Source organism: Carcharhinus amblyrhynchos, chromosome 24 (genome assembly GCF_965287045.1).
Source record: "Carcharhinus amblyrhynchos chromosome 24, sCarAmb.v2.hapA, whole genome shotgun sequence".
Taxonomy (NCBI): domain Eukaryota; kingdom Metazoa; phylum Chordata; class Chondrichthyes; order Carcharhiniformes; family Carcharhinidae; genus Carcharhinus; species Carcharhinus amblyrhynchos.
In genome coordinates, this window is record NC_137347.1 from 16,298,016 (window position 1) to 16,370,104 (window position 72,089).

General features: G+C 45.0%; 1 protein-coding gene across 2 annotated transcripts; it reads left to right on the forward strand.

The window, feature by feature from the left end:
• The first annotated feature begins 266 nt into the window (after positions 1–266).
• On the forward strand, positions 267–56,893 carry LOC145357966 (transmembrane protein 35B-like). 2 transcript variants are annotated; one of them, XM_080211600.1, is made up of 3 exons: positions 267–420; positions 18,685–18,865; positions 50,422–51,508. In XM_080211600.1, the coding sequence occupies exons 1-3, from the start codon at positions 313–315 to the stop codon at positions 50,550–50,552; spliced, it is 420 nt and encodes a 139-aa protein (XP_080067726.1). In that variant the 5' UTR covers positions 267–312; the 3' UTR covers positions 50,553–51,508. The 2 variants fall into 2 exon arrangements, with proteins under 2 accessions (XP_080067726.1, XP_080067725.1); XM_080211599.1 differs by lacking the exon at positions 50,422–51,508 and adding an exon at positions 56,346–56,893 and having other exon boundaries at positions 271–420.
• Positions 56,894–72,089: the final 15,196 nt, after the last annotated feature.

The following is a 72,089-nucleotide window of genomic DNA, read 5'->3' on the forward strand; positions in this document are numbered from 1 at the left end:
GTGTCCATGTGCCACTCTCTACTTCACCTGACTGAAGGAGCAGCGCTCAGAAAGCTTGTGATTTCAAATAAGCCTGCTGGACTCTTACCTGGAGTCGTGTGACCTCTCATCTTACTTTAAAAAGAAATGAAATGCATTAAAAAAATTAAACCAGGATAAAAAAGACAGAATCACGAAGTTAATAAACATCAAACGTGGACTGGTGTGCCATGAGTTGGGCTGAGTCAGACAGGGGGAAAGTGTGTGTGTGTGTGTCCCTTTAAGAACTCTTCCGACTTGTTGCCACTTTCATTTGGATACAGGTCGGCGAGCATGGCGATTGTGTTCGTGGCTGTCCGCGTCGTCCTGGGGTTTTTCTTCGTGGTGGTCGGAGCCGTGAAGCTGACGGATCGGATCTCCCCCGAGCTGTACGCAGAGGCGGTGGGTATGAGCGGCGAGGAGCAGCGCTGGAGGAGAGCAAGGCGTCCCGGAGCCGCAGGAACATTTGTCTGGCCGCCGCCACTGCCGCTGCTCGATACATTTGGCGCAAAATTAGACTGGGGGCCGCGGGGGAACTGGGTGGCTGGGGGGAGATCAGCAAAGAACTGAACAGTTTTATTGGGGTTCTAGGCATATTTATATATATATATATGAATCAGGAGCTGCCGTAAAGCTCGATAAGGAATAATATGGGCTGAGGGTGCAGTCTTGTGCAACACTTTTTTTGGCAATAAGTGCCCATGTCAGTCTGAAATATGCAGCATTGCTGTTGTGTATAAACCAGGTGGATTTTGCTCTCGCTGTAACCCAGTTTCAGTGGAATTTGCTGCTTTATTGCAGTTTCACATTGTGTTTACAAACTGCAATTGCATGTGAGAGTGGCACTCTTGAGTGTAATGGGTTTCCAATTGACGTAGATAAAGTAGACATTTAAAAAAAACTTTTTAGAAAAAATAATTAAGATACTGCGAAGCAGTTTTTTTTAAAAAAAAGTCATGGGTAAATGTGAACCAGCAGCATTTCATGAAGTTTATTTCTAAAAAAAATCAGCCTCTCTGGGGAAATATTATGTTTTTAAAAAAAGAAAATGCATCAATGGGCATGGAGAGAAAATGAACCCAGGCGGCTGTCCAAAGTGATCACTGGGAGTTGGAGTGGAGCATTTACGACAACAAGCTAGAAAGAGTGCAGAAATGATTTACAAGGATGCTGCCGGGACTTGATGGTTTGAGTTATAAGGAGAGGCTGGATAGAGTGGGACTTTTTTTTCTGTGGCGTGGAGGAGACTTAAGGGTGTTCTTGTAAAAGATGTCTATATGTCTTATAAGGGCGTCTATAAAATAATGAGGGACGTGATAAGCTAGATGGTCAACATCTTTTCCCAAAGATAGAGGAGTTGAAAACTAGGGGACATGGGTTTAAGGTGAGATGGAAGAGATACAAAAGGGCCCAGAGGGGCATTTTTTTTCACACAGAGGGTGGTGAGTGTCTGGAACAAACTGCCAGAGGTGGTGGTAGAGATGGGTGCAATTTTTTAAAAAGCATTCAGTCAGTTTCGTAGGTAAGATAGATATAGAACTATTGTTCTAGATTTTCTGGTTAGTGAGCAGAGTTACTCCTCTTTGTTCCCAGACTGATGTTCAAAGTCTGCTGAAGGCCACTCTTAATTTGTCAACTTGCTTTGCATGTGCCTCATTGTCAGTACAGACGCGTGGAGAGAATGCGCTGAGGGATAAGTGAGTTGAACCACTGACAGCTTCTAGTCATGGATGGAAACCTAGGGCTGGAGAAAGAGCATTGCTGGAATAGGCTGGTACACTACTCCAGTTTTCTTTGTGCTGATTGTAAAGCCAAAGTTGTCATCTGCATTAGGGAACAAATCTATGCTACGCCGTATGTCCAGCTTGGGACCAGCAGCTGAACCCATTATATTGGAGGGACTGATTACCACATTCTCAGCTTGAGAGTGTGCAGGCTTGGAACAGTGAGCTCCTTGTCACATCAGTTACAAAGTGGATTTAAGATTTATTGTTTCTACCTGAACATGTTGGCTTTGTTAATAGTCATCCTTTTATAGCTCTTGTGCCTATTTATCATGTGTGGCACTATAATGTGTGCCATGGCTATTTGATTGTGGCGTATACCACACCCCAGCTCAATCCTGTTTTCACTGGATCTTCACAAGCTCAGCAGAGTCATTGGACACCAGTCAGGAATAGGAAGCTTGGGCCGGTGTGTTTCCCTACATCGGGCAAAGGTATCTGTCAGCTGTAACATCCCACCTGACATTCTGACAGAGCAGCTAAACCATAAGACTCTGACAGTGCAGAAAGAAGCCGTGCGACCCATTGAATCTGCACCAACTCTCCGAAAGAGCATCTCACCTTAGTCCTCCCCTGTGCCCTATCCTTATAACCTCACGCATTTACCAAGGCTAATCCACATAACCTACCACATCCTTCAACTCTAAGGGGCAATGTAGCGTGCCAATCCACCTAACCTGCGCATCTTTAGACTGTGGGAGGAAACCAGAGCACCCGGAGGAAACCCACACAGATAGTCACCCAAAGAATCGAACCAGATCCCTGGCGCTGTGAGGCAGAAGTACTAACCACTGTGCCAGGTAGAATGATGTGCAAAACTCTCCCACAAGAAAACATGAGACATTGGAAAGTACATCATCAATCCTTTCTGTACTTCTGTAGCAAAACAAGACAGGTTTGATGTGAAGATGTCACTGAGACATTACTGATGGGAATGGTAAAATAGCAGGGATTGTATCAGGAACTGAGACTGTATGTAAACATATCCCTTCTTACGGGAACACTTAAAAAGACACACGCAGACACAAGGAGAATGTACAAACTGTACACAGACAGTGACCCAAGGCTGGAATTGAACCTGGGTCCCTGGCACTGTGAGGCAGCAGTGCTAACCACTGCACCACAGTGTCGCCCACATTGTTATTGTTCTGACTTTGGCCATCAAAGATGCCTGATGGTTTCAGTCAAGAATAGAATGGAATTTAAAATGACCCAATTTGCAATAAAACTGCAATAAAACCAGCAACGGAAAAGTTGGTGGAATCATTAAACTGCCAAAACCTCCGTCAGAGACAGTATCCCCCACAGTTGTGTTTGAAGAGTGTGTGTGAATTCTTAACTTTGTTCAGTTCATTGCTTCTCATTAAAAAGAGTATGTTCTTAATGGAGGGGTGTGGAGAGGAATCTCATAGAAACGGAGACATTCCTTCACCCAGAGAGTGGACAGCCTGTGGAATTCACTGTCACAGAAAGTAGCTGAGGCAAAAACATTGAATGTTTTCATGAGGCAGTTAGATATAGCTCTTGAGGCGAAAGGGATCAATGGAAATGGGGAGAAGGTGAGTCTGGGCTTTTGAGCTGGATGATCAGCTATGGTCATAATGATTAGGGGAGTGGGTTCAAAGGGCCGAATGGCCTCCTGCTGTTTCTATGTTTTCCCCCGTGGAATGCAATTTGATAAATTCAGTATGGAGCTGCTGCTTGAATTCCACCTGTGACTTTTAAAGTGGAGATCTACGCTTTGAGTAGAATGGGGTTGATTTGTGGCTAAGACCAAGCCGCTTGGAGAAGTATACTTGCCTCTTTGTTAGGGATCTTTCCCACTAGTCGATGTGATTAAATCCTCCGGTGGTGAAAATAGGGCGTCCATCTGCAAAATTAGAACTCTTGCCAAGGGCAGAGCTAAACACAGGAATTCCAGCAAGAAATCCTTTCTCTGAGTTGGGGCTTGAATGGATGTGTAATGTCTTACTGTGTTAAACTTGTGGGTCTGTTCGTTTTTGATATTTTCCATTAATATGCAGATTTGTCTTTTCAATGCTCCAGAAATCACCATCACTGGGTATGTCCTGTCCCACCGGCAGGACAGACCCACCAGAGGTGGTGGTGGTGACACAGTGGTGTACACTCGGGAGGGAATTGCCCTGGGAGTTCTCAGCATTGACTCTGGACCTCCCGCTGATTGCAACTTACCCCTTCTCAGTTGATGAACCTGTCGTCTTCCACGTTGAACACCAATTGGAAGAAGTACTGAGGGGGTCAGGGGCATGGACTATACATCTGCACGGGGGACTTCAGTGTTCATCACCAAGATTAACTTGGTAGCATCACTACTAATTGAGTCCTGAAGGAGATAGTTGCTCGACAGGGTCTGTGGCACCTGGTGGGGGAACCAGCAAAAGAAAAAAATGTAGTTGACCTCACCCTCACCAACCTGTTTGCCACAGAATCACCTATCCAGGAAATTACAAGTCAGAGTGAACACCGCACAGCCCTGATGGAGTCAGAGCCCTGTCTTCACATGGAGGAAATCCTCCATCATGTATGGCACAACCACAGTATTAGATGGGATAGATTTTGAACAAATCTAGCAACTCAAAACTGGACACCCATGAGATGCTGCAGGTGAGATTTGTACTTGACCACAATCTGTAACCTCGTGGCCCGTCATACCTCCCACTTTACTGTGACCATCAAGCTGAGGGTTCCACACTGGTTTAGTGAAGAGTGCAGGAGGTCTATCTAAAAATGAGGTGTTAACCTGGTGAAGCTACAACACAGGACTACTCAGCCTGCGATAGACAGAGCTAAGCAGTCGCACAACCAGCACATCAGATTTAAGCTCTGCAGTCTTCTTATGTCCAGTCATGAGTAACGATGGATAACACTAAACAGGAGAAGGCTCCACAAATATCCCCATCCTCAATGAAAGGGGAAGCCTAGCACATCAGTGCAAAAGATAAGGCTGAAGCATTTGTAGCCATCTTCAACCAGAAATATTAGGTGGATGATCAATCTTGACCTCTTCCTGAAGTCCCCAGCATCACAGATGCCAGTCTTCAGCCAATTCCATTTGCCCCATGTGATATCAAGGTATGGTCGAAGGCAATGGATACTGCAAAGGCTGTGGGCCCTGACAATATTCCAGCAATAGTACTGAAGACTTGTGCTCCAGAACTAGCTGTTCCATTCACACTACAACAACATGGTTAATTGCCCAGGTCCACCAAAAGCAGGACAAATCCAACCTGGCCATTTACCACATCATCAGTATACTATGTCATCAGCAAAATGGTGGAAGGTGTCAACAGTCCTGACATGAGTCAGCAATAATCTGCTCACTGACGCTCAGTTTTGTGTTCTGTTTTGGCCACTCAGCTCCTGACCTCACTACAGCCTTTGTCCAAATTTGGACAAAGGAAATGAGGTGAGTGTGACTGCTCTTAGCATCAAGGTAGCTTTTAAGTGAGTGCAGCATAAATGAGCCCGAACAAAATTATATCTATGGGAATTTGGGAAAATTCTCCATTGGTTGGCATCATGCCTAACACAGATGAATGTTGAAGGTCAATGATGTCAGTCCCAGGACATAGCTGCAAGACTTCCTCAGGGTAGGGTCCTAGGTCCAATCATCTTCAGTTGCTTCATCAATGACCTTCCCATCATAAGGTCAGAAGTAGGAATGTTCACTGTGCAATGTTCAGCACTATTCGCAGCTTCACAGAGATTGAAGCAGTTGTGCCCATATGCAGCAGGATCTGGACAGGCTGACAAGTAGGAAGTACCATTTACGCCACAGAAGTACCAGACAATGACCATCTCCAACAAGAGAGAATTTAAGCATCACTCCTTGACATTCAATGGCATTCTCATCACTGAGTCCCCCACTATCAACATCGTGGGGATTACCTTTGACCAGAAACTGAACTGGACTAGCCAGTTGTGGCTACCAGAGAGGGTCAAGGGCTAAGAGTCTTGTGACAGGTAACTCATTTCCTGACTGTCAAAGTCTGTCTACTATCTACAAGGCACAAGTCATGTGTGTGATGGAATACTCTCCACTTGCCTGGATGAGTGCAGTTCCAACTGGGCAGCATAGTGGCACAGTGGTTAGCATTGCTGCCCCACAGTGCCAGGGACCTGGGTTCAATTCCAGCCTCGAGTCACTATCTGTGTGAAGATTGCACGTTCTCCCCATGTCTGCATCGGTTTCTCCAGGTGCTCTGGTTTCTTCCTACAGTCCAAGGATGTGTGGGTTAGATTGCTTGGCATTGCTAAGTTGACCCTAGTGTTAGGGGGTTTCAGAGAGTAAATGTGTGGAATAGAGGTTGAGTGGAACTGCGTCTGGTGAAGACTCGATGGGCTGAATGACCTCTGTCTGCATTGTAGGGATTGTACGATTCTATTCTTTGTGTGATTCATACAAAAAATAGAACACACTCAAGAAGCTCAGCTCCACCCAGGACAAAGCAACCCGCTTAATTGGCACCCAATCCACCATTTTAAACATTCACTCCCTTGACTTCAAGTCAGGAAGGGGAGATAAGAGAGGCAGATACCATATCAGTGAAGTGGAGATAAAGAATTAGGGAGTATAGGTAATTATACTTCAGGTGGTAGTGTGCATTGAAGATTCAAAATTACCAGTCCCTCCTTACATCTCTTTTCACCATCCCCAGATAGTTGACATCTGGATCTTGAGTGACGTTTTTTCTCTCATATCATCACTCACTCACTCGAAGCAAATGACCTAACCTCTGTAGCGTGGGCAGCAGTGCAGATTTATAATGTATCTCACTGTCTCTTCCTGTGGCCGTCTGAACATGTTGAGCTGTTCAGTGCATCAGTGTACCTGGAATATAGAGGCTGGCACACTGAAGCAACTTGGTAATGTGATTGCAAATTCAACTGTTATAGCAATCATCTATTTTGGCTGATTAGTAAAAATATTGGATGGAATTTTATCGGATCGCCCGGCTCATTGATAGGTGGCGTGAACCGGTAAAATCGTCTTAAGAGCCAAGAAATTAGGATCACGCCTGATTTCTTGCATCTTGCAATTTTACAAGAACCGGATTTCTGGTAAGGTCAGTCTCTCGCCAGAAATGAGTGAGAGGCTGAATAATTTATTCAAATATATTAAAATCTTCATTTACGTATGTTTAGCGGGCCCAGCACTCAGTTGTCTGGGCTCATTTGCCTTAATGGCCTTGCTGGGAGAGATTCTCTCCGGCGAGGAAATCACCCACGCCTCATGAACTGGTAATAGTCGTGTTGACCTCACCGGTGGAACTGGAAGCCATTGATGCCCCCCAGGGAGGCTGATGGTAAGGGGGGGTGTACCCTTTGGGCAGTGCCAGCCTGGCACTGGGGGTGGGGCCTGTAGGGGCAGGGCCTGAAGGGATGGCCTGATTTACGGAGAGAGAGGCCTACTGCCACTCGGCAGATGCAATCTGATCAGGAGGAGGGTGATGCTGGCAGTTGGGGGGTTAGTGGCAAGGATGATCTTGAGTGGTATGGCGCTCACAATCAGCTGTGGGCCCCTGCGATTGTGGGCCAGGGAGTGGCTATGTTGAGCTACCTGCAGCAGCAGGGACCTGACAGCTCGCTCTATGACTGTCACACCTCTGTTGTTGGAATTGTGCATGTGCAGCGTCAGAAGTCTACATGTGCAATAGCTCCTTCTACAATTGCTATTGCGCATTGCTGACATGGAGGTCAGCGCATGCGCAATAAGTCCCTCTGCAGGCAGGCTGGCTGGCGAATTAAGCCCAGCCCACTAGCTGCAGCAGCTAAAAGCAGTCTAGATCGTATTTTCAGTGACTAAGTACATAAGATTAGCCATGAAAATTCACTCAAAAAATGGATCAGGAACTCTCCCATTTTCACGCTAGCTGGACACTTAAAATCAATCTCGTAAAATTCTGCCCATTGTCTTTGAAATTCATTAAGTGATTGATTGTACAGTTCATACCAAATTCATAGCATTGCAGGTTGTCTTAATGGAGCATTTATGGGAATGTACACGTGAAGGCACAGTTGTGTATACTTCTGTTGTAGTTTTACAGTCAGCTGGATAACTGTCGAGGAAGGAGTCATGGACACAGATGTACTACACCAGATGACAATGTGTATCAGGTTTTTTAACTGGCGATGTTAGAACTGCTGGACTATTGTCTTTTGTGAACACATTGCATTGTTATTTGATGATTTGGCTTAATGACAGCCTATTTCAGAGGCTGACAAGATCATTGTCATTATTTTCACTTTGGAATAGTTTACCATTTTGAGAGCTTTTGGTGCTTATGTGTTTTACAGTGTGCAATGGATCAGTTCATGTACTTTCAGTTCTTAAGTTTCCTGACCTTGTGTCACTCCTCTTTTTAAAGTATTTTAAGGCACGGTGGCACAGTGGTTAGCACTGCTGCCTCACAACGCCAGGGACCTGGGTTCAATTTCAGCCTCGGGTCACTGTCTGTGTGGAGTTTGCTCATTCTCCCCATGTCTCTGTGGATTTCTCCCACAGTCCAAAGGTGTGTGGGTTAGATTGAATGGCCATGCTAAATTGACCCTAGTGTCAGGGAGATTAGCAGGGTAAATGTGAGGGACTGGGAACTGGGTGGGATTGTTGTCGGTATGGGCTGAATGGGCCAAATGGCCTCCTTCTGTAATGTAGATTCTATGATTTTTTTTTAACCTCCAAATTGCAAATTTAGCATTGTCTTCTGGAGGGGGGTTTCTCATTGGATGACACATTTTATAGAATTAACATCAGTCAGATTAGATGTACAGTACTCGCGAAATGATTCTTATCCAATAAATTCTGCATTCTTTAATGTAAAAGCTACAAGCTTTTATGTTTTTTTAAAAATATATTTTAAGTATTGTTATGTCTTATCTGCTTTTATTCATAAGCTTTTGCAGCAACTCTCTCATCTGCCAGGAATTTTCAAGTTGTTCCTGAAATGTTGGCTCATGCAAATTGAAACTTCTCTTAGCAGACTGCTCGGCTGGTAAGCAGCCTCTGGGCCACTTGTACTCCTTCTCACGCTTTAGTGGAAATGCTTCCCGTGCACTTCAATTATGATGTATCCTGGCAGTTAAATTGAAATATTTGCCAGCAGGTTTCACTGTCAAAGTTGGGATAACCCAGTTTTACACGTCTGAGGTTTCTGCATGCACCGCCAACGTGACTCTGAACTCATGATTTAAAGCCTTCGGGCCTTTTGATTCTCAGCATGTACTGACATCTGGCTCCAAAGCTTTTACTATTTACTAGGGTGGAACAGTGGCACAATGGTTAGGAAAGAAGGAATTAGGAGCAGAAGTAGGCAAATTCAGCTCTTCAAGCCTGCTCCGCCAGTGCTGCTGTCTCGCAGCGCCAGGGACCCGGGTTCAATTCCAGCTTTGGGTGACTGTCCCTGTGGGGTTTACACATTCTCCCCGTGTATGTGTGGGTTACCTCCAGGTGCTCTGGTTTCCTCCTGCAGTTAAGTGGATTAGCCATGCTAAATTGCCCCGATTGTCCAAAGATGCGTCAGTTAAGGGGATTAGTGGGATAAATGTGTGGGTTTACGGGGGCAGGGCAGTGGATGGATCTGGATAAGATGCTCTATCGGAGAGTCAGTGTAGACACAATGGGCTGAATGGCTTCATTCTGTACTGTAGGGATTCTATGATTCAATTAATCTTTAATTTATAAACTGATGCACCACAGTTACCATTTCCTGCAAACATTAATAATCATAAGATGTGCTTAACCTGAATAAATCCTGATTTTTTTTTTCATTTGTTGCTGGCTGGACCATCACTTACTGCCCAACCCTAAGGGCATTTAAAAGTCAACCACATTGCTGTGGATCTGGAGTCACATGGACTAGACCAGGTAAAGAGTGAAAATTTCCTATTCTAAAGGATATCAGTGAACCAGATATCTTTTCACAGTTATCATTAGTTTTTTAATTCTGGATTTTTATTGAATTCAAATTTCATTATCTGCTGTGAAGGGATTCGAACTCCGGTCTCCAAAACTTTACCCTAGGTCTCTGGATTACTGCTCCAGCCACTATGCCACTGCCTCCCCTATCTGGCTTTCGTTCCATGGTTCTAAAACCTGGTCTTATTTATTTTCCCATAACATAAAACTAGATGAGTGCTTGTGACTTCAGCAGGAAAAGGAAAGAAAATAGGTAACGTGTGTGATCCACTGATTTCCAAATGTTCATCTGATGTTCACTGCTGTGTGCCACTCGAAAGAAATTTTAGACCATCTGTTCTCAGTTTCTTTACATGTCAGAGGCAGTCGTAGAGGCGGGTCCAATTTTGTCTTTTAAAAAGCATTTAGACAACTGCATGGGTAAGATGGGTATAGAGGGATATGGGCCAAATGCGGGCAATTGGGACTAGCTTAGTAGTTAAAAACTGGGTGGCGTGGACAAGTTGGGCCTGTTTCAATGCTGTAAACCTCAATGACGCTACATTCTCCTTTTGTTTTCCAGTACTAAGTGGCTGCTGTTTGCTGATTTCCATATGGTCAGCAGTGTGTTCCCACCTTGTGCCATCCCTTTGCCCTCACTGCAACATCTGCCTCTTGAGTAGGAAATTCATCTGGCCATATCACTGGTTTGCTAGAACATTGCACACGGTTGCAAGCTGAGCCGATTTACAGGCAGAGGTTTGAAGCTGTGTCAGTGCTGTAACTGAACAAGTATATTGAATTGATTGTTACATTTTCCACGAGCTGTATTTGAAGTGCAGTGTATTTATTACCTTTACAATTTCAACCATGTGTTCTGCTCCTGTTGGAAAGAGGAAGAGAACAACCCTGAGTGAACAGGGAAAGTCTTTTATTTTGGAGCTCCCTGGAAAGGCGTATTTGAGAGATGGTTAAAGAGAAGGAGCAGCCGTGTTTTTGTTCATGCTAATGGTTATATCTCGCCTTGTGCTGCAAGTGAACAAAAGTTGTTTCAGCAGCATTAAATGGCATTGTCTGGCAGACATAAGGTGGCTCTTGTGACATTTCCTGCATTGCATTAAATAGCTGCTAAATCTTGTTTTTCTTCAAGTGAAGTTGGAGCAGAGGGAACCAAAAACAAAAGACTTTAGGAGATTGTGTCACCTGTGAGAGCCATTCACTGTGCTGAGTTTCCCTTTTAATTGAAAATTGGGTATACTTCACTCGGTCTTTATCCAAATTCAGGCAGCTGATTCTGAAACAACCCCATGTGGTGTTATTTAGTGAGGTGCGAGATTATGATGGAAGAGTACAGACTAATTGCTCATGAGCGATGGTCTCTGCATGTGTGGGAGTACATGTGGATGATTCCAAGAGTGATGAAAGCAGCCTCTGTGCCGACAGTTGTTTATGAAAAGCAAGGCCTTGACTATTGACCATTATTAGTGTCCAAATATTTGCCTTGATTGAATTAAATTTCGACTTTCATTAAAAGGGAAGGCAAATGTTTTGTGCTAAGTGTTGATCCACTAATATATTCTTGTGGCATAATTTAGGGCTCCGGTCTCAGTTAATGACCAAGTGTAAGTCCCACGCTGGTGGGTTCAGAGTTTGATTCTTCAGAGATTTGTTGGTCAGCACTTCTGAGGCAAAGAGTGCTGATGGAGCGTCTGGCAGCCGTTCACTTAACTGAGATATAACTATTGATTACCACTCTGCCATTTGAACTTCACCTCTGACAGATTGACAGAGTTGATTGGCCCAGCACCAAGGAGATGGAGGGCTTTACTCACTGCTCAGTTGGAGTGGGAGAAGGAGCCTCTTTGATGTTTAATGATTTCGGCGAATGCTGCACACATTATATTTTTTTTTAGAAAATCTCGGTGCTGATTTTTCACTGGCTTCTTTGGGATACTCAACCCCTACCTGTAGTGAGATTCCCCAAATTCAGTCAGTGCAATGTTGAGGTGCTACAGTTAATGAGGAGTGCGGGCAGTACAGGTGTGAATCCATCACGTGTCGGGCTGGCCTGGGACACTGAGAATTTGGGCACGAGTCGTGAATAAAGCTGATTAAGTTCTCGGCTTTCAGGCTTATTTAGTAGAACACATAACATTATAATAGCGTTGGTGCCAGCTTTGCTCTTTTTCCTTTGGACGGGGATCAATGGAAGCTTTATACACCCTCTCCAAAGTGGCAAAAGCTTTGTGCCTTTTATTTCTTCCGAAAGTACTTTTTTTTTTCAGTGGAGTATTGCTGATGTAGATTTATTTCAGATTTTTGACATTAATATCTTAAACCTTTCAAAACGGATTTTCGGCAGCCAGTTTTTGGCTGATTTGTGTGCTAAATTTGCTTATTTTAAGTGTTTGTATGGTGTAAGATTGAAAAGGAGGAATTGGCAGGCCTCCAGACATACTTGCGAGCCTTGGCTCACCTACCGGCCAATGACTGAGAATATTGGCTTGGCCTCGTGTAGTTTGGCGGGATGCCAGTTGCTAGAGGCTGGTGCCACTTGGAGGCAAATTGCAATGTGGGCTCTGCGCTGGGCAAACTCTGCGAAGCCAGCCAGTGTGCTGCTCACAGCTCACTCACTCTGACAGACGCTTGTTGTATCTGTTTCTCTTCACAGCGAATAGCACGACACAACTGCCTTTCAATTTAGCGTGTGCAGTAATCACACAACCCAGGGCAATAGCTCCTGCAGTGGCTAGACGGAGCTTTCCGAACCCTGTGCTGAATTTTGTCGGGGGGGGGGGGGGGCAGTCTCCAGTCATGTGAGTCACTGATTGGGGTGCACCACAGCTGAAGTCTGGGTTCCCTGCAAGGCTGATTTGCTGCTGAAAGGCCTTGGCCACTGTGGAAATGGTCAGCGTGGTGGGTTGAAGCTTGGTGGGCCGGCTGTGGGATCTGTGATGAGGAAGTTTTTTTTAATGGTGTTGGTTCCATTACTGCTGCTTTATTCCTTGGCACGGTGGTCTTACAGGCTGGGGTGACAGGAGGTGAGCAGCAGGTGGATTGGTAAGATCCTTGTGTAGCGGCAGACTTGGGTTGATGTAAACCTTCTCCCAGGAGCTTTCTGGTTGCAATCTCCTTTCTTATGTGAGGGGGCGTGATGTTACTCAGCACTGGGAGCCAGGGGAGTTGAGTTGCTTACAGGGTAGCCGGAATGGTGTGCATTCTTGTGTTGAGCTGGGTATCTACAGGTGGGATGGGTTGTATCATGATGATGCACACTCAAGTAGGCAAGAGTCTGAGGTCCTTAAGGTTTGAGCACCTGCCCCCCATGAAGAGTCAGCAGATTTGTTGAGGAGATTGTTTTGCATTGTCTGATGTGAGAGATCGTTGATGGCTGCCTAATGCCCACCCTGCATATTGGTAGGCAAACATGTTGGTGCCTGAAACTCCTGGGAGACGTGAGCATATGGCTATTTGTGGGAAAGGTAGGAGGAATGTGAAAGCTATAGGAGGAATCCTGGCCAGGCTGGAGGATGCAACATTTCTGCTCAGTGTTGCGACTGGACCTCAGCAGCAGCAGAAGATTGCAACCAGGGAACCACAGGGCAGGCTGCAGAGTGGGAAGGTCCAGTGTGGTTGTGGGACAGCCTGTAGATCAGAGTGGAGGTGATTGCAATGGGGGAGTGAGAGAGTGCCAATTGAGAGTGCCTAGGATTGGTAAGTAGGCAGGCCAAGGCTTTCTTGAGGATGGCTGGGACCACTCATGTTTCTCCAAGCTGTAAAGGTCAATGGACGTTGAGAGGCCTACTCCCTTTCACACATCTCACTACCGACTGCTGTAAAACCAGCAATAGGCACAATCTTGGCATTTCTCTTAGGGTTTGAATTCTCCCTCCTGTTTAGGAGGATATAATGTCGAGTCCATTGAAAGGTTCTTTGGGAGTTTGATGTGAGCGAGCACATGGGATGTGTTGGAAGATGGCATTTTGCAGTAAGGATCCTTGCATCATTGATTAATTACCTGGTACAATTAGGTGATCTACGCTTGTCAGATCCTTCTCCATTCCCCATTGTACACAGCATCCAGTGAGCCTGCCACCTTCTGTTGGGCATGGTGAACTGCCACTTTGTATGAAGTGCAGTCCTGTCTGTGGCATCATGTCTCCTACATCTCCAGCCAGAAAGTAGTGTTGGAGCCAGCGCCACTCACCTATAGCCTCCTTTTCTCGCCCCAACATTATACGTTTTGAGAAGGCTGATAAATATTAAAATTTATGGGAAAATTGAAGAGGAAAAACTCGATTCCAAAATATCTGCTCATGTGTCTGCTGCATCTTTAAATGCTCGAACATATCCCACCACCTCCCCCCACCCCCCCAAGTGGGCTGCCAGCTTCCATCCTTTGATCTGTCTGCTTCCAGAGCGAGTTCAAAGTGGGGTCAGGCACTGGGAGCAGATTGAATTTATTTCAATATGCTCTCTTTATGTTAAAGGACAGTTTATCCCACAGGCCCTGACCTGCTCTCAACAATGCCAGGGTCTCAACTTCCTGCAGTGTGGATTGCATTAGTGGCTCTCCGTTCCTCCTCAGCAGCTCATGTTGGACGTGTGTAGCTGAGATTGCCCCTCACCACTGTCACATTAGTAAGGTACTTTGTGTTGACATTCCTCCGTGTGGTACTTGCTGCACACCGGTTGACGCTTTTGTGTCAGATGCTTGGGCGCACCATTGGGTAACCATTTCAAAAACAGCAGGACCCAGGAATTTAGTCTGTGTGTGAACTGGCACACTCAAAATAGCACACGTGCGCATATAGCGCCTAATAAGTTGACATTTACATGGAAAATGGCCGTCTGGATGACGTACTGATCGGTTAGTTGCACATTGTGGAATTCCAAGCCTGTTTTGGGACAGGAGAGGTTAAGGGCGGCACAGTTAGCACTGCTCCCTCACAGTGCCAGGGATCTCGTTTCGTTTCCAATCTCGGGTGGCTGTCAGCCTGTGTGCAGTTTGTATGCTGTCCCTGTGTCTGTGGAAGTTTCCTCCCACACTCCAAAGATGTGCGGATTAGGTGGTTTGGCCATGCTACATTGCCCCTTAGTGTCAGGGGGATTAGCAGGGTAAGTATGGGGATAAGGCCCCAGTGGGATTGTTGTCAGTGCAGGCTTGATGGGCCAAATGGCCTTCTCCTGCACTGTAGGATTCTATTCTATGAACCCCTTTGCTCCAAGTGCTATATCTAACTCCTTCTTGCAAGCTTTTACAATATTTTGGCCTCTGTTGTTTTCTCTGGTAACAAATTCCACAAATTCATCACTCTCTGGGTGAAGAAATTTCTCTTCATCTCAGTCCTAAAAGCCTTACCCCTTATTCTTAGAATATCACCCCTTGTTCTGGTCTGCCCTGCCATCGGGAAAAACCTTCCTGCGTCTACCCTTCTTAGTCCCATTAGAATTTTATAGGTTTCTATGCGATCCCTCCTCAATCTTCTAAACTCCAGTGAATATAATCCTAACTGACCCAATCTCTCCTAGTACGTCAGTCCCAGAAATCAGTCTGGTAAACCTTTACCATACTCCCTCGATAGCAAAGACATCCTTCCTCAGATAAGGAGATAATGGTACATGAGTTAACACCAGTGGTTCATCTCTTTAGCTTGATGGTGGGAATTCTTCCAGGCAGGAAGAAAGGAGGAATTCAGAGTGTGGTCAGCAGCATTACAGGGGGCCCAATGACATTGGCCAAAACTCTGCATTTGAGAAGAGTAATATTGAGCAAGGAGCTAAGGTGAGAATCATTACTGACAGAAGGAACTCCTTTTCAACAGTAGGGTGTGTGGAGGGGATAAGATCTTTTCTTAGCTTTTTAAGAACCAAACCTTTACATGTGCTTTTAAGATGTGACTTCAAAATATGAACAGAGGAAATCCTTCCCCTTGATTTGGGGGGGGCGCCGCACGATGGCACAGTTGTTGAATGGCGGGGCAGGCTCGAGGGGCTAGATGGCCTACTCCTGCTCCTATTTCTTATGTTCTTATGTTAGCACTTCTGCCTCACAGTGCCAGAGACCCAGATTCGATTCCTGGCTTGGGTCGCTGTCTATGTGGAGATTGCACATTCTCCCCATGTCTGTGTGGGTTTCCTCCCACAATCCAAAGGTGTTTGGGTTAGGTGAATTGGCCGTGCTAAATGGCCCCTTAGTGTCAGGGGCATTAGCTAGGATAAGTGCATAGGGTTATGATAGGACCTGGATGGGACTGTGGTTGGTGCAGACTCAATGAGGCGGAATGGCCTCCTTCTGCACGGTATGATTCATTCTATAGGCAGGAAAAAAAAGCGAAGCCTTGTGTTAGCATGAGAACGCCAGACCCTGTTCTCGCTTTCTCCAGTACAAGTTTCTCAGTGTTTAAAAATGTGGCTGAAATTCTTGGAAACTGAACAAGTGAGTGATTGTATGCTTCGGGTATGTTGTGTGCTTCAGTAACCAGAGTCCGCCTGGCGCAGTGTGTTTAAACGTTGCACCTTCATCCCTGCAATCTTTCCGGAATCCAGCCCAGACTGAGGGGACGCTGCCTGTTACGACTCTGTGTAAGCTGAGCCTTCTCGGCAGCAACTCCGTTTTGAATGGGAGTGAGCTCATTGCACAAAGCTGCATCCGACTAGGATCAACCAACCCCGCTTTGGAAAGTTTTGTTTGAGGATTCGAATGGATGCCTGTTGTGCAATGTGGTAATGCCACATCTGTGTAGTGGGAATGTTCTTAGACTGGGGGAGAATGGTTACCGCTGACTGCATTACAGCTGGCCTAGGTGTCCCTGGCTTGCACAAAAAGGGAAAGAAATCCATTCCTTAGGCGTAAAAGCCTTAAAGGACATTGAATCCCTTCCCACACCCCCCCCCCCTCCCCCATCTTATAGATCACATGCCCAAAGTGATACCAGCCTTCACCAGAGTGTTCTTTAGTTAGGTGTCAGGAAGTGGGCAGCAATGATCCAGAGCTAGCCCTTTCTCCTAATCTCCTTCATGTTTCTGTGATAATTCCTGAGGATGTTTTTCAAGCAAAGAATAAGCAAAATTGGCCAAACCCCATTCGGGGGATTGGGAAATGTTGATGGAGGCAAGTTGGTCACTATGGGTGGGATTTTCTGCACCACCAGCATTGCATGCAACGGAGGCAGCTGGCCAACAGCGGGACCTTCCAGTCCCGCCGCTGTCAATAGGGGTTCCTGTAGTTTGGGCCTCCATTGCCGGGGGACCCGTGGTAGCGTGTCACCGTTGCTGTGATCATTGATGGGAATAACTGGAAAATCCTGGCCCTTGTCTAAGCTTCTGGGGGGCACAAATTTAAAATGAGGATACCAGGTGTTTGTCGAGTAAAACTCCTTAGGGAGAGAAAGAAAGACTTGCATTTTACCAATGCCTTTCACAACCTCGGGTTGTCTCGGTGCATCTTAACAGCCAATTATTGTAACATTCCACGTGTTATAATGCAGGAAATGTTGCAGCCAGTTTGCACACAGCAAACCCCCACTGACAGCGCCGTGATAATGAGCAGATCAGCTGTTTTTGTTACATGTTGAATGAGGGTTAGAGGCCAGGACACTGGGGAAAGCTTCCTTGCTCTTTGAAATAATGCCATGGGATCTTTGACATTTATCTTTTGGGGCTCTAGTTAACATCTTATCCAAAAGATTGCATCTCTGACAGGGCAGCATCCCCTCATCGCACTGCAGCATCAGCTCATGCTTTATCTTAAGTGTGGTTGGCAGGGGCTGGCTGGGGTAGTTCGGACTTATAGGTGTTCAGTCAGTGTAGTGATTACTGAATAAAATTACTAGTTGAGGCCAATTAGGGAAACAGTATTACTGGGTTCAAAGGACAGATGTATGTGTGTGCTGATGACACCAAGATTGGTGGAACGGCAAATTGTGCGGAGGGTGTGGAGAGTCTGCAGAAGGATCTAGATAGGCTGGGCGAATGGGCCAGGAACTGGCAAATGGAATTTAATGTTGGCAAGTGTGAGGTTGTCCACTTTGGTAGGAATAATGGTAGGAAGGACTGTTACTTACGGGGCGAAAAACTGCAGCATGCGACGGTGCAGAGGGACCTCGGGGTCCTTGTGCATGAGTCGCAAAAACCCAGCCTGCAGGTGCAGCAGGTGGTCAGGAAGGCGAATGGGATGCTGGCCTTCATAGCGAGGAGGATTGAATATAAAAGTAGGGAGGTCTTGCTGCAGCTGTATAGGGCACTGGTGAGGCCGCAGCTGGAGTACTGTATGCAGTTTTGGTCGCCGCACTTACGCAAGGATATTTTGGCCTTGGAGGGAGTGCAGAGGAGGTTTACTAGGCTGATACCGGAGTTGAGGGGGTTGAACTATGAGGAGAGGCTGAATAAACTAGGCTTGTACTTGTTAGAGTTTAGAAGAATGAGGGGAGATCTCATTGAGACATATAAGATGATGGATGGAGGTGGAGAGGCTCTTCCCGCTCAGAAAGGACAGTAGGACTAGGGGGCACAGCCTCAAGATAAAGGGGGGGCGGTTTAGAACGGAGTTGAGGAGGAACTTCTTCACTCAAAGGGTGGTGAATCTCTGGAATTCTCTGCCCGTTGAAGTGGTGGAGGCGGCCTTGCTAAATATATTTAAGACGCAGGTTGATAGGTTTTTGATGGGCAAGGGGATTAAGGGTTATGGGGAGAGGGCGGGGATGTGGAACTGAGCCACGACAGATCAGCCATGATCTTATTGAATGGCGGGGCAGGCTCGAAGGGCTAGATGGCCTACCCCTGCTCCTATTTCTTATGTTCTTAGAGAGAGAGGTGATTGAGGGGTACTTTCAGAAGTTGGATCATTTGATCTAGGGAAACAGGCAAGCTTGTTTGCTTACTGAGCCTCCTCCCGTACATGTACTGTTCTGTTTCTTGCTGTACAATGTTATTGAATAGCTTTCCCTTTCTGTGTTTCGCCAACAGGTTGATGAGTTTGTCAAGTTTGCCGATGTGTTCCCATTGAATGACGCGGGTGCCAAGTTAGACCCTATGAAGTACCAAATTGTGGTGGGCTGGATCGAAGTGATTGGTGGCTTGCTGCTGGCATTTGGGACTAAGGCTCTCCAGGAAGTCAGCAACATTATCCTTTCAATCGTCATGATGGGTAAGAATTGACAAAAGTCCAGTAAAATACACTTCAGCCAGAGCAGTGGAGCCTGCTGTGAGTGCATCCATCAGTGATCAACTCTGCAACTTTCTCCACTTTACTCATGCCCTGGAGGCAGGTCAGCCTGCAGAGAAATGTCTCAGAGTCAAAGAAATGATCTGTAGGAGTGGCATGGAGAAATAATGCTCTTTATCCTCAGATAAAAGGGAATGAGGGGAACATTGCAGAGAGATATTAAATGGTGTAGAAAAGATTAACCTGGAACATTAGGAAAAACTGGGACTAGAGCAAGATTCCAACTGATGATTAGCGAATTTAGGAATGAGGTTGAGAAGAATTTCTTTGCAAAGTGTATGTGAAGTTCAAATAGATCCACAAGGCACAGCGAAGGGGAAAACCTTATGCATGTGAACGGTAGGCTTTTCATTTTGGATGGATTGGAGAGGTTAAGATGGGCCTGCCTCACTTTGGCTGCCCATATTTAACAATAAAATGACACATGTAAGGATAATACGGCCACTTGCAAAGTTGCAAAGCCTCAGAGAGGCCTCCTGATTGTGTTGCTGTGATTCATTCCCTCCTCTTTGCTGTCTCTGGGTGAGTTGCATCGGACAGTTTCTGCTTTGGGAAAATGGACCTCTGGTGAACCTCTTGCCCTGTAAGATACGCACTTACGATGAGAAAAGGAGGAATGTTTCATTCTGGTAGTCTAGGGCAAGCTAGCCTCCCACACCACCCGTGTTGAATGAAGTTCAATTTGGTTTAGAATTTAAGACTTTGACTGGGATTTTCCAGCCCATTCCGCTGCCAGGGTCTTTTGGACAATTTGGCTGGCCCACCACATCTCCACGGCGGGGCTGGAAAACCCCAGCCTCTGTACTATCTGCTGGTGGCTTTGACAGCCTGTAACCGTGAATTTATAGGCTCCTTGTCTTCCCTCATGTCCGTAAGACTATTTGTTTGAAATTGCCATTCATGATGTCCAGCATTTAATCCTGTTCGCTTCCAACTTTCTGACGATTGTCACTGATAACCCTTTCCTGTGTCCCATCTCCAGCTTGCCTGCTGAAACTCTTATTCATGGCGCAGATTGACTTTCACTAACACTCATCAACATTCTCCCGACATTCCTTACGACCTCTGTTTAAGCCAGAGGATGATGGCCCAAGTCATTATTCCTCCAACCAGACAAAGGCTTATTCTCTAGCCCAGATGGGGCAGGATGGTACTAATGTCACTGAACCAGTTATCCAGAGGCCCAAGCTAATGCTCTGGGGACATGGGTTCAAATCCCACTGGTGGAATTTTAAATTCAGTTATAATCTGGAATATCTAGTCTCTGTAATATTGACCATGAAGCTCTCATTGATTGTTGGAAAAAAACAATTTGCTTTTTTTTTGTCCCTTTTAGGAAAGGGAATCTGCCATCCTTACCTGGTTAGGCCTACATGTGACTCCAGATCCATAGCAACATAGTTGACTCTTAACTGCCCCAGAAATGAGTTAGTAAGGCACTCAGTTTAAGGGTACACACACACACACACACACACACACACACACACACACACACACACACACCCCAACCCCATGTCTACACAGTTTGAAGGAGCTTTTCAGAATACTAGAGGATCGTTTTGAAGGTTTCAGAGGGTGAACTAGTCAGTCTGGAGATGGGACAGAATGTTTCCAACATCGAAAGCAAAGCACTGTGGGGTGCTGGAAATCTGAAATAAATCCAAAAAATACCAGAATTCATCAGCAGGCCTGACAACACCTCTAGAGAGAGGAACAGAATTGGTGTTTCAGGTCAGGTGGATTAAACAGAGGGTATTTATTTATTAGTGTCACATATAGGCTTACATTAACATCACAATGAAGTTACTGTGAAAATCCTGTAGTCGTCACACTCCGGCACCTGTTTGGGTACACTGAGAGAGAATTTAGCATGGCCAATGTACCTAAACAGCACATCTTTCAGACTGTGGGAGGAAACCGGAGGAAACCCACGCAGACACGGGGAGAATGCGCAGATTCTGCACAGACAGTGACCCAAACAGGGAATCGAACCCGGGTCCCTGGACTTGTGAGGCAAAAGTGCTAACCACTTTACCACCCCCAGATGAGACGTAGAGTGGTGTAGTTGAGTAGAGAAATCAATACTTGTGCCATTGCTGATGGTTTCACTGGGAGAGGAGGTGGGCACTGGCTAGGGTGGAAAAGTAATGAGTGCATTTTATTGGTTTATAAATGTACGATGCACTTGGACAGGGAAAGGTGCTGGAAGTGATCAAGCTGAAACTTTAACTCGGAATATCCTTGTTCAGAACTGGAAGCTGATTGACACGGGCAGCACTTTTGAAAATGGACAAATTGCTGAAGAAACCCCGAGACTGCAACCTCAGGCTTTCCTATTTTTGCTCTAACTTCCTGATGCTCACTTCCCCAACTGGTTCTTTCCACTGGACTTCAGTCACGCGTTGCAGTACTGTCAGGAGAAGGGGGCAGGCAGTGAATCGACCAGGGTTTCCACTTTTGGTTATTAACTAGTGATCCTTGTCATAAAGTGCACCAGTAATTGAAAATCTCACTGACTGTAGGTAAAAATCACAGTGGCCATGGTAAGTTATGAAAATCAGAAGATGGCGCACTATAACAGCACAAAGCCATTCCTGACTGATGTATATATACAGTCTGTGTGAGACTGTGTTAAAATGTAGGGTAACAATTGCATTAATTCATAATCTATACACTTAATCAACTAGTTGGTTTGTTGTTTTAAATATTCTGGATCACGTACTGTGCATTTAAGAGATGTTCTATGTACAAAGTATTGGATAGTTGGGTCACATAATGGATACGTGGCATTAAAGCACACACAGCCAGGATTAAAGGCTATAATTTTTCCTGAAGACAGCAACGTGTGCTGAAGCGTAGAGCTGTGAGAGGTCATAGCTTCACCCTAGTTGTTATTCTTCACTATCTGCTCTGATCCACATTGATTTGCAGTCAGCCAATAAATTGAATTTGAAACCTGGTCCTTGTCTTTAAATCCTGCCAGTGCCCTTTCCTCACCCTTTCTCTGCAGTCGCCTCCACCCAATGCATAGAAACAGAAACACTACATTGCAGAAGGAGGCCATTTGGTCCATCGAGTCTGCACCAACAACAATCCCACCCAGACCCTATCCCCATAACCCACATACTTACCCAACTAATCCCTTTAAACTGCGCATCCCGGGACACAGAGCAATTTAGCATGTCCACTCAATCTAATGTACACGTCTTTGGACTGTGGGAGGAAACCGGAGCACCCGGAGGAAACCCGCGCAGACACGGGGAGAATGTGCAAATGCCACACAGACAGTGACACAAGCCGGGAGTCGAACCCAGGCCCCTGGCGATGTGAGGCAGCAGTGCTAACCACTGTGCCACCCTGGACATCTCTGGACTGTGCCAATCCTGAGTCTGGTCTTTGTATCTATTTTTCCCTTTTCCCATGTTGGGACCTGCTCTCTGGAATGTTCCCGCCTCACTTACTTTTCTATTTCTTACCTCCACCCTACCACTTTAATTGTTTAAGGATTTTCTCAAGACCTCCAACTTCACCTCTCAGTCAACTTTCTGAAGCTCCCTCACTCTGACACAATAGTCTGGTTTCTCTGCTTATATTTGGGAGTTGCTTGAAAGGCAATCTGTGACTGTGAATTGGGTGAGCACTTAATCATTGTGTCAATGAGGGCACCCTCTCAGTCTGGGGCACTGGGTCCAGTTGACATGACTTTACTGCCACTTTGGTTTAGCTTAGTTAACGTAGCACATACTGAAGATTGGGACTGGGGCTTTTCTGGTCTGTTTTACTGCATCCTACCTGGGTGGCACAATCCCATACTGAACCCTCCTGGAGTTTGAAGCCAGTATTGATTCTATGCAATTGAGGAGGGTGGGGCGGGGGGGTGGCGGGGGGGATGATGATGATGATGATGATTAATCACTGGCAAAAAAGGGGCTTCATTATCGTATAACAGCCAAATACTGCAAATCTGAAAGAAAAACTAGGAAGTTGTGGAAACACTGGGAGCATAATTGATGACCTTTCATCAGAACTGGAAGGTGTTAGAAAGGCAGCTTTTAAGCAAGAACTTGTTGAGAATTAAAAGAAAATTGTTGCGATGTGGACGTCACTGGATTATTGCCCATCCTTAATAGTCCTTGAACTGAATAGCTTGCTGGTATATTTGAGAAGTCAGCTAGGTTACTGTGGGGCTGTAGTCATATGTGGGCCAGGTCAGGTAAGGATGGCAGATTTCCTTCCCTAACGGAACCAGAAGGGTATTTACGAAAATCAACAGTGGTTTCATGTGCTGAAATCTGTCACCTCGCCCGCCACGGAATCAGAGCGGGTGAGGGGCAGACAACGGAAACGTCCGTTGATCATGGGAATTTCTGGTCTCACTCGAACAAGGCCGTAAGATCCCACCCATAGTCGCCGTTAGACTTTTAATTCCAAATTTTTATTCAGATTTCACCGTCTGCCATGGTGGGATTTGAACCCCTCCCCCCCAAAGTATTACACTCGATCTCTGGGCTACTTTTATAGTGTTTGCATTTCTGAAATTCCCCTGCAGGTTTACTCCTCTACATCCTTCTCACTGGTCGCAGGTTTATCTACTGCATTGAGCAATGTGTTTGCGCTTTTCCTGTTCCTTAGCTCTACCTAAACTGATTCTGTCCTTGAACCCTGTGGGACATCCTCTTTGTCCAGTACTGCAATGCTCTCCTTTCCCAATACAGCTCCCCTCCTCCTGCCCTTCCTTTCTTATCCTTTCTGAGCACCTTGTACCCCGGAATATTTAACATTCAGTCCTGCTGTTCCTTGAGCCAAGTCTCTTTATCGCCACAACATCATATTTCCGCATGGCAGTCTGTACCTAAAACTCCCCAATCTTATTCACTATACTTTGTGCATTCACATACGTGCTTAGTAACCCTGATTTAGACTCCATTGCTTTCTCCCTTACTCTCACCCCGCCTGTTAATTTACTATTATCCTATCTGTCCCGCCCGGTATTTTGTGCACCCTGGTATCCCTTTCTAATATACTCTCCCAATTCCCACACCTCTGCTGAGTTAGCTTGTGTCTTTCCCATCAGCACCAGCAACACATCCTGAAGAAACTGATTTCCAAATCTGTTCAGGTGCGATGCGCCCAGCTTCTACAGGTGCCATCTTCTCCAGAGCCAGCCCCAGTGTGCCAGGAATCGCAAACTTTTCCTCTTGCATCAGTTTTCCAGTCACACATTCTGCCATTTCCTCCTATTTCTTTACTCGCTCACACATGGCAGTGGGAGATTACGTCAGTTGAGGCCCTGCTTGCTAACTTTCTAGTTGTCTCCCTGAATTTTAAATGTCAGACTGCGTCCTGCTTTCTGTCTAAATTGATACCAACGTGGACCACTACCTCTCGCCATTCACCCTCCCCAGAACAATGTCCCGCTTGGTCCTTGATCCTGACTCAATGGAGACAGCATACCATCCTGGAGTTGTGTTTACGGTCACAGAGCTACCTGTCTGTCCCTCCTAACTAACAAATTCCCTATCCCCATTGCTCCTCCTGTCTCTTCCTCCAGGTTGGTAATGGAAACTTTGCCTTTCCTTCATAAGATTTAGATATCAGTTGTGCAGGAGACAATTTCAAAGCGTGCAGATGACACAAAACTTGAAGCACTGCACATTGTGAGGAGCTCAGTGTGGAACCTCAGAAGGACATAGATGGTCTATAAGAGAATTGGTGCAGACTCGTTGGGCTGAATGGCTTCCGTCTGCACTGTAGGAATTCTAAGATGGACAAAGATACAAAATTATTTTGTTCATTCATATGCGTTAAAAAACCCATCCCGTCCGGCTAGTGTTTGAGGATTTGGACTTTGCCCACCCTCCAGACAGGCCCACTCACTTGCGCCATACCTTCAGGACTCTCTAATGTCACTTCTGCCACCATCTCTTGCAATGTACCCAGCTTATGTTGGCAACCCAGAACATGGTGGGTTAAGATTTTAAAGTTTTCCTGGGCTTGTGCTTGTTAGAGTTTAGAAGAATGAGGGGAGATCTCATTGAGACGTATAAGATGATGAATGGGATGGATAGGATAGAGGTGGAGAGACTTCCCGCTCAAAAAAGACAGTAGGACTAGGGGGCACAGCCTCAAGATAAAAGGGGGGCGGTTTAGGACGGAGTTGAGGAGGAACTTCTTCACTCAAAGGGTGGTGAATCTCTGGAATTCTCTGCCCGTTGAAGTGGTGGAGGCTGCCTCGCTAAATATTTTTAAGACGCGGGTTGATGGGTTTTTGATAAGAGAGGGGATTAAGGGTTATGGGGAGAAAGCGGGAAAGTGGAACTGAGCAGCGACAGATCAGCCATGATCTTATTGAATGGCGGGGCAGGCTCGAAGGGCTAGATGGCCTACTTCTGCTCCTATTTCTTATGTTCTTATGTTCTTCATCCTGTCAAATTTGAGATTAGATTATGGAATTAAAGTATTTCGGCTCGGGATTAAATCCATGTCAGTTCTGTTTGTGCTCCTCTCTTTTATCCGTGGCTTGTCCTCTCAGCCTGTGTCTGCCCGTGACAGAATGATTAATGGACTCCCATTGCGCGATATTCTTGAAGCTGGGACACGCTGCCGTTCCAGAATGGACCACAAGGTGGCTCCAAAAGCAAAAGTAAATCAGAGTTGGAAGGAAATTCCAGGTTGAAGACTTAAAACAATAATTAATTACACATCAATACTAATCGAGAGGGGGAAACAAAGTACAAATCTTTCCTTCCCTTTTGTTATCGAATGGCTTTGGAGTCTGTAAAGCATCTTTAAGTGCGGATCTATGCGGCTGCACAGTACAGTGGATTCTGAAAGTGTCTGAATTTGATAGATTATTGTCCATGCCTGTGAGTGGTGAGGGCTAGGGAAGAGCAGCAGCTGACCAGGGGCCGATGCTGCGGTGTTGGCAGCAATGGGCAGGGCCGTCTCATGACCCAGCAGATATGGGACGTCCCGTGGGGCAGCACAGTGGTTAACACTGCGGCCTCCCAGGGCCAGGGACCCAAATTCAGTTCCAGCCTCGGCTCACTGCCTGTGTGGAGTCTGCACGTTCTCCCCGTGTCGGCGTGGGTTTCCTCCGGCTGCTCCGGTTTCCTCCCGCAGTCCAAAGATGTGCGGGTTAAGTTGATTGGCTGTGTTAAATGGACCCTATTGGCAGGGGGATTAGAGGGTAAATATGTTGGGTTGTGAGAATAGAGCCTGGGTGGGGATTGTGGTCGGTACAGACTTGATGGGCCAAATTGCCTTCTGCACCGTAGGGATTTTATTCTGTGATTTCAGAGAAACGGACTTGCTCCTTCCACTGAAATGGAATTTTGAGGGAATGAGTGATAAACGGCCCAACACAGACCAGGATTGAGAACAAAGAGAATTACAGCTCAGGAACAGGCCCTTCGGCCTGTTCCTCCAAGCCTGCACTGACCATTCTGCCTGTCTGAATTAAAACCCTCTCCCCTTCCGGGAACGATGTCCCTCTATTCCCATCCTATACATGTATTTGTCAAGACGCCTCTTAAAAATCACCACCATATCTGCTTCCAATACCTCCCCCGGCAGTGAGTTCCAGGTACCCACCATCCCCTGTGTGTAAAAAGCTTGCCTTGTGCATCAAGCAAAGCTCGAGGCAGTGACAGATTTGTGGGGAGTTTTAGGTGGAGAAGAAAGATGTGATTGTGGGGAGACCCACAGAGATGAAAGCAAGACAGGACCCGTTCTGGACACCGTTATTCCATGTGCAGTGTGCTACAGGCAGGACTGCGTGACTCTTCAAAGAACAAGTCTTAGTTGTAGTTCCTTGATATTTAAGCCCCATTGTCTGCACCATCTTCAGCCACTTTTCCTTTCTCCACTTACACTCTTTCTTTTCCTCCTCCTTAGGCAAACCTGTAGGCTTGTCTCTAACCCTGACTGCAACAATTTCCCCGCCAGATGATAAAGTAATGCACTCTCTCCCCCGTCATCCCCCCCCCAGCAGATCATAGAATCCCTACATTGCAGAAAGAGGCCATTCAGCCCATCAAACCTGCACCATCAACAATCCTACCCGGGCCCTATCCCCGTAATCGAACTGCTAATCTCTCTGATTCTAAGGGGCAATTGAGCATGGCCAATCAACCTAACTTACACATCTTTGGGAGGAAACCGGAACACTCTGAGGAAAACCACGCAGACGGGGAGAACGTGCAGACTGCACAGATGGCCACTGGAGATAACCTTTGACACCATTTTGGGGTGGTGGTGTTGCGTTCCTTCTATGTGTCCAGACATGGGAGTGATGCTTTAAGATCGCAATCTTTCGCTGCAGCAGAATTTGGACAAAGGTGAAAGGTTCATTGTGATTTTGCTTTGCTCTGGATTTCTGATGAAGAGAAATGTGTTGCTCTGTTTCTCTCCTTCTGCCTCTTCTCTTGAACAGTTGTGGTGTACAGGACACCCGCACACTTTGTGGCTGCTGTAGGAGTGCCTTAAATTCACCTACCCAGTTCTGTTATAATGGTCAAAGACCAACTGACACTGGGTGAGGCAAGATCCTTTTTGTGTGCCACAGTGTTATCGCCTGGTGCCCTTTATTTTTCCCCATCTCAGTCCTGAATGCCTGACTCCTTACCCTGACATTATTGCTGTTAGTTTTAGATACCTTAGTCAAGGGAAACTATCACTCAGTACCTGTCCTGTCAAACCCTGTAAGAACTTTATGACTTGAAATGAAATCACGTCTCATTCCTCTAAACATCAGAGAACATCGATCCATTCTATTCCATCGTCTTCCTCATAGGATAGTCGTCTTATTCCAGGGATCAATCTAGTGAACCATGGTTGTATCCTCACTGAGGTAAGTATATCCTTCCTGAATTAAGGAGACCAAACCTGTCTACAGAGGCTGCGATTTTCCAGTTTGCTCCACCCATCGATGGGCAAAGCAAAATCAGAATTGCGCCCGATTTGTTGGCTCTCGCTGGATTTCCAGTACGGTCAGCCTCTCGTTTCCAGTGAGAGGCTGAATAAATTATTTACATTTATTGAAATGTGTCATTTGCATGCATTTAGTGAGCCCGGCGCTGAAGTTCCTGCCTCACTTGTGCTTACGGCTTCACTGGGAGAGGTTCCCTCTGGCGAGGAAAGCACCTGCTCCCCGTGAACCGGGAATAGTCGTGTGGCCCTCGCTGGTAGAATTGGAGACCATCGAGGATCCTTGGGGAGATTGAGGGCAAGATGGTGGGGGGGGGGGGGGGGGGGGGAATGCCCTTGGGCAGTCCCAGGGTAGCACCTTGGCAATGCCCACTGGTGTAACCTGAAGGGAATAGGGCCTAGAAGATGTGGGGCCTGAAGGGGCCTGACAGGCTGGGGCCTGAAGGGGCAAGCCCAACTTGCGGCGGCCCAGTGGGAAGGCAGGGGGAGCCGCTGCGCACTCTGCCGGAGATCAGTGGGAGAGGGGGGCCCGCTATACACTTTGGATTGTTAAGCCCCGCCCACTGCCTCTAGTAGCGAGGAACAGTCTAGCCCGGTTTTTTCCAAGCACTATATGCATATGATTGAGAGTAAAAACTTGCCCCAAAAATGGATCAGCAACTCTCCCATTTTCACACCAGCTGGACATTTTCTCGTAAAATTCCAGCCGGTATTCCAGATGTGGTTTTCCAGATGTGAATGATCAGTGGAGGGGACTTGGACTGTGCTGGTAAGGTCACATGCTGCTGTGTTAGTCCACAGTAGGCAGCACTATCTTTGTATTTTTTTTTATTCGTTGGGACATGGGCATCGCTGTCTGGCCAGCTCTTATTGCAAAAAAACAAAGAACAATACAGCACAGGAAACAGGCCCTTTGGCCCTCCAAGCCTGCACCGCTCATGCTTCCAACTAGACCATTTGTTTGTATCCCTCCATTCACAGTTTGTTCATGCGGCTATCCAGATAAGTCTTAAACAATCCCAGCGTGTCCACCTCTACCACCTTGCTTGGCAGTGCATTCCAGGCCCCCACCACCCTCTGAGTAAAATACATCCCTCTGATATCTGTGTTAAACCTTGTCCCCCCTCACCTTGAACCTGTGACCTCTTGTGTTTGTCACCTCTGACCTGGGAAAAAGTTTCCCACTGTTCACCCTATCTATGCCCTTCATAATTTTATACACCTCTATTAGGTCGCCCCTCATCCTCCGTCTTTCCAGGGAGAGCAACCCCAGTTTACCCAATCTCCCCTCATAGCTAAGACCCACCATACAAGGCAACATCCTGGTAAACCTTTTTCTGTACTCTCTCCAAAGCCTCCACGTCCTTCTGGTAGTGTGGCAACCAGAACTGGACGCAGTATTCCAAATGTGGCCTAACCAATGTTCTATATAGCTGCAACATCATACACCAACTTTTATACTCTATGCCCCATCCTATAAAGGCAAGCATACCATATGCCTTCTTCACCACCTTCTCCACCTGTGTTGCCACCTTTAAGGATCTGTGGACCTGCACACCCAGGTCCCTCTGAGTGTCTATACTCGAGATGGTTCTGCCATTTATTGTATAGCTCCCCCCTACATTAGTTCTACCAAAATGCATCACTTCGCATTTATCTGGATTAAATTCCATTTGCCATTTCTCTGCCTAATTTTCCAGCCTAGCTATATCCTGCTGTACTCTCTGACAATGTTCATCGCTATCCACAAGTCCAGCCATCTTTGTGTCGTTCGCAAACTTACTGATCACACTAGTTACACCTTCTTCCAAATCATTTATACATAGCACAAAACAACAGAGGTCCCAGTACAGAGCCCCGCGGAACACCACTAGTCACAGACCTCCAGCGGAAAAAGACCCTTCCACTGCTACCCTCTGTCTTCTATGGCCAAGCCAATTCTCCACCCATCTAGCTAGTTGCCCAAGGGCAGTTGAGAATCAGCCACATTGCTGTGAATCTGGAGTAGGCCAGACCAGTTAAGGACAGCAGATTTCCTTCCCTAAAGGACATTGGTGAACCAGATGGGTTTTTTTTTTGACAATGGTTTCATGGTCATCAGTAGATTCTTAATACCAAATTTTTTTAAAAATTAAACTCAAATTCCACCATTTGCCATGGCGGGGTTCGAATATTAGCTGAGTTTCTGGATGAATAGTCTAGCAATAATACCACTAGATTATTGCCTCACCGTTATGTGTAATCTACAAGTCAGACTCCAGCAGATGACATAAATCAACGGTTGTCTCCCTATTGTTGGTGAGACGAGGGTTTTTAGACTTGCCCAGCTAATTGTGACTGGGTCACATCAGATGCTGGGCTGCTTGTTAGTGACCTCCAGTCACCTGAGGTGCACCTAGCCTCTTCTTCCTCTTGACTTGGCTCTCCAAATCTACCACGGTCAATGGCCGGTTCAATAAATTGAGTAAAATGTGTCTGAAGCTCAGATTGGTATCAGATAACAAGAATACGCGTGTTGAGCCACAGACTAATAGCTTGCTTGCAATGGTGAAAGCCCAGCAGCAGACACAGGCAAAGAGAACACACTGCCAGCCAACAGTGAGCTGTGCGACAACATGCCGTGGGGAATTGTTTGTGCCACCTATCGTAACGCATTGGCATAATGTTACCAGTTCCATTGAGGCCAGGACACACACGGAGCGCTGCCTCAAAGTGGGAAAAATATTTCCTTCCACTGAATTGAGAATTCCGTGCCAACTTCACCTGGCCCCACTTTGTAACCTGGAGCTGGCCAGAGACATCCCTTAGTGTTCACAGCAAGGAATAAGTTCTATCAAGTGCTAGGACGCAACACATAGTGTGTGAGCTATTGCTTAGACATCTACTTCAGTGGAATTTCCCTGACATTGTGTGCGGTAAAGTTGGTTGATGTTTTATAAGGGGAATAATATAGCATATATTGCAGAATGCAGTATTCTGCGAAGATGAAACTCTCCCTTTAACCTCACTAATTGATAGACAAACATTAGGCGGGTTAATTGTTGATAGGCTAATTGACATGAGCACTCGCAGGAATAGTGGCATAGCATTACTGACAATTAACTGTTTAAAAATACATTAGATTACAGAGTTCAAACTGCTCTGGCTGTTCTGCTCAGTCATTGCTTGTTATTACCTGTCCGCAAGACCACCTCCATTGAAGGTGCTGAGATCAGCCAACGGAGGTGAGCGCAGGGTTTTAAACCTGTGATCTCCCTGCTCCAGACAATGTAATACTGTTGAAGCGTTCAGGAAAGCTTGTATCTTATTTGCAAAATAAAAAAAATCCTGTCCCTTTTTAATCTTTCCCCACTCAGAGGGTAAGCATAATCTCCTGTTGCTATCCTTGACATTATTAGAAATCATAGGTGTGAATTGGTGTCACTCCATGCGTGTGCACTTAACCTGGTGTGGTTAATAATAGTAATTAATTTCCTGCTGGAGATGTGCTTGCTGTTTGAAGGTGCGTGAGAGATAATTAGCAGGGTTTCTTAGCTGCCAGGCTACCATGCAGGCAGCGATATTTAAAGTCACCTCCAGTCGATTTGATCAGAAGCTCCTGAATGTATTCATTCACGCAGGGCATCGAATATGTGCTTGGGATCCACAAGTCAGGCAAAGCATTCGTTTAGCATCAGAGCAGCAGCCAGATTCACAACCGTCAACCCTTGAAGCGGGTGTGATATTGGATAGCTGAGAAAATTTCTCTTCAAGAAGTACATAATTTTGTCGGACTGCTTATCAGGGAGTCATTTTTCACTTAGAATCTTGAAGCTGCTTGAATAAGCTTCTAAATGCAGTACGCTCCCGAATCTACGAATACTTCTGAACTTGTAGCTGTTGTGGAGTCAGACATGAGTCACTTTTACTGGCTGGCCTAAATTAGTTTGACGCATTAGCCTACTTGATAGGTTAGCTCTCATGCCAGAGAGAGGACACAGACCATTCAATTCAGACACCAGTGGCACAGTGGTTATCACTGCTGCCTCACATTGCCGGGAACCCTGGTTCAATTCTGGCCTCGGGTCACTGTCTGTGTAGAGTTCACACGTTCTCCTTGTGTCTGTTTAGGTTTCTTCCCGGGTGCTCTGGTTTCCTCCTGCAGTTCAAAGATGTGCGGGTTAGGTTGATTGGCCATGCTAAATTGACCCTTGAGTCAGGGGGATTGGCAGGGTAAATAAGGGTTATGGGAATAGGGCCTGGGTGGGATTGTGGTTGGTATAGACTCAATGGGCTGAATGGCCTTCTTCTGGACTGTAAGGATTCTATGTGTGGGTTCTGACTAAACCTTTGGCACCATTAGAACTTCCTTTGTCCCATTTTTATTTTATTGCAAATGTCTTTATTAGTCTGCCTTGTTCAATTTGTTTGAGACCATCAGAGAAATAGATAGACCGGAGGGAAAATCCTTGGAGGACCAGGAATAAATTATCAGATGAATAATATTCAGGAATTATCTCTAAATGGGGAGTGTGTCCGTGTGTCTGTGTGGGGGTGGGAGGGGGTAGTTTGCAAGCATTGGCATGTGGCATGGTGGCACAGTGGTTGGCACTGCTGATTCACAGCTTCAAGGATCTGGGTTTGATTCCTGGCTTGGGTCACTGTCTGTGCGGAGTCGGCATATTCTCCCCGTGGGTTTCTTCCCACATTTCCGAAAGACGTGCTGATTAGGTGCATTGGCTGTGCTAAATTCTCCCTCAGTGTACCCAAACAGGCACCGGAGTGTGGCAACTCGGGGATTTTCACAGTAACTTCATTGCAGTGTTAATACAAGCCTACTTATGACACTAATAAAAAATCTTTTAGGTGATGACGTAGAGATAAAACTGGTGACGCTGGCTGGATCTCATTTGAGTAAATCATCACAGATTCCTGCCTGTCAGCTGACCAGATTGAGAGCCTGGCCAGCGAGTGGAGACTGAAAGGTTTTTGTTTCGCTCATATGTGGGGTGTGAATATGGCTGGTTAGACCAGCAATCATTGCCCATCCCAAACAGACCTCAAGATGGTGATGATGAACTGCCTTCTTGAATCACTGCAATCCATGTGGTGTAGGTACACCCACAGTGCTGTTAGTGCAAAGATGCACTTTCACAAATTTTGTTAGGGAAAACAAAAGATATTAATTAAAATTATTAAGTAGCCTCATGTCTCTGCCTTGGGAACTCTCTCACCATGGGGCTGATTCCACATTGAGCCCTGATTGGACACACAGGCCATGTGTTTACTCTGTTGTATTTCCCTCAGAGGGACAATCACTACATCCCTCCCCCTTTAAGTCCTTTGTACAATTTTCAATAATTCATTTGGTCCTAAGTAACTAAATGTTATGCGCATGAGTTGGACAGTTTTATAAATTTGAGTCTTTGAGGAAGCTTTCTGTTTCTTGTAGGGCGTCATGATTCTGTTGTCTGGAATGCTTCCACAGGATTGACATTAACAGGAACTGCAATAACAGGTGCCTCTTCTGGCACAGGTGATCCATCACTATTTGCTTCAACAAAGACATGAGTTATGTCTAAAACAGGTCGATCAAGTACTTCAGCACTTATAGGTTTGGAAATGTTTCTTGATGGCAACACTGGCTGCTGGATCATCTCTTTCCTCCTCAAGATACCTTCCTCCTCCTGATACCGGAGATGAGGGGTTAGCTTATGTGGAGAAATTAAACAGACCTGTATTTGTTGGAGTTTAGAAGGCTGAGGGGGGATCTTATAGAGACTTACAAGATAATGAAGGGGCTAGATAGGGTAGAGGTAGAGAGATTCTTTCCGCTTAGAAAGGAAAACAGAACTAGAGGGCACAGCCTCAAAATAAGGGGGGGAGAGTTTAGAACAGAGTTGAGGAGGAACTTCTTCACTCAAAGGGTAATGAATCTCTGGAATTCTCTGCCCATTGAAGTGGTGGAGGCTACCACATTGAATATATTGAAGTCACGGGTAGATAGGTTTCTGATAGACAAGGGAATTAAGGGTTATGGGGAGAAAGCGGGAAAGTGGAACTGATCCACTTCAGATCAGCCATGATCTTATTGAATGGCGGGGCAGGCTTGAAGGGCTAGATAGCCTACTCCTGCTCCTATTTCTTATGTTCTTAAGTGGTCCACATATTTATGAATGATCTGTCCCTCTATGTCCATTTGATATGAAAGGCGTCTGGTCTTAGAGACAATAATTTCAAGGATCCAACTTGATCCACTTATGACTTCATGTATGATAAATGATCATATGTGAATCATGGCTTGATTTTTGGCTGGCTTCTACCCTCCCTGGCAAATTTGCAAACTCGAGGCTCAGTCTCATCCTGAAACTTATGTGTCATTAGCAGCTCTGCTGGTGGAACTCGTGTTGTTACATGTAGCTAAGGAGGAATTGTGAGATTTTGTCGCTAAGTTTCCTCCTGACTGTTTCTTCAGGCCAGACCTGAACGTTTGGACAACTCTCTCGGTTAGTGTAATAAATTCTCCACGGCAGAAATCCCTTCATTGAAAACCCTTTTATTTGCAAGTCTGACGACAGCATAGAGTGCTTTCAGTTATCAGTCTACACTAGGAGTCCCAGAGGAACTGATACTCCTGGTTAAATACAAAGCAAGAGGCTCCCTGATTGCATCATCAATTTGGCTCTTAATCAGAGAGTTCATATTCTAACAGGCCCACCTCAATTGCCTGATTAAAGTCATAACATTTAGTCCATTTGATACTGGCTGGTAAGGCACAGCTCTAATGGGTTGGATACTATTGAGGGCAGTGACGCTCTTAAACTCAGCACTTGTGAATACAGTTCCATTGTCTGTTACCATAACTTTAGATAATCTGCGAGCTGTAAAGTATTGGCATTATGTTTGGATGATAGCAAACGATGTAGGTGACTTCACCTCGAAAATGTCCATCATTTAGAGTATGCACCAATCAAGAGAAAACTCGTTGTGCCCAGGAATGGACCAACATAATCTATATGACCTATAGTCAGCCAGGCTATTCCCAAGGCTGCAATGGGGCTGTAGCAGGCAAATGTTGTTGCAACTGGCACTGTTGACAGTGTTTGACTAGCTTCTCGATGTCAGCAGCAATACGAGGCTGCCACATGTAACTCCTGGTAAACATTCATCTTATACCTTCATCTTAGAGACATCAGGGTGAGTGCTGTGTAATTCAGTTAGGAGCAACTCTGTGCTTGGTACAGGAATGACGAATCTTGCTCTCCAGAGTACGATGCCATTTTGACAACTCAATCCAGTCTTGCGAATAAAGAACAGTTTCAGTTCTTTGGAAATTGGTTCATTTACCCATTCTATAAATATTTTGTACCTCTCTTTGGACAGGTGTGGATCTCAAATGATCCAGTTCCTGATCTGCTTCACCGAGACTGGTTATGTGTCTAAAAAACTTAATGCCATAATGATTTTATTGTGATACTGGAATACTTTGAGACTACCTTGCAAGGGTAGGTGGCCAAGAACATCAGCATTCGCTATACCTGTTCCAGGCCGGGGCTTGGAAATATATTCATAGGTGGACAGGATTAATGCCCAGTTTTAACTTCTTGCCAAGGTGATTGGCGGGATGGTCTTGTCCTCTTTGAAGAGACTCGGAGCGAGTTTGTGGTCAGAAATAATGGCAAAGTGTCAACCATGTAAGTACTGGAGGAAACCCACGTAGATACAGCGAGAACCTGCAATCTCCGCACAGACAGTGACCCAAGCTAGCAGTTGAACCCGGGTCCCTGGGGCTGTGAAGCAGCAGTGCTACTCACTATGTCACCTAGTTCTTGACCCCCCCCCCCACAGGGGAAAAGATTCTCTCCACGTCCAACTTCAAATCCCCTCAGGATCTTAAATGTTTCAATAAGATCACCTCCCATTTGTCTCAATTCCAATGGGTGAAGGCCTAACCAGCTCAATCTCTTCTTGTAAGATCAGGAATCCCAGGAATCCGTCGAGTGAACCTTCTCTGAACTGCTTCAACTGCAGTCATATCCTTTCTGAAGTAAGAAGAGCAAAGTTATGCACAATGTCTTGGATGTGATCTTCCTATGGCCCTGAACAGCTGCAGCAACACTTGCCTAGTTTTATACTTGATTCCCCTTGCAATAAATACCAACATTCCATTGCTTGCTGTACCTGTATACTAACCTTTTGTGATTTATATAGCAGGACACCCAGGTTACTCTGTATCGTAGGGTTCTGTGGTCCCTTTCTATTTAAATAATTCACTGATTTTTGTTTTAATTTTTCCTGCCAAAGTGGGCAAGTTTACATTTCCCAACGTGCATCTGCCAAATCTTTTTCCACAACTTAACCTATCTGAATCACTTTGCAAATTATTTATGCTCTCGAAGCAACGTACTTTCCTACCCGCCTTTGTGTTGTCAGTGAATTTAGCAGCAGTACATTTGGTCCCTTCACCCAAGTCATGGATATCGATTGTAAATCGTTGAGGATAAAGCACTCATTCCTGTAACACTCCATTAGTCACAGCTAGCCAACTGAAAGTGGCCCATCTATCCCTGTTAGCTAACTAATCTTCTATACGTGCTAATATGTGTTCCCTACACCATGAATGTAATAAATTTTAAGGGTGGCACGGTGGCACAGTGATTAGCACTGTTGCCTCACAGTGCCAGAGACCCAGGTTCGATTCCCGACTTGGGCCACTATCTGTGTGGAGTTTGCACGTTCTCTCTGTGTCAGCGTGGGTTTCCTCCAGGTGTTCCAGTTTCCTCCCACACTATAGAGATGTGTGGGTTATGTTGATAGGCCATGCTAAATTGCCCCTTAGTGTCAGGGGAATAGCTAGGTTAAATGCGTGGGGTTATGGGGATAGGGCTAGGGTGGGATTGTGGTCAGTGTAGACTTGATGGGCCGAACGCCCTCCTTCTGCACTGTAGGATTCTATGATTCTAACCTTTGATGTGACTCCTTATAAAATGCTTTTTGGAAATCTAAGTAAACCATATCCATTGGTTCACCTTTACCCACCTTGCTTGTTACTTCCTCAACTGTATTAGTCAAACACAACTTTCCCCTTACAAACCCTGATTGTATTATTATTTTCAAAATGTCCTACTACTACCCTCTTATTAATGGATTCAAGCATTTTCCCTATGATTGATGTGAGGATAACTGGCCTATAGTTTCTTGTTTTAGGTGCAGTGTTGTCTTTTTTTTAGTGCATCAAGACATTGAAACTGAACAGTCACTGCAAAAACAAAAATTTCCAAAATGGAACACTGAAGAAAGTGGGGAAGTGGTGCTTTCTTCCTGTAATGGATTCCTGTAGCGGAGGAAGTTCTTGTGATGCAGTGGGAGGCATCCCCACATCTGAGCCAGTAGCTCTGGATTCGAGTCCCATTACAGTAGGCTTGGTGACCCAGGAAGGTGCGGTCAAAACACAGCTAAACAGGTTGAATACCAACCTGCAAAACCCTTCCAACAGATACCAGTGGGAAGCAATAAGATTGGGAGAGATCCCTGGTCAGTATGTGATGGAGAGAACACTAGAGTCTCAACCACCACCATCCGTAGCTCCAGAGCACAGCCTGCATGTAAAAAAGAGAGTGCATGTTGCCGCAGCAACTTGGACTCCCTGAATGAACTGTAACACTTCATCAGTTGAAGAGGAGTGCAAAATAATTATACCCTTGCTGCTGAAATGATTAAACAGTGTTGACTGTCTAAAAGGGACTGCGGACTGTTCGTGCAAACCTCTAGTGACAGCGTGTGTGACAGTTTTCAGTTGAACCACAGGATAACAGTTAGCCCAGTTTGCTCTGTGCTGTGTTTCCTGTGAGAAATATAGCCTGAGTGGCTTCTGATGATGTTGCAATTGTATATCGCACGTTTCGATCCTGAAAACGTAGACAGACGCCCACTCACACTCACTGTACTGCCCTTGCAGTGCCCTGTAGTTGACCTGCAGCAATAGTTCTTAAAAATCTTGTGTACATTTTGAAGTTTGAGCACCCACCCACCTGGCCAGGCCTGTCTGATATGAAAATAACCTGTCTGCTGGTGAGGAGATAGACATCAGTACTGCACTGTGGCTGTATTGCTGCTTCACTGTCTGCTCTCTGTCGCTACAGTGTTGGCCATGTCTCAGTTGTAACACCCCCACCTCTGAGCCAGCACCCCTGGTTCAAGTCCCACTCTAGAGTGCAGTGTGAGGGGGTGCTGCACTGTTGGAGGTGCCATCTTCCAGATAAGGGCCAGAGTTTTACCGCAGCTCGGAACAGAATTCTCCGTTGGCTTTGGGCGGGATTTTATGAACTTGTCCAAGCGAGGTCGTAAAATCTCGCTGGAGATGTTAAACCAAGCTGTTCTCTTGAGTGGACATAAATGATAGCACGGCTTTTTCGAAGAAGAGAAGGGCAGTTCTCCACACTGTCCTGGCCAATATTTACTCAGCAACCAACACCACTAAAGAATAAAAATACTTTCTTTTTCCCTTTCTACCATGACCATATACTTTTAGTGATTGGCAACAAGGCCTTAATGAACTGCGTGGTATTAAATCTTTAATCTAATCCCACCCTTGCCCTCTTTAGGTCGCTTCTTTTTGGCCAATCACATAAACTAAATTAAACTCTGGGACAAATCAAGAAGAGAGCTGCTCAAGACAAAAGACAAAGCAGAAAGGAAACCTAAAACATTAAATTAAAATGTGATTCAGGGGGTTGATTACACAGCCCTGTCTCTGGTGGGCATGGAAGGCTTTGATGGTTCCCTCGGATGCTGCCAGCTCTCTCTCCAGGGACACCCAGCACGGCTGCAGATATAGCCGCGGTAGAGGGGCAGACAGTTGGGGCTGGATGACCCCTTCGGTTGCCTGCTGCCTGGACCTGTTTATAGCTTATTTGGCTAGGCCCAGGAGCAGGTTCACGAGGAGGTCCTCCACCTTCCCTGCCCCCCTCTGCACCGGGTGAGGATGCTGACTCGCACTGGTGTACGATTCTGTGCAGCCCTCTGAGTCATTTCCCAAGGGACATTCTCCATTTGTAAGGCTGGAGGATATCAGTCAGGGACAGAAGCCTTGGCAGTTCTGGTCACCACACTGTCAGAAGGATGTGGAAACTTCGGAGAGAAGATTTATCAGGATGTTGCCTGGTCTTGAGAGTGTTGGCTATGAGGAGAGATAGAAAAAACTAGGATTGTTTTCACTGGAAAGACAGAGGGAGACCTGACAGAGGTTTACACATTATGAGAGGCAATAGAAAGGATGGATAGTCAGAGGCTTTTCTCCAGGGTGGAAGTGTCAGTTACAAGGGGGCACAGGTTCAAGATGAGGGAGGGGAAATATAAGGGAGACGTGCAGGGGAAGTTTTTCACACAGAGAGAGGTGTGTGCCTGGAACATGCTGCCAGAGGACGTGGTGGAAACAGGCACGCTGGCAACAATTAAGAAGCATCTGGATGGGTACATGAGTAAGGAGGGAGTTTTATTTTAGTTTTAGTTAGGACATCATTATCGGCACGGGCTCGGCGGGCCAAAGAGCCTGTTCCGGAGCTGTACTTTCTTTGTTCAATGAAGCCATTTGTAGGGTGTGTCAGAGATCTGAAAACTAAACCCAGTTTTGGATTAAACCAGGAATATTTCTACTTCCCGGCTCGGGCATTGCATTAACCAACTGAGCCATCAAAGGAGCTACATTGCAAGGCATTATCTTCATGATAATGGATGGTGCTCAAAGGAAAGTATTCTAGCAGGCCAACTTCTTTGGTTCCTGAATGTCAGAAGAATCCATTTCTGGAGTCGCTTGCTGGCCAGCATTTATAGCCCATTCCTATTGACTTTGAGAAAGTGCTGTGGAGCTACCTTCTTGAAATGCTGATTCAACCAAGTTGATTGCTAGGCCATTTCACAGGGCAGTTGAGAATCAACCACATTGCTGTGGCTGTGGAGTCACACGTAGGCCAGAGGATGGCAGATTTCCTTCCCAAAAGGACATTAGTGAACCAGATGATTTTTTTCCGACAATCGACAATGGTTTCATGGTCATCAGATTCTTAGTTCCAGATATTTTTTATTGACTTCAAATTCCACCTGCAGCGGGAATCGAACACCAGAACATTTGCTGAGTTTCTGGATTAATTGTCTGTGGAGGGCGAAACCGATTAATCCAGAAACTAGATTTATAGTCTAATGATAATACCACTAGGCCATTGCCTCCCTCTGTTGAAGACAGATTCGAGTGGCATAGGTCCTTTACTGGGAGTGGTAGTTTGAGAGATCGGAATTAGTCAGTGAAAAAGCTTATCAATACAGTAGTGAAGCTGGTTATCTTAAGTCTGATTTTCTTACCAGGTATCAGTTTTAACAACGTAAATAAACCCAGTGAACAAAACGGGCATCAGCACGGTAGCACAGTGGTTAGCACTGCTGCCTCACAGTGCCAGGGACTTGGGTTCAATTCTGGTCTTGGGAGTTTGCACATTCTCCTCATGTCTGCGTGGGTTTCCTCTGGGTGCTCTGGTTTCCTCCCACAGTCCTAAGATGTGCGGGTTAGGTGGGTTGGCCATGTTAAATTGCCCCTTAATGTTAGGGGGATTAGCAGGGTAAATACATGGGAGTTATGGATGGAATAAGGACTGGGTAGAGTTGTTGTCAGTGCAAGCTCAATGGGTTGAATGGCCTCATTCTGCACCATAGGGATATTCTATTCTATTCTGATTAAAATCAGATAAGATTCATGAGACCAGATATACAATCAAATGATGTAAATCAAGCAATCCTCCATCCACTCTACATTTAAGGTGAAAAATGATTTCACATTCGTTAAAGAGAAAGCTGATGAGGTGATGGAGAATTTCAACACGATGTTTATCATGGATGTTGTGAAATAAAATGTAAGCTGTTGGTTTTATTTACTGTGTGTAGGAAATTGCTGTTTACTTTGCCGATTCCAAGTATTCTTGTAACTGGCCAGTGCCGGAGGCTGGGGAGATGAAAGTTTTTTAATTGTGGTTTTTGTTGTTGAAAAGATCTGCAAGTTTTAAAGCAGTTCTCATCACTGAAGTAAAAACCCAGCATAAACGGAAAGTACGTGAGGGATGTAACACTTGTGTGTCTTGCCTTACCAAAATTGCAGAGGTGAGCGAATCTTTCTGGAAACACAGTCTGTACCCGCTGAGAAATGCCCATAATGTGTGTACGTAGAACATTACAGCACAGTACAGGTCCTTCGGCCCTCAGTGTTGTGCCAAACTATGTCCAATCCCAAGATCAAGCTATCCCACTCCCTATAATTCTGGTGTGCTCCAGGTGCCTATCCAATAACCGTTTGAAACTTCCTAAAGTGTCTGACTCCACTATCACAGTAGGCAGTCTATTCCACACCCCAACCACTCTCTGAGTGAAGAATCTACCTCAGACATCCCTCCTATATCTCCCACCATGAACCTTATAGTTATGCCCCCTAGTAACAGCCACATCCACCCGAGGAAATAGTCTCTCCACGTCCACTCTATCTATCCCTCTGTGTAAATGAGATATCTGCACCGTAAGGCTGGGTGGCTGATCCATCAGTACTGACAGCCCCTTTAGTTCTTTGCCCCAATTTCCTGAGCTCGAATGGATGAATATTTAGTTAAACGGAGTCTGATCCTGACCTGAGAAATAGAAAGGTAGGAAATGCTGAGCAGGTTGGGCAGCAACTGTGGAGAGATAAACAATGACCAGAATTCTCCGATCGTTCCAGCAGGTGGAATTCTCTGGTCCTGCCGGTGGTGCATCCCCCCTGCCGCAGGTTACCCAGAGGCGTGGGGTGGCTTCAGTGGCAATTGCCATTGACCGCTGCGAACCGGAAGACCCCTTGAACTGCATGTCGCCTCCTGCCACCGGGAAAAGTGCTGAGGGGAGGGCAGAGAATCATCACCCCACAGTTTCAGGTCTGTGATCTTTCATTCAGTTCTGACAAAAGGTCACCGACCTGAAATTTTAAATCGGTTTCTCCCACCGCGGATGCTGCAGTTCCAGCAATTTCTGCTTTTACTCCCAATTTCCACAACCTGCAATATTTTGCTTTTGTACCACTGACCCCAATCTCTGCCCGGCAACACTTCCTAATCAGGACAGGGAATAATGACGGATTTAATTCCCCCAATCACCCAATTTCGATATACTGACTGCCAATTAGTGACCTTACTAACAATCTGGCGGTGAACTCACCCAAGTATTGGGTAACTAAGTTTTACATGTTTTAAACAGTACATACTGACCTTAATACAAAGAACCTCAGCATTGAGGTTCTTTCATAGGGACACAGAAACTAAAATTCCCCTTTTCTCCCACCATAACTTAACCCTGGAAGGGTTAGTATTGGCAGCTGGCATGTTGAACGAGTTGAAGCTTGCCGACCTTCATAAGGCACTGAGGGGGCTGGTGCTAGGCACCAAAGAAACCCAGCCATGCAAACCATCTGGAGCTCTGAAGAATTAAATAAGAGTTCCTTAGATTGATGCATTGAGTGGATGTTGATGGGATCATGGATCTGGACAATCACCCTATGGCCCAAAGAGTGTAAAGATTTGTCTGACCCGTACATATGAGGTGTGCTCTTACATAACGCTGACAAACAGAGAGAGAGAAAGAGAGCTGTCAGGCCCCTGCTGTTGCAGACATCCTCAACAAATTCCTCCCCCCGCAATTGCGGGGTCTGCAGACGATCGCGAGCCCCACAGTGCCCGAAATACAGCCCCTGCTGCCCAGACCGATTGCACCACCCCGCAACGATCGCAGTGCACAGTCAGCCGCCCCCCCGCACCTCCCCCAATCTGATCGCCTGCAGTTTGGTAGAGGGCCCCCACCCCCCGAATCCAATCACAGGCAGAGGCCAACAGCCCCCCCAACCCCTGCAATTGAGTTTCCTGTTCAGGCTCCGCCCATGGGCCTGCTATAAACCCCTTCCCTAAAATCCCTGCTCCATATGCCCCCCCCACCCCATAGTCCCTGCCCCGGTACTGCCCTGTGGGCAGTGCCAAGGTGCCCAGTGGGCATTACCTTTGTGCCAGGCTCGCACTGCCCAAGGGGCACCTCCCCTATTACTCTCACCCTCCCCGGGTGGCCTGAATAGCCTCCAGTTCTACTGGTGAGGCAAACACAAATGTTCCCCGTTCATGGAATTTGCCTATTTCCGGTGAGAGGCGGACCCCACTGGAAATCTGGCTCTTGTAAGGTGGTGAGAGCTGCGAAATTGGGCGTGATTCTAATTTCTCGGCTCTCGCGCGATTTTACTATCTCGCTCCGCCCATTGTTCAGCAGGGTGAGCTGGTAAAATCCTGGCCAATAACTGGTGTGATGCTGAGGAGTTTTGGAGCAACTCTGTTTTACACCGTGCTTTGTTTCTGCAACAATAAAGGAGAAACACTCCAACACCACCTTCCACCAGGCCACTTACAACAAACGCTGCCTGTGTTCCTCACCACACATCTCCTGGGAAATCAACTCTCCTATAAGTTACATAGCACTGCTTTTGCAAAGTCCTAACTTCCTTACCACCATAATAGTGCCACAATTGTTGATGTGCTCAAGCAAACCCCACCTAAAGTAAAGTAAATTTTACTTATTAGTCGCAAGTAAGGCTTATATTAACACGACAATGAAGTTACTGTGAAATGCCTCTAGTTGCCACACTCCAGTGCCTGTTCGCATCAATGCACCTAACCAGCACATCTTTCAGAATGTGGGAGGAAACTGGAGCACCCGGAGGAAGCCCACGCAGACAATAACCCAAGCTGGGAATCAAACCCAGATCCCTGGTGCTGTGAAACAGCAGTGCGAACCACTGTGCCAACGTTCCACCTACACTTCCTTTGCATTAAAACCTTAGCTCGCTTTCAGCCTTATTATTCAACTTGGTGTGATCCCTATCTAAAATCTCTATAGTGCAGTCTTATTTCTCCTATCTCCCCTCAGACCCTCGCTGAGTTCACCTTGTTCATGAAACCTCACAACCACATTCTGTTTGTCAAATCTATTCTGACTTTCTTGACAGAGCATCTTACCCAGGCCCTAATGCCGTATTCACCCTGCTAATCCACCTAACCTACACATTTTTGGACACTAAGGGGCAATTTAGCACAGCCAGTCCACTTAATCTGCACATATTTGGGAGAAAACTGGTGTGCCTGGAGGAAACCCACGCAGACACGGGGGGAGCATGCAAACTCCCCACATTCAACCGAGGTTACAATCAAACCTGAATCCCTGGCACTGTGAGGCAGCAGTGCTAACCACTGTGCCACCATGCTGCCCCACCTATTTTTACTGTGTAAATTCAAGGGGCTTAAATGAGTGTATCCAGTGCATAACAGGTTCAACCATCCATAGCAAGATCTGACTAGGGTACATCAAGCACCACTAGACCTTTCTGCCAAATTTGCTCGGTACTCCAAAATCACTCTGAAAATAAAGGTATTGTAATGCCAAGCTCTTTTTTTGTGCCAGCAGCTGTGTCCTTAACTGCCTCACATCTTCCAACCTTGTTTTCAACTACAGGAAGCATATGGTCTTTCTTGTCACCAACATTCAACTTACTACCCATTCAGTTCCCTTCAGTGCATTACTCTCTTCCCTTTAGCCCATTAAGTTACTCTCTCCCGAGGTTGCCTCTGCCCTACCCTGAAACTGAATTGTTTTTTCATTTCTCCCCTCAGACCCTCACTGAGTTCACCTTGTCCATGAAATCATACAATCCCATTCCTGCTAAACTGTTGATCGCCCAGTTTTGCCTCCTGGCCCCTGACTGGTTTACTACAGTTTGCCTACTGCTGCAACAGGTCCACAGCAGACACCATCTCCCTGGAACACCAAGATAACAAAGGCATCCATGTCAGACTCCTATTCATAGGTCAGCCTTCAACACCATCATTCCTAAGAGGCTCATCTCCAAACTTCATGGCTTGGGGCTCAGCTCCTCCCCCTGTAACTGGATCCCAGATCTCCTAACCCACAGACCACAGTCAGTAAGGATAGGCAACAACACCCCCTCCAAATGCTTTGCAAGGTTATGTCCTCAGCCCCCTACTGCACTACTACACCTTTGACTGTGACCAAGTTCCCCTCCAACTCGATTTTCAAGTTTGCTGACACCACCTTTGTGGGTTGGAACTCAGACAATGACAAGGCTCAGTAGAGGAAAGAGATAGAGAAACTGGTAAATTGTTGCAACAACAATAATCTTTCCCTTAATATCAACAAAATGAAGAAGGTAGACATTGTCTTCAGAAAGCTTAGTGGAGGATATGCCTCTATCTACATCAATAGGAACAAAGTAGAAATGGTCAAGAGTTTTTAGTGGTCCAGATCACCAACTACCTGGTCCCTCCATGCTGACACTAGAGTGAAGAGAGTCCACCAACTTTCTACTTTCTCAGGAGATTAAGGAAATTTAGCAACTTCTCTCACCAATTTCTACAGTTGCTCAATAGTAAGCAACCTTTCTTGTTGTATCACAGCTTGGTATGGCTCCTGCTCTGCCCAAGACCACAAGAAATTACAAAGGGTAGTGAATGAAGCCAAGTCAAACCAGCCTCCCATCCATTGACTCTGTCTACACTTCCCACTGCTTTGGCAAAGAAGCCAGCAAGATTAAGGACCCCATGCACCCCGGACATTCTCTCTCCCATCTTCTTACATCGGGAAAAAGATACAAAAGTCTAAGGTCACATACCAACCGATTCAAGAACAGCTTCTTCCCTGCTGCCGTCAGATTTTTGAAGGGATCTACCTTGCACTAAGTTGATCTTTCTCTACACCCTAGCTATGACTGTAACATCACATTCTGCACTCTCTCCTTTTTATGAATGCTATGCTTGTCTGTGTGGAATGCAAGAAACAATACATTTCACTGTATACTAATACATGTGACAATAATAAATCAAATCACATCTGACCACTTTGATTCCTAGTTTTGCAGTGTCTCAAGTTTAAAGCTTTCATTCCAATCCTGTCATGACTTCGCATTTCACTATCACTTATTTTTCAGACACTTTTTTCTTTCAACTCTAACCTCTTGAGCTCCGTACATAGCAACTAGAAGCAGGAGTAGACCATTCGGCCCTTTGAGCCTGTTGCACCATTCAATATGATCATGGCTGATCTTTGATCTCAATACCATACTCCTACTTTCTCCACATACCCTCTGATGACATTAAAGTCTAAACAAAAATCTTATTTCTTTCTTGAACATGTTTAGTGACACTTGGCCTCCACAAGCTTCTGTGATAGAGAATTCAACAGGTTTGCCACGCTTTGAATGAAGAAATCTTCCCTCACCTGAGTCCTAAATGGTTACTCTGTATCTTACGCCAGTGTCCCCTAGTTCTGAATGCTTCAACCAGGGAAAACATTCTCCCTGTATCTAGTCTGCATCCCTTCACCCTACCATTGACAATGTCTAGTAGGCCTTAAGTTCTGGAACTCTATGCTCTCAATCTGCCTCATTCTTTCTGACCCTCCTTCAAACTGGTTGACCAAACCTTCAGTCACCACAGAGCTCGTTTCAATTACCCTTTTACTTTTGACCATTAAAAAAAAATGTATTGAAGCACTAAACACGGCCCCTACCCAAAAATATTATTAAGCGATGTATTTTGTGTAACAGTTCCAGTTGCCTGCGAAGGGCTTACATGCAAAGCTGGCATGGTGGCACAGTGGTTAGCACTGCTGCCCCACAGCGCAGGGATCCGAGTTCGAATCCAGTCTCGGGTCACTGTCTGTGTGGAGATTGCACGTTCTCCCCATGTCAGCGTGGGTTTCCTCCGGGTGCTGCAGTTTCCTCCCACAGTCCAAGGATCATAGAATCATAGAACCCTACAGTGCAGAGAGAGGCCCTTCGGCCCATCAAGTCTGCACTGAAAACAATCCCTCCCAGGCCCGACCCCCATATCGCTACATATTACACTCACTAATCCCTCTAATCTATGCTTCCCTGGACACTAAGGGGCAATTTCTTAGCATGGCCAATCAACCAAACCCGCACATCTTTGGACTGTGGGAGGAAACCGGAGTACCCGGAGGAAACCCATGTAAGATGTGCAAGTTAGGTGGATTGGCCGCATTAAATTGCCCCTTAGTGTTCCAAGATGTGTTGGTTAGGAGTATTAGCGGGGTAAATGTGTGGGGTTAAGGGAATGGTGCAGGGCTTGGGCCTGAATAAGGTGCTCCATCAAAGAGTTGATGTGGACTCAGTGGGTCAAATGGCCTCCTTCTGCAATGTAGAGACTTTCTCAGATTTTTATCGCTAATGACGTTAGCTCAAATTTCACAGACAATTGGCAGAGTGCTGTAACTATTCATCCCTGATCGTGTCAGGTTCAGCTCTGGGACCTGACTGTCTAGTAGTAACATCAGCTGGGATCACAACAAAAGCAGGAATGTGCATTTGTATAGCATTTTTTTTCATTTAGATTCTGGGTGGCATGCTGGCACAGTGTTTAGCACTGTTGCCTCACTGCGCCAGGGACCCAGGTTCAATTCCTGCCTTGGATGACCGTGTGAGGTTTGAATGTTCTCCCCATGTCTGCATGGGTTTCCTCTGGGTGCTGCAGTTTCCTTCCACAGTCCAGAGATGTGCAGGTTCGGTGAATTGGCTGGGCTAAATTGCCCCTTAGTGTCCCAAGATGTGTGGGTTTAGGGGGTTTAATGGGGTAAATATGCGGGGTTCCGGGGATAGGGCCTGAGTGGGATCCTCTGTCAGAGAGTCAGTACAGACCTGATGGGCAGAATGACCTAATTCTGCACTGTAGGGATTTAATGATTCTATTCTATAGTTCTGTGGAAGAACTTAAGTCCTTCACGACTAATAAGGTACATTTACAATGAATTCACAGTTGAGTTGGCAAAGACTGGCAAAGGTGAACAATGGTGAAACAGCAGTGAGATGAATGACCAGTTTAATCTGTTTGGTAGTGCTGGTTAAGGTTGAGTAATTTGTTAGCTACTTGTGAAGTTTTGCTGAGTGATTATTGCAGTTGTGGCAAGATTGGCTTTTTTTTATTGATGCCGTGCTGAATAACAGAATCATATTGCATAAAATTGCTTCTTTTGTAAATCCGTGCACCAGTTAGCAGGTTATAAATAAATATTTAATAAGGAGGTTGTTTGTTACTTTATTGAACAAAGCTGATGATCCAGTTCAAAGTCGTCCACTCATTGAGTTGCCCGCTGGCACCCAATAGAATAGATCAGAAGGGTGGTGGGATGTTGTTGGTATGATTTATGAGGTTGGGATTAGCTCTTCAAACTCTTCAACGGCAGCTTTTGACAAGATTTCAGTATCCAAACTAAATCCCTCGTCAGTTCAAAACCTATTTCAAATTCTCACTCTGCTGAAGCAGGTCTCCTGAGGTCCTGTTATCATAAGCATTAAGAGATACGACTTCATCCCAAAGGGCATCCCGCTGTCCTTAAATGGTTACCGAGTTCTGTCTGCTTGTTGTTTCAGTGCTAAATCCCCTCTGAGTTTAACTAATTATTGCCTCTCCATATTTTTCATACTTCTGCTTGGCCATTTTCTCAATGAAAATCCACTTTTCACTATTCTCATAAATCTAGCCTCTTATCTGGCGCTAGCTGTCTATATCTTGCATCTACAATGAAAGAACGCAAGAAGTGTGAGATATTTTGTGTGCAGGATGTAACCTGATTCTCGAAGGGGATCTCCAGACTCTACATGATTCTGATTTAATGCAATGAGCAGTGGTCCGATATCTTTGAAGCATTATTTCTCTATAATTTCATCTACACAGGAAAAGCAAGTGTCAGAATGACTCAGCCAGAGATGACTCTGGAAAAAGGGCTGGATGCCAAGTTTATCACTAGAACTGATGTTACTCTCTCTGCCCGCTTTTGTTTTAAGGTGCACCATGCCTGTGTTCTTTTTTGAGGGGCTCAGTAGCATGCAGGATTTTTCATTATGCAACAGAAGACCTTTCTGCTTAAATTCCCACTAAAAGAATATTTTTATTCTTTTTCTGTCCTCTTTCCTAACATTTTTAAAAATACAGACTGGGAGGTGATGGCCTTTATTTATTACTGTCGCAAGTAGGCTTACATTAACACTGCAATGAAGTTACTGTGAAAATCGCCTAGTCACCACATTCCAGCACCTGTTCAGGTACACTGAGGGAGAATTTGGCATGGCCAGTGCACCTAACCAGCATGTCTTTCGGACTGTGGGAGGAAGTCAGAGCACCCGGAGGAAACCCACGCAGACACAGGGAGAACGTGCAAACTCCACACAGACAGTGACCAAAGCCAGGAATCGAACCTAGGTCCCCAGTGCTGTGAGGCAGCAGTGCTAACCATTGTGCCACTGTGCCATCCTACAGTGCAGAAGCAGGCCGTTCAGACCATCCAGCCTGCACAGCCTCTCCAATAGAGCATCTTACCCAGACTCTATCCTGGTAACCCCACATACTTACTCCTCTAATCCCCCAACCTACATATCTTGGGACACTAACAGGCAATTTAGCATGGCCAGTCCATCTAACCCACACACCTTTGGACTGTGGGAGGAAACTGGAGCGCCAGGAGGAAACCCATGCAGACAGTGGTTAGCACTGCTGCCTCACCATGCCAGGGACTTAGGTTCAATTCCAGGCTTGGACTGTGCGGCTGAGCCTGTTTTCATGCAGTATATCTCTATGACGATGAGTCTGCATGTTCTCCCCGTGTCTACGTGAATTTCCTTCTGATGCTCCAGTTTCCTCTCGCATTCGAAAAACTTGCTGGTTAGGTGCATTAACCATGCTAAACTCTCCCTCCATGTGCCAGAACAGGTACCGGAGTGTGGCAACTAGGGGATTTTCACAGTAACTTCATTGCAATATTAAGGTAAGTTTACTTGTGACACCAAAATTTAAATGTACAAACTCCACACAGTCAGCCAAGACCGGAATCAAACCATGACACTGTAAGGCAGCAGTGCTAACCACTGTGCCACTGTGCTATGATCTAATTTTGGCACAAAGAATGAGTCTGGTAACAAGAAAGTTGTTAGACCTGTGGATCATCCCCAAATATAGAACCCCTACAGCATTGCAGGAGGCCATTTGGCCCATCGAGTATACTGACCACAATCCTATCCAGGTCCTATTCCCGTAACCCCACACATTTACACTGCAAGTCCCTCTGACACTAGGGTCAATCTAGCGTGTTCAATCAACATAACCCACACATCTTTGGAGTGTTGTGGGAAACCTGTGCAGACACAGGCAGAAAGTGCAAATTTTACATAGACAGTGACCCGAGGCTGGAATTGAACCCGGGTCCCTGACGCTGTGAGGCAGCAGTGCTAACCACTGTGCCACCGTGCTGCCCCATGAGACAGAGGAGGAGAGAAAGCCTATAAACAAAACATTAAGCTTTGCTTAAGATGTTAAGATGTTATTTTCAGTGAATGGTCCTTTATGAGTTCCTGTATTTAAAGTCAGAGTACTTTTCCAGTGAAAGCTGTGAGCTTTGGAAAAGGTAGACAATAGTGTATTTAATTGTCTTTGTTTATGACTCTGCAGGTGAGCTGTACTCCTTCCTGATCCTAAACGAAGAACTTTATTTGTGCTTGCCATCTGCCTGTGCTCTTGGCTTACTGATGCTACTCCTATATGTCTGGGAACAAGACAGAAAGAAACAGAAGAAAGAGTAACCAACTAGTTCAAGGCATGAGGGACCAGTTTGGATCATGCATAGTACCTGACCACCATAGAGAGAAAAGTAAAAGGAGAATATATGCAACATGCCTACTGAAGGGGATTAATACATTGAGTTCAGAAGATTAGCTAGGAAAAAGCAGCTAAAATGCAGGAATAGATGGGGTGGGGGGTTGAAAGAGGCAAGGACATTCAGAATCTGAATGTCTTAGCTTATAATTTGACTGGCAGGATTGAAATAACCAGATATAGGCACGTTTGATCTACAGTAAATCCAACTTTCTGTCAAACATTTTCAAATGATTTCCTGTCAATTGTTTAACATGGGATGAACTTGGTAAGAATTTGAAAACTGGGAACAGGCAGAAGCATTTCTAGGCACTGTAAGGTTCTTGGGTGTGATCTATTTTTTGTTTTTGTGTCATTTTTCTATGACTGGTGTCAGCCATGGCTCAGCGGGTAGACTCCTTCTGCATTTTTTGAGTCAGACAGTTGTGTTAATTGGCCCACGTCAGAGATCTGTGTTCAAGGCTGATATTTCAGTGCCCTACTGCGGGCATGCTGCACTGTCAGATTAGAGGCTGAACCAAAACTCTGTCTGTCCTCATAGGTGGACATAGTAGATCCCTTGGCACTGTTTGAAAGAAGAGCAGGGGAGTTCCCTTCACTTCCCCACTCAATATTACTCCCTCAACCGACATCATTATAGGAGATTCTCCAGTCACTCTCATGATGCAGGTTGTGGGAGCTTTCTGTGCACAAATTGACTACTGCATTTCCTACATTCCAACAGTGATTACCCTTAAAAAAAATACTTGAATAGCTGCAAAGGATATCCTGAGGTCAGGAAAAAGGCGCTACATAAACACAGGCTTGTTTTGTGTGTTGAAATGCCATTGTGTTCATTAGACAGTTGATTATGTGGCCAGTTTGACACTAAGGTGGATTATGTCTCCTGTTTGAAACTGGGGGTGGGGTTGATGGGAGTGAGGAATGGGGAGGAGGGAGAATGGGGATATTTAAGTGTAAATGGAAGTTAACATACAGTTGGCTGCACTGTGCTGTGATAAGAAATCCTTGGGCTGTGTCAAGATGGAGTGAACACACGTTTTACTGTAAACGTTCCACTTTGTGCAGTGGGGGGGTGGGGGAGGGTTGTGAATGATGTTAATTTCAATACAGTTTTAATAATTGCAATGGTACGTGTGTTCAAACCATAGTCTGCTTTTTGTGTTTACAGTTCACAATCTTAATTGCCTGAACTGATTTTCTTGCCGCCAATGCTTGTTTCCTTTCTGCTAAGAAATGGAATACCTTCCTTATAGAGTTCAAATACTCTCATTGTAAAAGACAGTAATACCTTGCTTTCTAATGTGTTTTACTGATCTGTGGACTGACTTAAGTGGGATCACCTCCGTTTTATCCTTTCGCTCTGTAAAGGTCTCTTTGTGCTGCATGCTGTGCTTACTGTATAATCCTGCATTTTAAAAAGCAAATAAAAAAATTGCATGAAAAATATAAAACATTGTAAACCTCTGAATGGAATTAATTCCCAGGAAAATTATAGCAATTTTGTTCTAATTTGTCTTTTTGCCCATCCTAATTATGACTTTGAATTTCTTAAGACTATTAGACAGACTAAGATTTTTTTGGCAGTCGTTCACTAGAGGAGTAGCCTAGAGGGGGGATGAATTCTAGGAAAGCTTTTCATGTGGTTTCTGTGTTAATGAGGGTTTGGCAATGTGTGATGCCATAATGGTCATATTTTCGAGGGGGAGGTCCCTTATTGGAAGGGAAACCAATGATGATACACGTCAACTTAGAGTGCTCTAGTAACCAAATGGTGTGCATGCACACTTTAGGTGAATGGCAAGTGGGTTGTCTACTTCAATGTACCATGGGAGAAGTGGCCTCTGAACTTAGTCATCTTCATCCCATTTCAAGAGGAGGACAAATCCGGTAGAAATTTCCATCGCCTGTGCTTGCCAGCAATGAATTTCCTGCCTTTTTACTTGTGTTTCATGGGGCTAATCAGTACCGAAGCAAATTTGTACTTCAAACTGGGAGATGAATTCTTAAACAGGTCTGATTAATTCTGATAATTGTAGTTGCAGTTCCAGCTGCCTTTATTGGCTCTTCTCTGTGCTAATTGTTGCAATGCTGGAATAGTTTGGGTTAGATTCGTTCCACTGGTCGGCGCAACATCGTAAGCCGAAGGGCCTGTACTGCGCTGTACTGTTCTATGTTCTATGCATGGTAACATCATTCCTGAAAAATGACCAATTAAATTTAAAAAAACTATTAGGTATTTTAAAGCCTGTGTCACCCACAATTTTTATTTCATTTCAAGAGAACTATAGAGTGGTGGCAGAAGGGGACTGAGTTCAGTTTGGATTTTTGAAGCATTTTTTGTTAACTGGAAAGGATACCCTCATAAACTGCGACATAAACTTGATGGTTTGGCTGAGAGCACAAAAAAGCAAATCCTATTTCACCCCAGTAACATAGCCAGCATTTTTAATAAGGCTAGGGCTGATTAGACAGCACAGGTTTTGTCTTGCGAATTATTGTGGCCTTTTTGGAATTTGATCACCTCTCGTTCTTCTTTCGACTAGCGAACCCCTCCCGCAGCTAAACAGTTTAATTATCAATCTGCGAATCCTTCCAATGTACCATCAACTACTGGGGTCTGGGACTCAAACCCAGAGCTCTTGGCTCAGAGGTAAGGACATTAGCCACTGTACCAGTAGACCTCCCCAGACTGCCTGGATGGGGTGGGCGGGGGGTGGGGGGGGGTGGTGGGGTGGGGCACTAAACTTAATGCTACCAAACTGATGCCAGGTTCTGCAAACTTTTGTGCAAAAGCTGATGGAGAGTGTTTAGGTGCCAGAGCCTTGATTAGTTTCCAAGTTCTGCTCCCTGCAAACCATATGAAGTTCCACCTGACCTGAAATAATCAAACATCACAAAACAAGGATTGTTACTGGGCAATCATGTCTGCAGATCTATCCTTTTTTCTCTGTAATGAAGGTATATAATCAATTTACGACTTAAACATTATGTGTTGTTGCTGATGAGACCTCCACCACTATCCAAACTCACAAGATACTGATCCTTTGCGTAAAATGTAGATGCAAGTCAATGGTTTTCTTACTTAGAGGGCATAAGGGGCAGAATTCTCAACTGGCATCAATGGGGTGTAAATAATTAATAGGCTCTCCCAAAACGGGTGCCAAGAAATGTAAGGAAGGCACATCTTCCATCTTAACTCTTTACATCTCCAACGTTACTTTCTGTTTCCAGCTTCTGTTGACTTTGCTGGAGTTCATCTGCATGTGTTTGGTGAATCTGTAAGAAGACTTTGTGACCTCAGCCTTTTGCCAGTTTGAACTTGTGCCCAATGTCCTGATATCAAAAGTTTACCTCGGCATGGTCTTCCCTTTCCTGCATGATTCAGCTTTCCAATACTAGGGCCAGAACTTGTGCCAGTTCTACATGTCACCCTAGAGGAGAGGGCTGAAGAAACCTTTGGAGATTCACCATCAACCCATTCTCCTTGCCACTGTCAATTATTTTGGGGTGGAAGTGGCAGAATAGATCTACCAAAGTATGATGAGCACCATCAAAAGAAATTGGGAATATATAACATTCTAGATGATACACAGCCAGTTATAAGCTCTGAGTGCTTACATTGGTTCTTGACACTCAGGTTTGGTATGGAATGTGAAAGTGGAATTTAAATTTTAATGGGCTCGTAGGGAGTTGGATCAAATGTAGCAACCAACCAACAATTTAAAAGCAAATACACTATTCTACAGAGGACAGCTGGTCCCAGTGCATTGTGGCTAACGCACTGCAGTGATTTTCCTTTCTCCCTCAGCTCGGCCTCTCCAACTGAAGCAGAACTCCGACTAGGAACCTGTCAACATTAGTCAAATGACCCTGATCCCAGGTAATTGGTCAGTTTGGGTTAATCCACCAGGGTGGGTGGAATCCTGACCCATCCTCAGGGTGGCACGATGGCACACAGTACCAGGAACCAAGGTTTGATTCTGACCTTGGGTGACAGTCTGCGTGGAATTTGCACATTAACAAAAGAACAAAAAACAAAGAAAATTACAGCAGAGAACAGGCTCTTCAGCCCTTTAAGCCTGCACCAACCATGCTGCCCAACTGAACTAAAACTCCCACTCTTCCAAGGACCGTATCTCTCTATTCCCATCCTATTCATGTATTGGTAAGGATTCCCCTTAAACGTCACTATCATATTTGCTTCCACTACCTCCCCCGGCAGCAAGTTCCAGGCATCCACCATCCACTGTGTAAAACAATTGCCTCGTACATCTCGTTTAAACCTTAAACCTATGTCCCCTAGTAATTGACTCTTCCACCCTGCCCCTCATAATCTTGTAGACTTCTATCAGGTCACTCCACAACCTCTGTCATTCCAGTGAGAACAAACCAAGTTTCTCCAACCTCCCCTCATAGCAAATGCCCTCCAAACCAGGCAACATCCTACTGAATTTTTTCTGTACCCTCTCCAAAGCCTTCACATCCTTCTGGTAGTGTGGTGACCAGAATTGAACACTATATTCTAAGTGCGGCCTGACTAAGGTTCCATAAAGCTGCAACATGACTTGCCAATTTTTACACTCCATGCCCTGGCCGATGAAGTCAAGCTTGCCGTGTGCCTTCTTGACTACCTTCTCCACCTGTGTTGCCACTTTCAGTGACCTGTGTATCTGTACACATAGATCCCTCTTAAGGGTTCTGCCCTTCCTCCCTGTGTCTGCGTGGGTTTCCTCCTACTATCCAAAGATGTGCAGGTTAGGTTGTTTGGCCGTGGTAAATTGCTTCTTAGTGTCAGAGGGATTAGCAGGGAAAATACATGGGGTTACAGGGATAGGGTGAGGTTGTTGTCAATGCAGGCTCGATGGGCTGAATGGTCCCTTTCTGCACTGTAGGGATTCTATGATTTGTCAGGATTCTACTTCCACAATATGAACCTTCCCCTTGTGTATCATTGATCAGACTGAACATGGCGAGACTACTTAATCATTTCAACAGAAATCCTCCTATTCATACTTTGTAGAACATGTCTTTTATGTGGGAATCGCTGGGTGCGTTGTTTTTTTGATTGAGAACTACTTGTTCTGAAGTCCTAAATGTCCAATTCGAGAGACATCATTTTTCAAAATGTATTTTCACCTTTAACAACATATAAAAGTTCATACTCTAAAAAGGAAATGTGAAAGAGTAGTGAATGCCATACAACAGAAAGCTTCCCCAAGTTTAGGAGGAGTCTGTCTAAAGGTGCTTTTGCCCTAATTCTCCTTCAACACATTGGGATTGTTAAATCCAACTGTCAAGTGACGTCAGTGCTGTTCAAGAATTATCTCAGCTGGGGTACTGTTTGACTTCTGGGCTGAAGAGGAAAATATCAAGCTGGGTTCACACCCCGAGTGAATCTTACTGTAAAGTGCATGTGTTGTGTTGTCTTTCACACTAATGTCATCTGCGAACTCACAGTTTGGGCATGAAGGATCACGGAGAGGTAACAGGAAAGTCGACCACACTCCAGTCTGAATCGACAATTTCAAAAGAGAAGGAAAGCAAACTCTAGAAGCAAAATAATGCACACGGTTTTGAATGTTGGAATTTTCCTTGGGCAAGCCACCATCCCTTGATATAGGCTATTGAAATAGTTTCTGTCTCTTCAGGAGAAAGCTGTGACCATTGTAAAAGGCAGAGACTAAAGTATTTAACTGCCTTTGTTTATGACTCTGCAGGTGCCATCTATTTTCTGCTGGTGTCGAAGAAGCCTCTTTACAAATGCATACCAGCGAGTGTCTGCCTTGGCTTACTGCTGCTGCTTCTCTATGTGTGGCGAAGAGACAGAGAGAAACAGAAGGCAGAGTAACCAATTCGCTGCTCATCTTCAGATGCCGGGGACCTGTTTGGCTCTTGCACAGTATCTGAATATTTTAAAAGTAAAAGGAAGGTCTGTCCAATGGGGATTAATACAATGCTTTGATCAAAATTCAGTCAGCTGGGAATAAGCAAGGAATATCGTCTATTGAATATTTAAGGGAATCATGAAGAGTTGAATAGCTTTCTTGTAACGCATGTGGCCGAGGGGTTAGGAACTGAAAGAGAAAGGGACACATAGCTGCTGAAAGTCCACGTTTACAGTTTGAGAGGATTGGTGTCACCAGATGTAGGCATCTCTGGTCTGTGCTTTACATTTGCTACTAAATAAACCTGTTGGACTTTAACCTGGTGTTGTGAAACTTCTTACTGCGTTTACCCCAGTCCAACGCTGGCATCTCCACATCATGCTTTATGTTACCAGATTTCACCAGATAATTCCATTTGTTTATATGAAACAATTGCAAAATAATTCTCTGGGAATATTCTGATGTGGAATGATCATGGGAGAAACTTGGAAACAAGAGGCATTCAACGGTATTTATATGGTATAATAATCTTGAATAATGTCATTTTTGATTTGGTTTAATGGTGTTCAAACACCATTATATTTATCAGGAAATTAATTATATTTCACATTTAGAGGTGTTAATGGAGGAACACATACTGGGTGGAATTTAATGTTTGTAATGGGGATCTAGTTTACCAGCAGCGGCCTAATGTGGCCTCTATTGAGGAAAGCCTGTCATTATTAAATACTTGTCTGGCCCTTCAGTGGCTAACATTGGGCCTTTCCCAGGATTAAGCACTGCAGGAGTAGAAATCCCAGCCCCCCTGAGAACTGCCGACTAATCAGAGGCTGGTGCCCCTCCATTGCCATTGGGAGTGGTGGTGGCTGCCAGTACTGCATCCACCAGAGGCTGAGGATCAACGTGGGACTCTCAGCTAAAGGTGAGTGAGGGAGAGTTGAGGGTCATGGAGTGGGAATCGTGGGAGGAGGGGGAGCAAGGTGGTAGGAGACCAGGAGAAATCCCACCCTCCCTTCCTGATGCAGGGTCCTTTAATCTGGCACTGAGTGCCTTTGAACAAGGGACACCACCCACACCCACTGGAGCCAGCAGCCAAAGCTGTCCCACCCCAGACTCAATTGAGTGGGTATGGGAAGATACCAGGGTCCCTACACCCTTCTGCGCCTTTAAATGCCTCGCACCTCCAAACTCACCACTGGGAAGGGGCATTAAATTCCATCCATAGTTTGCTATGTGTTCTTTACCCTCTGAAATGTGATGACAAATCCTTGGGAAGAATGCAGGGGGATTGAGCAAATACTTAATTGCAAATATCCTGTTACGTGCAATGGTGGGATTGTAAACTCTGCTAATTTGAATACCATTAAAGTAAAAATGATGATAGTTCATGTGTTTAAACTATTGCATTCACAAATTCATTGTTATTGAATTTCCATTGCCTTGTTGATATTTTGGCATTTTGATCTGCGCTTCTAGCACATTTATTCACTGAGAGATAGAATGCATTGTTAGATTTGAAATATTCTTGTGTTAAAAGAATACCAGCAACCTTCCTTTCTAATTTAGTGTGTTTCACTGATCCATCTTTGTGTTCAATCACTTATCATCTCAGCATGTATCTCTGTAATGTTCCTTAGTTCCATGTGACCCTTAACCTGCTGATGCTGTGCTTACTGTATTATTTTGCATTTTGAGAATCAAATAAAAAGATTGCATTAAAAAAAATGCATTCTAAACCTCTGAATGGAATTAATTACTGGCAAACTTAAAATAATTATGTTCTAAATAATAGACTTACCACTCTTAATAGAGAGGATGTGTCCATTTGCCATGAATGAGGCAGATTTTTTACACAGAGGGTGGTAGCTTCCTGGAACTCTTTGCTGGGGAAGGTAGTGGAAGCAGATACAATAATGACATTTAAGAGGTGTCTTGACAAATACATGAATAGGATGGGAATAGAGGGGTACGGTCCCCGGAAGGGTAGGGGGTTTTAGTTAAGTCGAGCAGCATAATCGGTGCAGGCTTGGAGGGCCGAAGGATCTGTCCTTGTGCTGTAATTTTCTTTGTTCTTTGACTAGAACTAGAGGCCGTAAATATAAGGTCAGTGGGCCATTCAGCCCCTCTAGCATGTTCCAACATTCAGTTTACTGACTGATCTGTATCTTAGTGTTAGAATCATTGAATAGAATAACTGCACTGCAGAAGAAGGTCTGCACCAACTCTTCGGCAACAATCCCACCCAGGCCCTTTCCCTGTAATCCCACATATTTATCCTGCTAATCCCCCTAACCTATGCATCTTTGTAACTAAAGGGCAAAATAACACAGTCAGTCCACGTAACCTGCACATCTTAGAAGGATGGGAGGAAACTGGAGCATCCGGAGGAAACCCACGCAGACACGGGGGGAGAACGTGCAAACTCCATACAGGCTCCTTGATTCCCAAGGCTGGAATCAAACCTCGGTCCTGGCACTGTGAGGCAGCAGTGCTAATCACTGTCTACCACTTTTGCATCTGTCACCATTAAGACTCTTACAAAAAACCCACCAACATCAGTATTTAAAATTTTGAATTAACACCAGCCTTCCCAAAACCCTGTCCCTCCCCAACCTCAGGAGAATTATCGTCAGAAGTTTCAAGACTCCCATGTTTCAGAATTATTTCGCATGAAGTTCCACAAGTCAAGATCAAAAAATGGAAATTTTTCAGAATTTTTTTTACCGTAAGCTGATCTTCAAAGATATAAAAATTGCTTACTGTAAAAAGCCAATTATAAGTGAATTCTCACAGCCCTGCCCCCCTCCCGAAACCCCACCCCATTGCTTAGTTGTTGCAGGAAACCATTGCCTCTGTAAAAACAGATCTAATATGTAGTCTTAGCTGGCACTGACGTTGCCCATCCTGTATTAGATGTGCCTTCATTTCATTTGCAACGATTGGCTCGTCTTAACATCTTGTTACTGGAAGGTCACCATCATAATTAACTTTTAGACTGTGAGAGCAGGAAGTGAATATCAAAGGGGATTTCCTCCACTAGCTAAGTCATTCACAAGCAAGTTTTATGGCCTAAACAATGTAAATTTGGATCAGGCATTGGTAAAAGAAATTCATGTCCTTTATGCTACTTGCTGCATATTAGCATTGTCACTTGAATGGATCATACAGCAGTTATCAGTGGTGGAAGTATTTGAGGAATTAACAATTTATTTTAGGGCAATTATGAAAAAAATTTAATAGTGAAAAATTTTGGGCACACGTCACAGGGTATAGGACCATAGAATCCCTGCAGTGCAGAAAGAAGCCATTTGGCCCATCAAGCCTGCACCAACAATAGTCCCATCCAGGTCCTATCCCTGTAACCCCTCACATTTACCCTGCTAATCCCCCTGACACTCAGGGGCAATTGAGCATGGCCAATCAACCTAACCCGCACATTTTTAACTGTGAGAAAAACCTGAGCACCCACAGGAAACCCACGCAGACACGGGAAGAATGTACAAACTCCACACAGAGAGTCACCCGTGGCCGGAATTGAACCTGGATCCCTGGGTGCTGTGCTAACCTCTGTGACACCTTAGTCAACTAAATCCAGTCCAACCAGAATGGGGATTGAACCCCATTCTGTTGGCACCAATCTATTTCACACCAGTCATCCAGCCACTGACCCAACCAGTCTCCCAAGGGCATTTAACAGTAAAATAGAAGGTTCGCATTTCTGTTTGGGTCCTTCATTAGAAACCCAAGAACGTAAATGCACAGTTTGAAATAAGGGGTTACCCACTTAAAACTGAGATGAGGAGGAGTTTCTTCTCTGAAAGTGTTGTTAGTCTTTGAAATTCTCTTCTGCAGAGAGCATTGTAGTCTGGGCCACTGAAAATATTTAAGACTTGACTGGAGTTGCCAGCGTTGGACTGGGATAAGCACAGTAAGCAGTCCCACAACGCCAGGTTAAAGTCCAATGGGTTTTATTTGGTAGCACGAGCTTTCGGAGTATTGCCCCTTCATCAGGTGAGTCACCTGATGAAGGGGCAAATGCTCCGGAAGCTTGTGCTACCAAGTAAACCTGTTGGACTTTAACTTGGTGTTGTGAGACTTCTTACCATATTTAAGACTGAGTTAGACAGATTTTGAATTGACAAGGGAGTCAAAGGTTATGGGGGCAGAAAGGAGAATGGGGGCAGATAGGAGAGTGCTGTTATTGCCCCAATTAGATCAACCATGATCTTATTGAATGGCGGAGAAATGTCGAGAGGGCAAATGGTCAACTCTGCTCCAATTTGTTGCAACTGTTCATCTATTGTATTATTGGAATGATTTGGCTGAGGTAGCCTCCTTCGGCTCACTAATCTTATCCCATCAGAATCTCCCAACTCTCGCCTATTTTCTTTGCCAGTCACAACTGAGCTGGATGAACATATGCTTAGCACTGTTAATGCTGAGCCCGGGGAGGTTGCAAATGAGAACATTTTGGAGATTAATTAAACACAGAAGAATGAAGATTTAACCTGCTGGTTGTGGGTGCTATTATAGTAAAATGAACCTGTAACAAGTAGGTAAGTAACTTGAATCTAACAAAACTCATTCCTATCTGCAAAAGCAAATTAATTTGCATGTAGTATCACTTTTATTCTAATGCCAATGAAAATGTTGAACAAAACAATTTCAGTCTGAGTAAGATTTTTCTTTTAAATGATAACTCAACAAAAGATTTCTCTTTGGCTGCAATCAGAATATTAGTCTCAAGGCTTGCTTTATATTGTAGCAGAAACTTGAGCTGTATTTGCATAATCTAAACCAACTTCTGCAAAAGCACAATGCTGGAAATCCAAAATTAAAACAAAACATTTTAGAAATACTCAGCAGGTCAGGCCTCATCTGTGGAAAGAGAAACTGAGATATAGGCCAGTTAAGATTGATTGATTTTCACATGTGTTGGGATACAGTGACAAGCATAGTTTCTTGTGTGCTGTACAGTCAAAACTTATCGTTCATAGAGTACAGAAGGGAGAAGGAAAGGAGAAGGTGCAGAATATAGCATTGCAGTTACCGATAGGGTGAGGAGAAAGATCAGCTTAATATGGGATAGGACCATTCAAAATGTCAGCAGGGAAGAAGCTGTTCTTGAGTTGGTTGGTACGTGTTTTCAGACTTTAGTATCTTTTTCGTGATGGAAGAAGGTGGAAGAGAGTATATCTGTGGTGCGTGGGGTCTTTAATTATGTTGGCTGCTTTTCCGAGGCAGCAGGAAGTGTAGACAGTGTCAAAGGTTGGGAGGCTGCTTTCCGCGATGGACTGGGTTTCATTCACAACCCTTTGTAGTTTCTTGCAGCCTTGGTCAGAGCAGGAGCCATACCAAGCTGTACTACAATACTATGGTGCATCTGTAAAAGTTGGTGAGAGTTATAGCAGATATGCCAAATTTCCTTAGCCTCTTGAGAAAGTAGAGGCATTGGTGGTCTTTCTTAACTATAGTGTTGGCGTGGAGGGACCAGGACTCTGGAAATCTAGAAAATTGAAACTCTCGACCATCCAATTCATCACCTTTGATGTTGACAGGGCCTTGTCCTCCACTATGTTTCCTGAAGTCGATGACTATTTCCTTCATTTTACAGACATTGTGGGGAAGATTATTGTCATCACACCATTTCACCAGATTCTCCATCTCCTTCCTGTACTCTGGCTCATCATTGTTTGAGATCTGACTTACTACAGTGATGTCATCAGCAAACTTGAAAATCAAGTTGGAGGGGAGTTTGCTGATTTCAGCCTCGGGTGACTGTCAGTGTGGAATTTGCACGTCTTTGCCTTATTTGCGTGGGGCCAGGGTGCTTTAAGATGGAGGCCCTCTCTCCAACTTCCTAAAATTTAAATTAAAAAACGGCTTTTGCAGCCAAGCCACCACTATGGGCTTATGGGAGAGATTGTGGGAGGTGGAGGAAGCCCCTCTATAGAGCAGCCAATGGCTGATACAACATCCTGACAGGTAGGAATGGCCTGGTGTGCTTATCCCCTGGGAAGCAGCCTCCAGGCATCTCGACAGTCCAACCCCTTCCCTTCCACTTGCAGTAGCTGTGAAATCAAATTGGAGATCCCAATCTGCCTCCTTTAATTGACTTATGGCTGTTAATGAACTGAATTGGCCACTCGCTGCATGTGAGTTTGTAACCCTGCCACATCCCCCCTTCCCACTTCTGGAACAAATGGTGGGGCGGGTTGGAGCTGGGTGTTGTGTGAAAGGGATTCATGTGCCCTGACTAACCCTTGACCTGTTTGCAGTAAGCCTTTTTAACTCATGTGTGTTATACATTGAGATAGACAAAGGGGACAAGAGTCATGTGAAGGACCACTATTACTTTATTGAACACTTTATCAAGGAAAAACAAGATTTATCAGACTCTACTATTGTATTTTAATTAAACTCTGTCAAACTCTACCAATCTCTACTTGAATCTCTACATAAAGTCTCAAATCTGCATTAGCTATCTCCTTCTGACACACGTTTCCGAGGATTCGCTACACCCTATCCACAAGTCCCTATCGCTGTATTTAAACTCTTTGGCTGGAAAGACTGGTAATACCCATTCAAAGAGGCTGGGACAGGCTGCTTCTCAGTCTTTGAGCGTTGACTGATATTTCAGGGTCTACAGTCGTCAACTTTGATGTCCCCTCTGGTCTAGGGCTGATTCTGGTTTTCGTTTCGTTGCACCGGGATGGTCTTTTGGGCCTGGTCAGTCTGATGATGCTCACCACGAGGTACAAGGAGCTGGAGATGCTGCATTGCTCGGTTGCCAGTCGAAGGTGCTCTCTGGAAATGCCATTGAAGAAGGTACAAAAGCAGGTGATCCAGGTTATCCCTTCAACCTCCTCTTCGCACCCTTCTCAAAGATTCTGTGTCCAGTTCTGGCATCGGGCAGGCCAGGAAGATCCAAAGAGGCGACTATTTCTCATATTTGGAGGTCACAGAACATGGTTTTGAACCTTCAACTTTCGAGTGCTATCCATGTCATGCTATGACTATGGCCTCCCATTGAGCTGGGTGCCACCAAGAAAGCTGTTTCACTGGAGGTGTAAACAATGGTTCATTCTGAACCAATGTGACCAGCAGCACCAGGGCAGGCAGTTCCAGGCCTGCCTGGTTTCGACGAGAAGTTGATTGTCCAAGGCCTAGCTGCATGAATACTGTCTTTTCCAGCTCTGCAGTTTGCAAATTGCAGAATCCGGCTAGGATTTAACTTCCGCATTTCGAGTTTTTATCCATGCTGGTAAAAAAAAATCAATATTTGTGTAACAACCCCGGAGGTCATAGGTCACCTGACCACGTGGGCAAGTGGCTGGAGATTCTATTTTTCACTCTCTCCCACCTCTGTTTCTGGTTAAAATCCTGCCTCATCTGTCTGTAATTTGGTGATAGGCATGAACCAACATCCATTGCAGAAAAAGAACTCCCATGTGGATAAGTGAATCCAAATGTACAGCTCACCACTCGTTGTACTTCTGATTGTTACAGTCAGGTGAGGAGTGACAGAAGCCTCCCCCCTCCCCCTCCCTGTTTCCACCCCTTGTTTGACTACAATGGGATTTATATAAAAAAAACACTTGCCAATTCTACAATGTTTAACTCCTTGAGTGTTGTGACTGTAAAAGACACACGCAGATAGGTTTTCTTGTGTGGTTTTTCTTAAAAGAAAAGAGAATAGTATTTGTTGTACCTAACACCCTATCTATATCAAAATAATAAAAAAAAGTTCACACACACATTCAAGAGTTCGTGCACACACGCACATACAAGTAAGTTTACAGAGTGGGAAGATATATTAAGTTCTGTCACAACCGCATAAAAGGCATTTCCTCAAAGTTATCCGTGGGCTAAGTAATTGTGTGTGTTTGTAAGCCCCTTTCAGTTGTGAATGGTTCTATTAAAAAATGACCCAGTATTCAAGCTTTAGTCTTAAAGCAGAAAAAATAGCTCATTCAAAACACTGCTGTAGGATACTGAAGTAAAAGTTACAAACTAAATACAGACCAAGATTAATTGCAGATAAGAATAAACGATACTCATAAAGATGAAATAAGATATCACTGCAGGCCCATAGTTTGCAGTTGAACTGTTGGTTGTCTGGACTGAAGGGGGCAAAGTTGAAGGGTTGCTTTCAGTAGCTGTGATGGCTTCCATGCTCGAATGGTCAGAAGGTACCTTTGAAGGTGGACTCAGCAGGTAAAGCAGCTGTGGAGAGTGAATAAAGGTTCCTCTTCTTGACTGGCATGACACTTGAAGATTGACTGCATTCCTTTTTCAGCTGAGCAGTGATGACTTCTTGACAATATCCTCTGTGACTTACAGGGGTGGAGAGAAAACCAGCTCTCCCATGCTTTTCACAGTTCATGCAGCTGAGAGTTATGGGCTGGATTTGTGTTCCGGAGGACTTCTGGGTTCTGTGCACAAGACGTCAACTCTCAGCCAGACTTTGTCCAGTTCCTATCCGCTAATCCAATCCCTTACATCATATTTGAACTTGGCAAAATTATAATCACCAGGGAAACATTTTGAGCAAACTGATGGAGCTGTTGACTGGCGAATCTCCAGGTCCAAATGGACTTTATCCAAGGGTGGTAATGTGCATGGCTAATGAGATAGTCGAATCTTTGATGTTAATTTTGAAAATTCCCTAGATTCTTGAAACATTCCATCAGAGTAGAATATAGGAAATAGAACCCTGAGGCCAGTGAGTTTGAATGTCTGTCATGGTGTTAGACTCAATCATTAAAGAGCTTATAGATGGGCAGAACTCAAGCTAATCAGGAAACACCAGCATGGTTTTGTGAAAGGGAGATCATGTCAAACCAATTTAGTAGATCAATTTTCAGGAGTAATATATGCTGTGGATAAAAGTGAGCCTGTAGATGGATTTCCAGAAGGCATTTGATAAGGTGTCACAAAGGTTATTATGGAAAATAAAAGCTCATGGTGTTGGGGTAATATGTTAGCCTGGGTAAAAGATTGGCTGGCAGAAAAATAGAGAGTATGCAGGGAAAGCACCTACAATGTGCCCTTATCTTCGCAGATCGCTCTGCATGAAATAGCTGGCAGTACAGGGCATGCACAAGGCAATTTCTCACCCAAAGTCAATTATCATTGGCTCGGTCTCGGGTCTTGACATTTTCTCCTTAAAAAATGTGTTTAACACAACAGGTTGGTATTCTATTAAAGCTTTTTAAAAAAGTTTGAGGCAATTTAGTTCTTCTTCCAAAATGTGTATACATGTCAATTTTTTAAAAATTCATTCGTGCGACATGGGTGTTGCATTTATTGCCCATCCCTATTTGCTCTTGAGAAGCTGCCTTCCTGAATTGCTGCAGTCCATGTTCTGTGGGTTGACCCACAATGCCAGATAGATTGCATATCTGCTGCGATCTTGTTTTGTATCTATTGACTTCATATTGCAGTTTGCTTTTACAGATTCATTAGTCTGATACAACAGAAATACGTTACTGATCTGGTCACATTTAATGATTGCTTTCCTTTCCTCTTTTAGTTGTTTCCTTCTGCCTGAGTGAGATGTTCTGTTGGAGAGTCGGTGCGGAATGGCCTCCTTCTACACTGTAGGGTTGTTATAATTCCATCTCAACTTTTTAAACAATAACATTCCACCATCTCCTCAACAGAAATTTTGTTTTGGCTTTGTGGTGGGACAATAAACCTTCTGACTAGCCATATAAATACTTTGGCTACCAGGGCATGTCAAAGTCTAGGATTCGGGCAATGAGCAATTCATCCCCTGACTCCCCAAAGCCTGTCCACCATCTACAAGGCACAGGTCAAGAGTGTAATTGAATAGTCTCCATTTGCCTGGATTAGTGCAGGTCCAACAACATTCAAGAAGTGAAATACCATCTTCGACAAAGCAGCCCATTTGATTGTTACCCCTCCCACAAACAATCAATCCTTCCACCACCAATGAGCAGTGGCAGCAGTGTGTACCATCTACAAGATGCACTGCAGGAAATCACCAAGGCTCCTTAGGCAGAACCTTCCAAAGCCAAGACCACTACTATCTAGAAGGACAAGAGCAGTAGATACTTGGGAACATCACCAACATGAAGTTCCCCTCCAAGTCACTCATCATCTTTACTTGAAAATATATCGCCATTCCTTCACTGTTGCTGGGTCAAAATTCTGGAACTCCCTTCCTAACAGCACCGTGGGTGTACCTAAACCTTAGGGACTGCAGCAGTTCAAGATTCTTCACCATTTTATGAAGGGCAAGTAGGGATGGGCAATAGATGCTGGTCTAACCAGTAATGCCCACAGCCCATAAATGAATTTTAAAAAGTTATAAAGGTTCCAAACAAAATAGTTGGAGCGGAATCCTAGTCCAACCTCTGTGGTAACTAAACTGCCCATAGCTCAGCATTATTTGAAGCTACATTGAAAGCCCTATTCAAGATTGTTTCTAAAATAAATGAAAGTTTATACTTTACATAAATATGATTTCCCTTTAATACAGTAATTGCAAAGGAGAGGTGGGGGGGGGGGGGTTCATGAACTTGTTCATCAAACGCACAAAACAATGTGATTCTTCTCTGCTTGGAAATTTAGAATTTTTTTTCTATCTTTTGCTTCTCAGAAAGTTTAGATAGTCAAAAATGCTGGTGCTTCATTGAATGTATTCCTTACAGATCTCCATGTGACCCATGGACTGATACATGGTTGCTCAGCAACTGACTGCAGTGCAACAGTTAATATGGCACGCCGGGTGTAGATCCACTTCACAATTAGTTCCCAACTCTTTACGAATAACATGACATAATTTATGTCGTTTATAAAAGAGATATGTAACAGCTGAAAGCACAAATATTTCGGACTTCACGATGAGAGTCTTGTTTTGATTTTTAACCTCCTTCACTCTGTGAGAATGGTGCTTGGTGGAGTTATGATTAGCCTGGGTCCACTTACCATTTGGAGGAAGAACCATTTTCACTGGACGCCATCTTGTCTTTGTTTTGTAGCTTGAGGCTCCCACTGCGGGTAGGTAAACACCTTACTTTATACTCAAACTGCCCAGACTGATGATGTTATCAGTGGTGAAGCATGGTCTTGACTTTAATTCAGGGGTTACTTCTTACTATCTAGAATCCAACAAAAGCACCATGCCAGGAGGTCCTGACTGAACAGATGAGGTCAATATGAATTTTGTTAAATACCCCATGTAGAAATGTCCAGGAGGAATGCTTCCGGCCCCTGGTTCACTCTGCTAGCTCCAATCATAGCTGCAAGTCCCTCACCACCTCGATCGCCTCTGAACAACACTACTCTGAACCCTCCCTTCCATCAACTCCAACTGCCCACCTACTCCTGCCTCGAAACTTCCACTCCGATCTGCTAGCCTGATGGTGGTTCTGGTTGGGTTTTAAAGCAATTCTGACACAGGTGACACAGTGGTTAGCACTGTTGCCTCATAGCCATGGATCTGAGCTCAATTCCGGCCTCGCATCACTGTCTGTGTGGAGTTTGCATGTACTCCCCGTGTCTGTGTGTGTTTCCTCCATATGCTCCAGTTTCCTCCCACAGTCCAAAGATGTGCGAGTTAGGTGGATTGGCCATGATAAATTGCCGCTTAGTGTCAGGGGAATTAGCAGGCTAAATACATGGGGTTACGGGGATAGGCCTGGGTGGGATTGTTGTCGGTGCAGGCTTGATGGATTGAATTGTTTCCTTCTGCACTGTAGGGATTCTATGATTCTATTTCACGACACAAGCTGTTCCACTGAGACCTGGCCTGACTTTAGGATTAATGTACAATGCTTCTTTCAGGTTTGCCTGTGTTTATGAAGTGAGAGAAAATATAACTTTTTTTGGTTTGTAGGAAGTGTCCAATCATTGCAATTCCTGGATGATTTGTATGTCAGGCAAGTAAATGGTCTGTTCAAGTTTCCTTGCTGTCTGAACATTGTCTCCTTCACATCCATCCCGAACTAATCCTGAATGAAGAAACCACCTGTCTTCAGGAGTTTGCTATCACCACTCGGATTGAACGTGATTGTAGACGACACAAACACCTGCTCACAACACTCACTTCTTTGTGCTTTCAAAGTTTCCCTCATTGTGGTTGCACCTAGTGCCATGGGGCTAATACCAGCAGATCTCCTGTGGGAACTAGCACATCAGGCCGGGCAGCATGTGCAAAGGCAGCTGTGCTCTTAAATCATTGGAGCCTGGTTACAGCTCAGACTGTCCACTCAAGCTATTACACCGTGACTCCTGTTTGTTCCCTCCTCAATTGTGCTGTCAATTCTTTATTAGTTCCAACACTGTTGTACAATGGGGGGGGGGTTGAGGTTTAATTAAGTTGTGTCAATGATACTGAAGTTTGTTTAACTTTGACAAGTACCTCAAACATAAATGATACTCTATGGGAGGCCCAGGTAAACCTGATGCACAACTGATGCAAATCATGGCCCGTATTATGAGCAATGAAATTGTGAGCATGGTAACCATAGAAATCTGAAACCTTTTTACTTTTTCCTTCACTGTCCTGCTGTGTCTAACTGAGGACATAGGATAATGTGCAACCTCACATAAAAAAATATGTTTTGCAAGGAAGATTATTAGGCAGCAAGAAAGGCGGCACAGTGGTCAGCACTGCTGCTCCACAGCTCTAGGGACCCGAGTTCGATTCCCAGCTTGGGTCACAGTCTGTGTGGAGTCTGCATGTTCTTTCTATGTCTGTGTGGGTTTCCTCCAGGTGCTCTGGTTTCCTCCCAGACTCCAAAGATGTGTGGGTTAGATGCATTGGCTATGCTCAATTGCCCCTTTTAGTGTCCTGGAATATGTAGGTTAAAGGGATTGGTGCAGTAAATATGTGGGGTTACAGGGTTGGGGCCTAGGTTGGATTGTTGTCGGTGCAGACCCAATGGGCTGAATGGCCTCCTTCTGCACTGTAGGGTTTCTATTTGCTGGTTTGCTATTTTTAATATCATGTGAGGTGAAGTGAACCTCAGCAACCAGCACAGAGGAAGAAAGGTGGGATAGCAGCTCTTGGTGGGCATCGGATGTGAAAGACTCAGTGTCATGTTCTATGTGAAAACTATCTGGAGAGCTGGTATGAATTAGGACAGTGATTCTGAACACAGTTGCTGGGGAGATATATGCAGGAAGTTAAGTTGCTGTCATAAACTCACTGATGTCCTTTAGGGAAGGAAATCTGCTGCCCTTTACCTGGTCTGGCCTACATGTGACTCCAGAGCCACAGCAATGTGGTTGACTCTCAACTGCCCTGGGGCAATTCGATATGGGCAATAAATGCTGGCCAGTCAGCGACGCCCATGTCCCACAAATGAATTTTAAAAAAGCAAGTTAGAAGAGTGTAGCGACAGTGCATCGTTTTTGAATTTTGCTCTCCTTTCTGGCAAACATTGGCAGCACTAATTTTAAGACTTGGAAATGTCTCACTAAATGTGTGCTGACGCACGCATTTTAATTCACACCTTGGGTGGGATTCTCTGGCCATGCTTGCCCCAAAGCTGGAGAATCCCGCCCGGGGTCAGTGGATCTTTGCGTGGTCCACCCCCTACCTGCTATGATTCTCTTGGGGGCAGAACAGGAAGATTTCCCCCCTTGATTCCAATAACAGACATTAGAATGAATGGCACAGGCCTAATGGGCTGAATGTCCTCTTTCTGTTTCTTAAGATTGCATTTGATTCCATAAGTTGTACCAACTCTGCATTTTGTTCGCCACTTCATATTTTGTTCATTAACTCCGCCACCTGTGATGTAGTTGTACAATGCCTGTAGGAAAGGCTGATAAAAGATGCTTGGCAATTTTACAATTTCTTAATTATTTTTCTTTATTCCAGGCACACTCATAGGTTTAAAATGTGCTGCTGAATCTGAATTTTTAAATTCTAGCTAGCAGTCTCTTGTCTGTTCTCCCACTTACAGTTCATGGCAGTTTTCTTTCACTCTCCTCAGTTCAGTCTGGCACTCTTCCCACTCCACTCTGATTCTTGCAGGCACCCAGCTCCCCCCCCCTCACTTTGCCACACTCTTCCCCACACCCTAAGTTGATGCTGAAATACTCCCCTGCCCCCTCAGCTCAAAGTGGCACTCCCCTTGGACCACATTAGTTATCCTTCCTTAACCTGGTTTACATTGGCATCATTCTCCCCTCACCACCACCACCACCCCCGGTTTCTACCTGGCACTGGCATTGCTCTGGTGAAATGAGACCCAGCTTCGTGTCTTAGATGAGAACTTCCAACCTCACAAAAAAACATTGTGACACATCCCATCTAGAAAATTCAACAGATTGCTGTTTCCCACAGCAACAGTGGCATGAGATATGGGAGCTGGCAGTAGCTGTAAGGAGTGCACCCAGGAACGTCACTCATTACCATCTGCAAACAAGAAGCAAGCAACGATTCATAAGCATTGACTGCCTGCTTCAAACAGAGGTAGTAAAGTGGCACAGTGGTTAGCACTGCTGTCTTACAGCGCTGGGGATCCGGGTTCAATCCCAGCCTCGGGTGACTGTCTGTGTGGAGTTTGCAGGTTCTCCCTGTGTCTGCATAGGTTTGCTCCGGTTTCTTCCCAGAGTCTAAAGATGTGCGGGTTAGGTTGATTGGCCATGATAAATTGCCCCTTAGTGTCAGAGGGATTAGTTAGGGTAAATACATAGAGATATGGGGATAGGGCCTGGTTTGGATTGTGGCCGGTGCAGCCTTGATCGTCCAAATGGCTTCCTTCTGTACTGTAGGGATTCTACGATTTTATGACTCATATCACAAGAATGGTCGACTAGTTAGTCTTTTCCTCTGTCTTTATTTTGTATATCATAGGCATGTAAACTGGTGGCACCTCACCCTGGAAGAGAGAAAAGGACAAGACTGCATTTATATCATCACCTTCCTCCACCATAGGGCATCCCCAAGTGCCTTACAGTCATCAAAGCTCTTTGGAAATGTGGTCACTGTTGTAACGTCGGAAATGCAGCAGCCAATTTGGACACAGCAAGTTCCCACAAACAGTAAGATGATCATGATCAGATGTTTTTGTGATGTTGATTGAGGGATAAATATTGACAAAGATACCTAGGTAAACTCCATTGCTATTTGCTGGAGTTGTCCTGTGGGATTTTTAGCATCTACCGGAGGGAGCAGGTAGGTATTACGAAGGCTGGTATGCAGGTAGAGCAAGTGCTTAGGAAACTAATAGAACATTATTATTTATTGTGAGGGGAATTGATTACCATAAGACCTAAGATATAGAAGCAGAATTAGGCCATTTGGCCCATCGTGTCTGCTCCACCTTTCAGTCAATAAGTTTCTCAATCACATTCTCCCACCATTTCCCCATAACCTTTGATCCCCTTAATATTACAAAAGTAGAGAGGCTATACTTTACATGTACAGGGCACTGGTGAGACCACATCTGAAGTTCTGTGTACTGTACTGGTCTCCTTATTTAAGGAAATGTGTCAATGCATTAGAAGCAGTTCAGAGAAGGTTTATTAAATTAATAGCAGGTCGGATTGTCTTATGAGGAAAGGTTGGTCAGGTTAGACTTATATTCACTG

What these genes read in the sequence shown, in the direction of transcription:
- LOC145357966 (XM_080211600.1), top strand. Translation starts at nt 313, where the DNA reads ATGGCGATTGTGTTCGTGGCTGTCCGCGTCGTCCTGGGGTTTTTCTTC. An exon ending in CCGAGCTGTACGCAGAGGCG is followed by an intron (nt 421 to 18,684) that starts GTGGGTATGAGC and finishes TTTCGCCAACAG; the next exon opens with GTTGATGAGTTTGTCAAGTT. An exon ending in CCTTTCAATCGTCATGATGG is followed by an intron (nt 18,866 to 50,421) that starts GTAAGAATTGAC and finishes ATGACTCTGCAG; the next exon opens with GTGAGCTGTACTCCTTCCTG.